General features: G+C 49.6%; 1 protein-coding gene across 1 annotated transcript; it reads right to left on the reverse strand.

Moving 5' to 3' along the window:
• Window positions 1-6,883: 6,883 nt before the first annotated feature.
• On the reverse strand, window positions 6,884-52,859 carry LOC147959568 (uncharacterized). Its single transcript, XM_087532738.1, has 2 exons — window positions 52,491-52,859; window positions 6,884-7,504 (listed from the first exon to the last, which is right to left on the reverse strand). Exons 1-2 carry the CDS (start codon window positions 52,857-52,859, stop codon window positions 6,884-6,886), a joined length of 990 nt encoding a protein of 329 aa, XP_087388864.1.
• Window positions 52,860-72,089: the final 19,230 nt, after the last annotated feature.

Here is a 72,089-nt window from a genome sequence, read left to right on the forward strand (position 1 = left end):
GGGGGTCCCCAGACTTGCCTGCTTGCGGCCCACGGCGTGGCTGAGCTGGCAGGTCTGTACGGCCCATCTTCATCGACAAGGTATTCAAGACCCTCACGAGGGGCCAAGCCTCGCGAGGCGGACGATGCAAGACCTCCTCAGGAGCAGCCTCGCCAGGAAGGCTTGCGAGGGGCGGAGAGATCAAGGCAAGGCAAACCTCGCGAGGTCCTCGTGACATGAGCCATGACGATCGACGCCAGGCGGGCGACAGTGCGCGCAGTGTCCTTGCTTCCTCTTTGGTGCCAAGGGGGCAAGCGCAGGAGCGGAGTACCGAGGCATCAAGGAAAGGTTTCCATATCGGTGCAACGAGATCAATACCAGCAGGACGGCAAGAAGGAGGTCACCATGGAGTCCAAGACGGCGTCACCACCAGAGCCTTTTGCAGGCGAAGACTACTTTTGTCAGCATAAGCTGTACTAGCTGTCCCCTTTCAAATTGGCCGTTGTTGGCTCCCTTCCCGCTCAATATTTGGGGAGAGGACTAGGGCCTATATAAGTAGAACTAGCTACCACAGTATAAAAGACAACGACAGCGAGAGAGAACTCATTCAGAGGCATCTCACCAACACAAGTTCGCCAAGCACAAGAACACCTCAACCTCAGGAGGCTGTTCTTCCCCTTGTACTGTTCGTCATTAGCCCAAGAGACAATAAACTACCACCACACTGGAGTAGGGTATTACACCACAACAGTGGCCCGAACCAGTATAAATCTTGTGTCTTTGTCTTGTGAGTTCGTCGAGTTCGTCTGCGAGATCTTAGAGAGCTAGGGCGCGGACCGATAGGGAGAAAACCCTCGCGCACACCCCAGTGTTCGAACCTCGAGGGTTTTGCCGGAACCTGTGATCCGACATTTGGCGTGCCAGGTAGGGGTGCGCCGAAGCTTCCTTCCGTCGCTCCGCATCTGGTTGCTCCGTCGTCTCCATGGCAGACGCGCGCCGCACTCGTGCTGAGCGCCGGGCTGCCCTCGCCGCCCGTGTCGCTCAGACGGCTCCCATCGGCAGGCCACCTTGTCGTTCCCCGTTGACTGCTGCCAAAGCTGCCACCGGGCCGATGGGGAAAGAGCGGCAAGCATCCTCGCTACACCCCTCGGTGCGGCGGGACGGCTGCATCGCCAGTCCATCGCTGACCCCGACCGGTTCTTCTTCCCATGCACGTCGCCCTCCCATGGACGCACAGGCCGCCCTCCTGATGGTGCACGAGCTCCTGCGCTACCGACAGGTCGACGGCCTCTACGAGGACTGGCTCGACCACATCACCGAGCTTGTCCCCGCCGTAGGGGGCTCCCCTACGCCGTCCCTCTCTCTACCTGGCCCTCTGCCAGCTACGGGCGACGTAGCTCACGAAGCGCCTCCACCACCTCTGCCCCATGATGGCGCCCTAGCGCCAAGGCGCGTGGCTCCATGACGCGACCCGCCGCGTCCCGCACCAACGCGTGAAGAAAGAAGCTGTCAAGAAGTCCCTCGACCGCAAGAAAACACTCCGCCGCTCCTCGCGCCACTACGCCAGGACCGGCTACAGCGGAAAGACCGTGCGCCACCTATAGCGGCAGGGCGCGGACCCCATCAAGACCAAGCTCCACCCCCAAGGCAGGCCCCGATGACCATAGCTGGTTGCCGCGCTTTCACCCCCGAGCTGCGTAGCGTCGCCTGGTCGGCAAGTTCAAACCGGATCTGCCTCCTCGCTACGACGGCACCCCCGACCCCGCGGAGTTCTTGAAACTCTACTAGCTGAGCATCGAAGCGGCCAACGGCGACGAGAAAGTCACGGCGAACTAGTTTCCCATGGCTCTCAAGGATGGCACCCGCTCCTGGCTCCTGAACCTGCCACCGGGCTTGATCTCCTCCTTGGACAAGATGCGCAACCGCTTCGTCGCCAACTTCCAGGGCTCTCGCGACCACCCGCCGGCTACGGATGACCTGCATCGCGTCAGGCAGCAACTGGGAGAGACCCTCCAGAAGTACATCCAGCGCTTCAACAACGTCCGCCTCAAGATCCCCAAGGTGACGGACGAGGCCATCATCTATGTGTTCTCTGATGGCGTTCGCGACGTCAAGATGAAGGAAGAGCTCGCTATCCATGAGGAGCTGTGCATGTCCCTGGAGTTGTTCAACCTGGCGACCAAGTGCACAAGAGCTGAGGAGGGGCGCCTCTCCCTCCTCGAGCTCCCAGCCGCAGACCCGGAGGAGAAGAAAGCCAAGGCCAAGGACGTGAAGCGCAAGGGAGCACCCGTGCTCGCAGTGGAACTAGACACCAAGCATGGCAGAGACCGACCACAATCATCCAAGAGCAGTCGTCTGTTCTGCGCCTTCCACAACCTGAATACCCACAACACCAGCGACTGTCAAGAGCTCAGAGCCATTCGCGAAGGACGCCCCGGTCGACGCCCCGAGCGTGGCGACCGGGGCTACGGCCAAGGAGGAGGACGTGGTGGCGGACGCTGGGACGACCGTGGCCCGCGCCAGGAGTGGCGCGACCGGCCTCGTGAGGACCGCTGGCAGGATCAGCCTCGCAACGGATCCTGGAGGGATCAGCCTTGTGAGGATCATCCTCAAGGCAATGCCGGACTCCCTCCACTGCCGCCACCGCCAAGAAGGAATGACGAACAGTGTCAAGACGAGGGGGCTGGGGGCTTCCAGGAACCACGTGTTACCGCCTGCATGTTGGGCGGAGCCCACGCCCCAGCCTCGCAGCGTATCTTCAAGCAGTTTTCTCGTGAAGTGAATGCAGTCGTCCCCAAGCTCGAAGCCACACGCTCGCTCAGATGGTCGCAGTGCCCCATCACGTGCAACCCGGCAGATCAGCTCAAGTGCGCCGCTACCGCTGGCGCCCTCCTGATGCTTTGCTTCCCAGTCATCAGCAACATGCAAGTTACCAAGACCCTCATCGACGGCGGCGTAGGGCTCAATGTCCTGTCCGTCGACACGTTCGACATCCTCCAAGTGCCATATGACTAGCTTCAGCCTACCATGCCTTTCTCAGGAGTGACCGACGGTTCCACCACACCGATAGGGCAGGTCCGCCTCCCTGTCACCTTCGGGGAACGCAAGAACTACCGCACCGAGCTCATCGACTTCGACGTCGCACACATCCGTCTGCCTTACAATGCCATCCTCGGGTATCCAGCCCTGGCTAACTTCATTGCGGTGACCCATCACGGCTACAATGTCCTCAAGATGCCGAGAAGCAGCGGGGTCATCACAGTCCCATGTGAAGAAAGAGATGCGGTGTGCTCCCTCGGGCGTGCCTTCCAAGCTGTAGCAATCGACGACCCCGACAACAAGGGCGAGGGCCCTCCTGAGGTCATCCCCAAGAAGAAGAAGCAGCTGCGCCGTGCAGGACCTCAGGAGGGTGGCCTCACAGCCGGAGCCTCGTCGGGATCAGCGCCCGCTCCCAGGGTGCCTCCGTCCATCGCATAGGAAGGCGCACCCGGCTTCCTTCTCGGGCAGGGCTCGGGGGCTTCCTTTTGGAAGGTCTCAGACCTTGACCACGTCACGAGGGAGGCGCTTGGGCACCACTTGGAGGCGTGCTTCATGGCACGTTTCCCTCAGGAGGGCATAGGGCAAGGATCGCCCACCGTTCAGGAGTTCATCACCAAGACCACCCAGGAATTTCAAGATGCAAGGGCCATGCACGGCGACCGTCACTCACGAGGCGCAGCTTCCCATCCAGACGAGGATGCCAGGCTGCGCGTCTGCATCAACGTTCCAGGGCTCAATAGGGCCGCTTCTCAGGAGCTTTTCTGGCCTTCGCGCGTGGGACGCTGCGAGGGCCCACCGCACAACTACATTCGCATGCCCTTCGACCTGCCGAGCGTGTCATCCGCCTACCAGCGCAATTTGCGGCGCATCCTAGCGGCTCAGGAGGCCAGGCACCACGTTGTCCGGATGGAGATGGAGACGGTCCTCAAGGAACGACCTGAGCCCCTAGAGCCTCCTCAGGCTCAGGGCCCCGGTGGCTCGTGAGGAGCAACCCCTTCGCTGCGCACCTTCAGCCGCCCCAACTCTCCTTCGTCAACATAACCAGGTGACATTTTCCAAGTTCGTTTAGCTGGGAGCACCCCTCGGGCTGCATCATTCCCAGGCCGCATGGGTCCGTCCCTGTGGCATGTATCCCTTTTTATGTCTTCAGTTTACCTTGTTGGGAGCGCCCCTCGGGCTGCATCATCCCCAAGCCGCTCGGGCCTGACCCAGTGACACGTATCTCCCATGAACTTATTTAAGCCTACTACTCTCATGTTTAATCTACCTATGATTACTACTTGCTCAATCGCCACCCATCATGGGGACCACGCGTCGGCCGTCTTTCTTCAGGACCCTTCGCGTGAGTAAGTTGAGCACGGCGTCTGTGCTCGGGCCCGTCCCTGCAGCGTCGATAAATCCAACGGCTGAGCTCTGTCTGGCAGGCCGGCCCCGATTACATCACCTCCTGGGGCCGTTGGTGCTTGGCTTTCTCACGCGATAACCTTAGGAGATTCGTTCGGTGCAGGTTGTCTGACCACCTCGCAGGACCAGCACAGCGAACAAAAACCAAGACCAAGCACAACCCGCCTTGAGGTAGGGCCTCGTGAGTCCGGTGCTGGCTCACGAGTGACCAGATACACCTCGTCTAGCCCTATCGTGCAAGCCACGTGTTAGGGCGGGGCTGTACACGCCCCGGGGGCTCTCCACAGAGGGAGCCCCCCTCCCACGCACAAGTGGAAGCACCATGCTCCATGCTGGCCGTTGATACTGCCGAGGAGTGGCTATGCTCATGCACAACCGGAAGCACCATGCTCCTCCCTGGTGATAAATAACTGAGGGCGGCTTCATGGTTGTACCAACCTCAGGGAGCCCCAGAGCTCAGTGTCCGGCCTCACCGCAACGCCTCCCATTGGGAGAGCCGCGCGAGTGGGCTGGGCACGGGGGCTGCGCTCAGGTCACACCCAAGCGTATGCCACCCAACCAGGTCTCCCGGACCAGGGGGCTGCGCTCGGGTCACGCCCAAGCGCATGCCACCCAACCAGGTCTCCCGGACCTGGTCGTCGCTCGCCCCACCCGAGCCAAGCCTCGGCGATGGCAAAGGTATAGAGATTGTTTGCACGTCAAGGGGGACTCCTGAGCATCACAACTCAGGAGCCTAACTGGTCACATAGCCCCTCACTCCTTGGTCCGTCCTAGTCTCCGGTCAGCCCAACGGCGGTTGAGGTATGCGCAGGGCCGGGCTCTGCCGATGTAGAACATTAACCTATCCTCGCGTACTCTCTCTAAGCTGTTAGCGCGTCAAGGGGGACTCCTGAGCATCGCGACTCAGGAGCCTAACTGGTCACGTAGCCCCTCACTCCTTGGTGTGTCCTGGTCTCCGGTCGGCCCAACGGCGGTTGAGGTATGCGCGGGGCTGGGCTTTGCCGACGCAGAACACAAAGCAAATAGGAAGAAAATCGCAAAATCTCGAAGAAAATATTACAAGACATATTTTCCTCACAATATCAAATGAAAGTTTTAACGCCTCCACGAGGCCTGATGCGTATTGCAAGAATGAAACAGGAAAGCAGCCATAGGTCACCCCAGGACACCGCCATCGCCTGCAGAAGGTGCTCCTCCATTGGTAGCGTCGTCTTCACCTCCACCGTTAGCTGCAGGATCAATGGCATCGCCAGTCGAGGGAGCAAGGACGAAGCCGCAGAACTTCTTCAGCAGGGCCTCCACCTGACCTTTCACGGCTGCGGTGGCGGCCGCACAATGTTCATCAGCTACAGGATCCAGCAGCTTCTCGACATGAGCATTGGGGTTGCGAAGGTACAAATGGCTGAAGACACGTGTCAGCGCAGCTGAAGAAAGGACACGAGCCTCTGCCTCGGCCATGGGACCGATGCCCTCCATGATTTCCTTAAGCGCCTTCACCAAGTGGGGAAGCAGCTGAGCAGGGCCATCCTTGTCGGTGGTCAGCGGCTTCTCCAGGCCCTTCTTGTACAGTGACTTCAGTGCCACGCTGGACCTATTCTCAGGAAGCAAGAAGGCCACGCGGTCTTCGGCCAAGACCTTCGCCTTGGCGTCGAGCTCGGCCTCCCTCGCCTTCGCCTTCTTGTCCAGCTCCTCCAGTCGGCTGCGCTTCGCGGCCTGCACCTTCGTCAGCTCCCCTAGCTCGGCATCGCGGCCCTTGATGGCGTCCTCCCAAGCCTTCATCTCCTCCTCCTTCACCTTGCGGTCACGTGCTTCTTTTACGCACTCATAGCAGGCTCTTCAGCTCACCCTCCAGCTTCCGGCAGCGATCACGGGCGGCCTCGGCGCCCTTCAGCGCCGCCTCGCAATCGGCCGCAGCTCTGGCGGTGGCCTGCTTCTCCTTCTCGAAGGCCGCCATGTCCTGGCTCAGAGACGCTCAAACCGCCGAGTCGGAGTGAAGCCAGCCTGAGGCCAGCTCCAGGCGCTCGACCACTAGGTGTGGGTCCGCACCTAGGAGGTCTTCCCGCAGCTTGGCCATCCCCGAGAAGACACGCTACAAGACTACGAAGGGAGCAAAAGAATTCGTGGCCAGAGCCGCAGCAGGAGGAGGAGGCGACATCATTACCAGAACCTAGAAGATCAAGGGCTCCGGAGCCCTTGGGACATCATCAGTCGAGCCGGGCGCCGGCACTTCCGGAGCTAGCGGGGCCACGGGGGCTGATTCATCCTACCGATGCTCCTCCTGGCCTCGCGAGGGCGATCGGGCTAGCGAGGTGCAGGTGCTGTCGCCTCTCTGTTCTGCAGAGGGGGGCACAACCGCGGCATCCTCCTTCCTCTTCTTCGCTGAAGACACCGGCCTGATCAACCAAGGGCGAATGTCAGAAAATAGCAAGTACAGGCAGGAACAAGACGAGACTCGAAGCACTTACTGATCCATTGCGACATAGTCCACCTTCCACTTGGGGAGCCTGAAACCCGAAAGTGTCGGGGCCTGAGGAGTGGGAACACGGGCTCCGAAGGTAGAAGACGGCGCAGCAGAAGTGCCGGAGCTGGCCCTAGGCAGTGCCAAGTTGGAGGCATCATCTGGAGGGACTAGCAACGATCTACCCCTTGTCGGGATGAGGGGCAGCTCCCTCTCCTCCAGGCGGGCATCGGCCTCGGCGTCATCTGGCAGAGCGTGGAGGATGTTGGCCTTGCTCAAGGGGGAGTTCTCTCCCATCTCCTCGGGAGTCTCCTCCGAGTCCTCCTCCCCCTCTTCCTCTCCGCGGGACTCGTCAGAAGACACCTCCACCGGCTTCGGCGTTGCAGAGGCCCCAGCGAGCGCCGGCGGCACTAGCCCATGCGCATCAAAGGTCGGCCTGGAGGCAACGAATTGCTCCGAGTCCTTGTGATGGAACAAAGGAACAAAGGCGCTCGGCGGGTACTCTTGGTTATCCCCAACCAAGAGGCGCAGAACTGCAGTTAACTCATCATCAGGCAAGGCCATTGGGCTCAGACGAATCTTGTCTTCTTCATCTCCAAGCTTCCACAAAGGGTGCACGCACGCCTGACAAAGTGGCGCAGTAGTGCCACGGGCGGCATCACTCCCAGGTACGCCTCGCAATAGTAGGCGAAGATAGACAAGAGAAGAATGGAGTTGGGATGGAGATGGAGCGCCTGCAGCCCGAAGTGGTCGAGGACCTCGAAAAAGAAATCAGAAAAGGGGGGAACCAACCCGGCGGCGATGCTGCTCGTGAAGAAAGGGAAGAAGGTGCTTCCCTCAGGTTCCGGCTCGTCGGAGGCAAGCCGGAGCTCCGTCTTCCCCCTCTCGTTGCTCTCCCTCGCCGTCAGCAAGCGCGTGGTGGCTAGGTTCTTCTCCATGACGTTGGGAGCATTGAGGGCTGGCTCGAACCAAGCCGGCGCCGAGGAGGACTTGACCTTGCGTGGCGCCATTGATCGTAGATGCGGAGCAAGGTTGGAGTGGATCTGGAGGTTTCGGCAGCAAAGAGCGAGAAAGGGGATCTAGAGCAAGGCGAGGAAGAAGCAATGAAGGCAAGCACTGTCTGCGCCAACCTTTTTGTCAAGTCGGGCAGTTGCTGAGGCAGCATGGGGAAGAGGAGGCGCCCACATCCAATCAACCGCCATGCGTCAACCAAGGCCGCAGGCTTTTGGGGCCTGTCGCGCTCCGCGCTTGACCTTTGGCTTTGCCTCGAAGCCAAGCCCGAGCGCGCCTTGGGTCTGGGGGCTACTGTCGGCGTTCTGGGAACGGGGATCCCCAGACTTGCCTACCTGCGGCCCACGACGTGGCTGAGTTGGCAGGTCTGTACGGCCCATCCTCATCGACAAGGTATTCAAGACCCTTGCGAGGGGCCAAGCCTCGCGAGGCAGATGACGCAACACCTCCTCAGGAGCAGCCTCACCAGGAAGGCTCACGAGGGGCGGAGAGATCAAGGCAAGGCAAACCTCGCGAGGTCCTCGTGACATGAGCCATGACGATCGAGGCTAGGCGAGCGCCAGTGCGCGCAGTGTCCTTGCTTCCTCTTTGGTTCCAAGGGGCCAAGCGCAGGCGCGGAGTACCGAGGCATCAAGGAAAGGTTTCCATATCGGTGCAACGAGACCAAGACCAGTAGGACGGCAAGACGAAGGTCACCCTGGAGTCCAAGACAACATCACCACTAGATCCTTTTGTAGGCAAAGACTACTTTTGTCAGGATAAGCTGTACTAGCTATCCCCTTTCAAATTGGCCGTTGTTGGCTCCCTTCCCGCTCAATATTTGGGGAGAGGACCAGGGCCTATATAAGTAGAACTAGCCACCACAGTAGAAAATACATCGACAACGAGAGAGAACTCATTCAGAGGCATCTCACCCACACAAGTTCACCAAGCACAAGAACACCTCAACCTCAGGAGGCTGTTCTTCCCATTGTACTGTTCGTCATTAGCCCAAGAGGCAATCCACTACCACCACACAAGAGTAGGGTATTACACCACAACGGTGGCCCGAACCAGTATAAATCATGTGTCTTTGCCTTGTGAGTTCATTGAGTTCGTCTATGAGATCTTAGAGAGGGCGCAGATCGATAGGGAGAAAACCTTTGTGCGCACCCCAGTGTTCGAACCTCGAGGGCTTTGCCGGAACCCGTGATCCGACAGCATGTGCTCAGAATGTTTGGGTGCTACAATAGCTTGAATCAAGTGGTAGTTAATCTTCCAAATAAGATAGTGATTGATAGAGTTCTCTAGTCACTATCACCAAGCTACTAGAGCCTCGTGGTGAACTATAACATGCAAGGGAGGGACATGATCCTAGATATGTTCGCGATGCTTAAGGCCATGAAGGTAGAAATCAATAAGAAGCATCAAGTGTTGATGGTTAACACGACCACTGGTTTCAAGAAGGGCAAGAATGGAAACTTCATGAATGACAAGCCAGTTGCCACTCCAGTGAAGAAACCCAAGAACCCAAACCCGAGACTAAGTGCTTCTATTGTAAGGGGAACGGTCACTGGTAGTGGAACTGCCTCAAATACTTGGTAGATAAGAAGGCTGGCAACTTCAACAAAAGTATATTTGATATACGTGTTATTGATGTGTACCTTACTAGTACTCCTAGTAGCACCTATGTATTAGATACCAATTCAGTTACTAATATTGGTAACTCGAAACAAAAGTTGCGAAATAAAGGGAGACTAGCTAAGGGTGAGGTGACGATGTGTGTTGGAAGTGTTTCCAAGGTTGATGTGATCACCGTCACATGCTCCCTCTACCTTCGGGATTAGTGTTGAACCTAGATAAATGTTATTTGGTGTCTGCGTTGAGCATGAACATGATTAAGATCGTGTTTTATTGCAATACAGTTGTTCATTTAAGTCGAAGAATAATGGTTATTCTGTTTACATGAATAATACCTTCTATGGTCATGCACCCAATGTGAATGGTTTATTGAATCTCGGTCGTGGTGATACACATGTTCATAACATTGATGCGAAAATATGTAGAGTTGATAATGATAGTACCACTTGATGAAGCCATGTACCTAGGGTAGGGGCACGGACCTGTCCAAGAAGCCCTACCCTAGGACATCCCTAGAAGAAGTCACCTTTCAATTGACTTGAAGGTATCCCACTCGACGGGTTCAAGACACTTGACCAAGAAGCTATCACTCGACCATGAAGCCAACCACTCGACCGCCAGGAGACCTAAAGTCACTCCGCAGGCAAACGGTCGGCTATTAAGTAGTCTTTATGGTCATTATAGCACTTTATTTAGGGGCGTTACCAGTAACGCCCAACCTTAAATGTACCTTAAACCCTGCATTACTGAGGGCAGGAGGGGGCCGGCAAACACTATATAAGCCAACCCCCTCCTCAGTATGAAGGGTTCGCACCCCTGTAATTCACACGCCAGTAATCCAGTCGACCGCCTCCGGGCACCGAGACGTGGGGCTGTTACTTCCTCCGCGAAGGGCCTGAACTCGTACATCTTGGTGTGTTTACAACTTCCCAATAGCTGAGATCTAGCCTCTCCATACATACCCCCCTACATCACTGTCAGAGTTAGAACCACGACAGTTGGCGCCCACCTTGGGGCCGGAATCTTAGCGCCTGATTGGAGAAGTTGCGATTTTTCCAATCCCTATGATCATGGTTTCGTGCGGAGTTTTGGTGGAGGGCCGCGAGATCCGCCTCGGCGCGCTCACGTTCATTGCCGATGACTCCGCCTGGCTTCAGGAGGCGCCACTCGACATCGACGCGCTCCCCGTCCGCAGTGTGACGCATTTCCGCGCATGCGTTCGTGGCGTCCTCCTGCGGCAGCCGTCGACCCAGTATCGGTCGGCCCCCGTATCATCTCCCCACTCTGTCTCCCACCGGCGCAAGCGCTCCGGTCGGTCGAGACTTCAGAGGTGGGTGAGGCATGCCGTGGCTCGTCAGTCGGCCGCCCCGCAAGTCACGGCAATCGAGCCCGACGAATCCCTCTGCGGCCTGTTCGACCTGTCGACTGGCTCCACGGAGACCACATCCGAGTGCGATAGCAGCGACCCAGCGGCTGAGATCCTGGCGGTCGATGGAACGCACAGCCCTCCCGGTTTTCCTCGCGCTGATGGAGGCGCGGGTGGGGGCGACCCGTCGCATCCCCACGATGAGTATCTCCCCGAACCTCTCACGTCATTACAGCGAGAGGAGCTTCGCCGCCGGAACATGGACGCGCTCCACACTCCTATCGTCGGAGGGACCCCCGAGGCCCGGGCCTTGGAGGACGCGCGCTTGGCTAACTTGGCCGAGCGCACTCGACTAGAGAATCTCCAGCAAGCACTCGACGAGCAAGCGCGTCAGCGGGCTCCAGAGTCTAGTCGACGCCAGCTCTTCCCGCCGACGCAGGTATACCGAACCCCAGTTCAGAATTTGGCCGCCGCGGCCCGTATAGTAGAATCGATTCAGCCCTCCCAGTCGGAGGCTGGCAGGGGCTTGTTACAGATCAGAGCATTGCTCCGGGCGGCGGGAAACCAGAATTCCGCTGTTTCTCAGTCGCGGAATAGGATCCACAGTCGATCCGTTGCAACAGATACAGTCCAGTCGGCTCACAGCCCGCGGTCGCCCCCGAGGCATGAGGGACGTGGCGACCGGCATGATCAGTACAGAAGGAATGAGCAGTATGATCACCGATCCGATCGTGATGATCGACGTCAAGTGCCAACCCCTCCCCCGAGGAGTGGGTCATATGCGCCTCGACATCGAGATGACAGGCGCCCTCATAGCGTTGGGCAGAGGATTCCCGTCGACCCCAGGGACCCAGGCTTTGACGCGAGATCTGTCCTCGTTCAAGGCTTGGTTGATAGGAACATGGCTCATCGGGAAGGCCAGAACAGAGATGCGCCCGCCAGCAGCAGAATACGTGTTTCAGGGCCAGAGTGTTTCAGTCGAGCCATCAGAGCCGCAGTGATTCCTCCCAACTTTAGGTTGGCGACGGGAGTCAGCAAGTTCACCGGTGAGTCTAAGCCTGACACTTGGCTCGAAGATTACCGAGTGGCTGTATAGATTGGCGGTGGCAATGATGAGGTGGCCATGAAGCATTTGCCTCTCATGTTAGAGGGCTCAGCCAGGGCGTGGCTAAATCAGTTGGCACCCAGCAGCATCTACACTTGGGAGGACCTCTCCCGAGTGTTTGTCACCACCTTTGAGGGAACATGCAAGCGACCTGCAGGCCTTACAGAATTGCGGTCTTGCATGCAGAAACCGAATGAAACTCTGAGGGATTACATCCAGAGGTGGATCACACTGCATCACACGGTTGAGAATGTGCCAGACCATCAAGCAGTTTGTGCCTTCAAGGAAGGCGTTAAATACAGAGAATTGAATCTGAAGTTCGGTCGAACCGAAGAGATGTCTCTGAATCGGATGATGGAGATTGCCACCAAATACGCTAATGGTGAAGACAAAGATCGACTCCGGAGTGGCAAACACAAGGCAGTCGCCCAAGAAACCAGAGGGAACTCCAGTCGGAAGAAAAAACGGAAGGCCGAACCAGCCGCCCCTGGGGAGGCCCTGGCCATGGCCCAGGGAAACTTCAAGGGAAAACCCAAGGGCCCCTGGAAGCCCAAGAAAGTCAAGCATCAGGATGGGAATGATGTTTTGGATCTGCCATGTCACATCCACACCAAGAAAGATGAAGAGGGTAATTTTATTTACCCAAAGCATACCACTCGACAGTGTCGGCTCCTAATCCAGCAGTTTCAATGCAAGCAGTCCAAGGACAAGGAAAAAGAGTCGGACAGAGTTGAGGACAAGGAAGACAGTGACGATGGATACCCCCAAGTCAATTCCACCCTGATAATTTTTGCCGATGTCGAAAGCAAAAGTCGACTAAAAGTCATTAACCGCGAGGTGAACATGGTTGCTCCGGCAACGCCCAGTTACCTGAAGTGGTCTCAGACTGCCATCACATTCGACTAGTCTGATCACCCTACGCACATTGCCACCCCTGGGAGGCAAGCTTTGGTGGTCGACCCAATTGTCGAAGGCACTCGACTGACCAAAGTCCTGATGGATGGTGGCAGTGGCCTGAACATACTGTACGCTGAAACTTTGAAAGGAATGGGCATTCCGATGTCCAGACTCAGTACCAGTAACATGAGCTTCCACGGAGTCATTCCTGGGAAGAAAGCCCAATCACTCGGCCAGATTGCTCCTGATGTGGTTTTCGGTGATTCAAAGAATTACCACAAGGAAAAGTTGACATTCGAGGTTGTGGACTTCCAAAGTGCTTATCATGCCATTTTGGGCAGGCCAGCTTACGCACGCTTCATGGCCCGACCATGTTACATGTATCTCAAACTGAAGATGCCTGGCCCCAAAGGTGTGATCACTGTTACGGGCAATCGGAAGAAGGCGGAAGAGTGTTTTCAGAAAGGCTCAAAGATTGCAGATGCTCAGATGGCAGTGGTCGAGCTGCAAGAGTACCAAAAGATTGCCAATCCGAGTGAATTACTACGGGCCAAGAAGCCTGCTTCAGAATCAGCTTTTCAGTCGTCCGGTGAAACAAAAATAGTCCACGTTCACCTGACCGACCCCGATGCTGCCCCGACACACATCTCAACGACGCTCGACTCCAAATAGGAAGAAGCGCTCATCCAGCTCCTCCGTGAGAACTGGGACATCTTCGCATGGAAACCCTCTGACATGCCTGGAGTTCCCAGAGAGCTGGCTGAGCACCGTCTACGAGTCGACCCAAAATTCAAGCCCGTGAAGGAACATCTTCGACGGTCCGCCGTCCAGAAGAAGCAAGCCATTGGCGAGGAGATGGCTCGGCTCTTAGCAGCAGAGTTCATCCGAGAGATTTACCACTCCGAGTGGCTCGCCAATGTCGTCATGGTCCCCAAGAAGGAAAAGTCACTTCGCATGTGCATTGATTTCAAACATATCAATCGGGCCTGCCCGAAAGATCATTTCCCTCTCCCTCGCATCGACCAAATAGTCGACTCGACTGCGGGGTGCGAGAGATTGTCTTTTCTAGATGCCTATTCCGGGTACCATCAGATCCGTCTGTATGGACCCGACGAGATCAAAATAGCTTTCATTACTCCATTCGGATGCTTCTGTTATGTCACCATGCCGTTCGGCCTCAAGAACGCCGGAGCCACGTTCATGAGAATGATTGAGAAGTGTTTACTCACTCAAATCAGTCGGAATGTGGAGGCATACATGGATGATATAGTGGTCAAGTCATGCAAAGGTTCTGACCTGCGGACTGACCTTGCTGAAACCTTTGCCAACCTCAGGAGGTACGATATCAAGCTCAATCCATCAAAGTGCACATTCGGAGTTCCAGGTGGAAAGTTACTCGGTTTTCTCGTTTCCGAACGAGGAATCGACGCCAATCCCGAGAAAGTTGGCACCATACTCTGGATGAAGCGCCCTGTGCGTGTACACGATGTCCAGAAACTTATAGGTTGCTTGGCCGCTCTAAGTCGATTCATTTCTCGTCTCGGTGAAAAGGCGTTGCCTCTTTACCGACTGATGAAGAAGTCTGACAAGTTTGAGTGGTCTCCAGAAGCTGACGCAGCATTTGCAGAGCTCAAAGCTCTGCTCTCCACCCAGCCGGTGCTTGCTGCCCCAATCAGTAAAGAGCCTCTGCTGCTGTACATTGTGGCCACGGGACAAGTTGTCAGTACAGTACTCACGGTCGAGCGGGAAGAAGAAGGAAAGGCCTTCAGAATTCAGCGCCCAGTTTATTATGTGTCTGAAGTTTTGACCCCTTCAAAACAAAGATATCCTCACTACCAGAAGCTTGTATATGGGATTTATATGACCATGAAGAAGGTTGCACATTACTTCTCTGACCACTCCATTACAGTCGTCAGCGACGCCCCATTGTCAGAGATCCTGCACAATAGAGATGCAACTGGTCGAGTGGCTAAGTGGGCGATTGAACTCCTTCCCTTAGATATCAGGTTTGAAGCAAAGAAGGCTATCAAGTCCCAAGCAATCGCAGATTTCGTCGCCGAGTGGATTGAACAGCAACTTCCGACTCAAGTCCACTCGGAGCACTGGACCATGTTCTTCGACGGATCTAAGATGCTGAATGGTTCCGGTGCTGGGGTAGTATTAGTCTCCCCCCGAGGAGATAAGCTCAGATACGTTCTCCAGATTCACTTCGATTCCTCCAACAATGAAGCAGAATATGAGGCACTTTTGTATGGGTTGCGCATGGCCATTTCACTCGGCGTCCGTCGCCTCATGGTCTATGGCGACTCAGATTTGGTGGTTAATCAAGTGATGAAGGAGTGGGACGTCAGAAGCCCAGCTATGACTGGCTATTGCAACGCAGTAAGAAATCTAGAAAAGAAATTCGAGGGGTTAGAGCTTCATCACATCCCCCGACTGAAAAATCAAGCCGCAGATGATCTGGCAAAGATAGGCTCCAAGAGAGAAGCCATTCCCAACAATGTGTTTTTGGAGCACATCCGCTCGCCGTCAGTCCAGGAGGATCCCTTCGCAGAAGAAGCCCCGCAACCGAAAAGTGCCACAGATCCGACTGAAGTCGAAATTCCTGCTGTGGTCGACCTAGTCATGGAGGTCTTGGCTATCACCCTTGACTGGACGGCACCATATATCGCGTATATCTTGAGGAAAGAACTCCCGGAGGACGAGGAAGAGGCTCGACAGATCGTCCGCCGATCCAAGGCCTTCACAGTCATAAAGGGACAGTTGTATAGGGAAAGCGCGACTGGAATCGGTCAGAAATGGATAACACCAGAAGAGGGTCAGATGATCCTTAATGATATCCACTCGGGGACCTGTGGTCACCATGCGTCCTCTTGGACCATTGTGGCTAAAGCATACCGAGCAGGATTTTACTGGCCAAGAGCAAATGAGATGGGAAAAGAGATAGTCGACAAGTGTGGAGGTTGCCAGTTCTACTCCAACATGTCACACAAGCCTGCATCAGCCCTGAAGACCATTCCACTCGTCTGGCCCTTTGCTGTCTGGGGACTGGACATGGTCGGTCCACTGAGAATAGGCAGGAGCGGATTCACGCATGTGCTTGTGGCAGTCGACAAGTTCACCAAATGGATTGAAGCTAAGCCTATCAAGAATCTTGATGCTTGCACTGCTATCAGTTTCGTCAGAGGGCTAACATTCAGATATGGAGTCCCGCATAGCATCATCACTGACAATGGGTCAAACTTCGATTCGGACAAGTTCAGAGCTTTTTGCACCTCTCAAGGCACTCGAGTCGACTACGCATCAGTCGCCCATCCCCAGTCGAATGGACAAGCTGAAAGAGCAAATGGTCTGATTCTCAAAGGACTAAAGCCTCGACTGATGCGTGATCTCAAGCACGCGGCAGGTGCTTGGGTCGACGAGCTTCCGTCAGTTCTGTGGGGATTGAGGACCACCCCGAACCGGTCGACTGGAAGAACTCCATTCTTTCTGGTTTATGGAGCCGAAGCAGTTCTGCCAAGTGATCTTCTTCACAACGCACCCCGAGTCGAACTTTATACCGAAGATGAAGTAGAACAAGCCCGGCAAGACGCAGTCGACCTCCTAGAAGAAGAAAGAGAGATGGCCATGATCAGATCAACCATTTATCAGCAAGACTTGCGTCGATTCCACGCCAGGAATGTCAAGAGTCGAGCCTTCCAAGAAGGGGATTTGGTCCTCCGAGTGGATCAGCAGAAACCACACAAGCTTGCTCCTACTTGGGAAGGCCCCTACATCATCACCAGAGTCCTCCACAATGGAGCGTATCACCTCTACAATGTTGATCGCCAGATCGACGAGCCACGAGCTTGGAATGCGGAACTACTCCGCCCCTTTTACACTTGAGTTCTCCCTTGGACGGGATGTAATAAGAAAAGAATTTCCCGTAGTTCATTTTTATCAAAGACAAGAGTGTTCCAATAATTGCTGTCACTTTTGTTTGCGTGCGAAATCCCTCAATGGGTGACTTAGCTGCGAATCCGTTTCGCCTAAGTTCGAAAAATCCTACCGAGTGGAGAGCCAGACTCCCATTCGGGGGCTTAGCTGCAGCCCAGTGCTTGCCTAACTGTTTAAAATCCTACCGAGTGGAGAGCAAACCTCCCACTCGAGGGCTTAGCTGCAGTCCAGCACTCGCCTAAGTTCTCTCACTTAGAAACTTAGCTGCAGGCCGACACTCACCTAAGTTTGAAAAAATCCTACCGAGTGGAGAGCGATCCTCCCACTCGGAGGCTTAGCTGCAGTCCAGCACTCGCCTAAGTTCTCTCACTTAGAGACTTAGCTGCAGGCCGACACTCGCCTAAGTTTGAAAAAATCCTACCGAGTGGAGAGCGATCCTCCCACTCGGAGGCTTAGCTGCAGTCCAGCACTCGCCTAAGTTCTCTCACTTAGAGACTTAGCTGCAGTCCGGCACTCGCCTAAGTTTGAAAAAATCCTACCGAGTGGAGAGCGATCCTCCCACTCGGGGGCTTAGCTGCAGTCCAGCACTCTCCTAAGTTCTCTCACTTAGAGACTTAGCTGCAGTCCGGCACTCGCCTAAGTTTGAAAAAATCCTACCGAGTGGAGAGCGATCCTCCCACTCGGGGGCTTAGCCGCAGCCACTTGGAACGGGCAAGTGACTTGTTGGAAATCATACATGCTGATGTGTGCAGTCTGATGAGTGTTGATGCGCGCGGTGGATATCGTTATTTCCTCACCTTCACCGATAATTTGAGTAGATATGGGTATGTTTACTCAATGAAGCATAAGTCTAAAATGTTTGAATAGTTCAAGCAATTTCAGGGTGAAGTTGAGAAACATCATAACAGGAAGATTAAATTCCTACGATCTGATCGAAGGGGAGAATATCTGAGTTATGACTTTGGCTATCACTTAAGACAATGTGGAATTGTTTCATAGTTGACGCCACCTGGAACACCACAACATAATGGTGTGTTCGAACATTGTAATTGTACCTTATTGGATATGGTGCGTCCTATGATGTCTCTTGCCGATCTACCATTATCGTTTTGGTGTTATGCATTAGAGACAACTACATTCACTTTAAATAGGGCACCATCTAAGTCCGTGGAGACGATACCATATGAACTGTGGTTTGGCAAGAAACATAAGTTATCGTTTCTTAAGGTTTGGGGCTGCGATACTTATGTCAAAAGGCTTCCGTCATAAAAGCTCGAACCGAAAGAGGACAAATGCGTCTTCATAGGATACCCAAAAGAGACGGTTGGGTATACCTTCTATCTCAGATCCGAGGGAAAAGTGTTTGTTGCTAAGAACGGGTCCTTTCTCGAGAAACAGTTTCTCTCGAAAGAATTGAGTGGGAGGAAGATAGAACTTGGTGAGGTTGTTGAACCTTTACTTCAACCAGAGAGTAATGCAACACAGATAAATGTTTCTGTGGCACCTACTTTAGTTGAAGAGGAAGCTAATGATGATGATCATGAAGCTTCAGATCAAGTTGTTGTCGAACCTCGTAGGTCGACAAGGGTACGAACAACTTCTGAATGGTACGACAACCCTGTCTTAAAGGCCATGTTCTTGGACAACGGTGAACCTACGAGATATGGAGAAGCGATGGTGGGCCCAGATTCCAACAAATGGTTAGAGACCAGGAAATCCGAGATGGGATCCATGTATGAAACCAAAGTATGGACTGTGGAAGTATTACCTAAACGGCAATAGGTCATTCAGAATAAATGGATCTTTTAGAAGACAGACGTTGATGGTAATGTCACCATTTATGCAGCTCGACTTGTCGCAAAGAAGTTTCGACAAGTTCAAGTAGTTGACTACGATGAGACTTTCTCACTCATAGCGATGCTAAAGTCTGTTGGGATTATGTTAGCAGTTGCTGCATTTTTTGATTACGAAATCTGGCAGATGGATGTCAAAACTGAGTTTCCTTAATGGTTTCGTAGGAAAGGTTGTATGTGATACAACTGGAAGGTTTTGTCGATCCTAAGGATTCTAAAAGGTATGCAAGATCCAGCGATCCGTCTATGGACTAGAGCAAGCGTCTCAGAGTTGGAATATACGCTTTGATGAAGTGATCAAAGCTTTTGGGTTTATACAAAGTTTGCAAGAAACTTGTATTTACAAGAAAGTGGGTGGGAGCACTACAACATTTCTAATAAGTATATGTGGATGTCATATAGTTAATTGGAAATGATGTAGAATTTCTGGAACGAATAAAGGGTTGTTTGAAAGGAGTTTTTCAAAGGAAGACCAGGGTGAAGCTGCTTACATATTGGGAAATAAGATCTATAGAGATAGATCAAGACGCCTGATAAGACTTTCATAGAGCACATACCTAGACATGATTTTGAAGGAGTTGCCTGAGTGGTAAGGTGTGAAGTTGACTGAGACTCAAAGCTCGACCACGGCAGAAGAAGAGAAAGGACGAGCGTCGTCCCCTATTCCTTAGCCATAGGCTCTATACGGTATGCCCTCCTATGTACCGCACCTGATGTGTGCCTTGCCACGTGTCTGGAAAGGGGGTACAAGAGTGATCTAGGAGTGCATCACTAGACAGTGGTCCAAATTATCCTTAGAGGAATAAGTAAATGTTTCTTGGTTATGGAGGTGATAATGAGTTCGGCGTAACGGGTTAGGTTGATGCAAGCTTTAACACCTATCCGATGACTCTGAGTAGCAAACTAGATACGTATAGTGGAGCAACCATTTGGAATACCTCCAAGTGGAGCGTGGTAGCAGCATCTACAATATGACATAGGGATTTGCAAAGTACACACGGATCTGAATGTTGTAGACCTGTTGACTAAAACCTCTCTCACAAGCATAACATGACCAAACCCTAGAACTCATTGAGTGCTAATCACATGGTAATGTGAACTAGATTATTGACTCTAGTAAACTCTTTGGGTGTTAGTACATGGCGATGTGAACTATGAGTGTTAATCACATGGCGATGTGAACTAGATTATTGATTATAGTGCAAGTGGGAGACTGTTGGAAATATGCCCTAGAGGCAATAATAAATTGGTTATGATCATATTTCCTTGTTCATGATAATCATTTATTATCCATGCTAGAATTGTATTGATCAGAAACTCAAATACATGTGTGGATACATAGACAACAACGTGTCCCTAGTGAGCCTCTGTCGGACTAGCTTGTTGACCAAACATGGCTATGGTTTCCTAGTCATTGACATGAGTTGTCATTTGGTAACGGGATCACATCATTAGGAGAATGATGTGATGGACAAGACCCAAACTATGAACATAGCATATGATCATGTCAAGTTTATTGCTATCATTTTCTGCATGTCAAGTATATGTTCCTATGACTATGAGATCATGCAACTCACTGACACTGAAGGAGTACATTGTGTGTACCAAACGTCACAACATAACTTGGTGACTATAAAGGTGCTCTACAGGTATCTCCGAGGGTGTCTGTTGAGTTGTCATGGATCAAGACTGGGAATTGTCACTCCGTATGACGGAGAGGTATCTCGGGGCCCACTCGGTAATACAACATCACAATAAGCTTGCAAGCAATGTGACCAATGAGCTAGTCACGAGATCTTGAATTACGAAACGAGTAAAGAGACTTGCTGTAACGCCCCGAGACCGATGTGCCAGGTGTCGTCCAGTTATTCGCTGTTGTTTCCTTGTCATTGCTTGCGTGTCATGCATTGCATATCATGTCATCATGTGCATTTCATTTGCATACGTGTTCATCTCATGCATCTGAGCATTTTCCCCGTTGTCCGTTTTGCATTCCGGCGCTCCGTTCTCCTCCGGTGGTCATTTCTATCTTCTTCTTGTGTGTGGGGATTAAACATTTCTGGATTGGACCGAGACTTGCCAAGCGGCCTCGGTTTACTACCGGTAGACCGCCTGTCAAGTTTCGTACCATTTGGACTTCGTTTGATGCTCCAACAGTTATCCGAGGGACCGTAAAGGCCTCGTGTGTGCGCAGCCCAACACCCTTCCAATTTGGCCCAAAACCCACCAAAACCCTCTCCATCATCTAGAGCGTTCAATCAAGATCGCGTGGCCGCAAACCGCACCTCATTTGGACTCTCCTAGCTCCCTCTACCTATAAATATGTGGCCATCCCCGAAATTCTCACGGATGAAACCCTAACCTTCTTCTCCATCGCGCCACCGGACAATGTCCGCCCTAGCCGGACAGACCCGCCGCCGCGCCCAACCACTCCGCGTCCGCCACGTCGCCTCCACCGCCGCAGCCTGCCCGACCCACGGCCGGCCCGCCCCGGGCACGATCGCTCCCCACGCTGCCACCCACGCCGTGCCGCCCGACTCCCTTCTCCGCCGCCGCGCGCCTGCGTCACTCCGGTCGCCGCGCCGCCCGGCCGGAGCGCGCCACCGCCGCCATCCAACTCCGGCCATCAACGGCGACGGGCGCCACGCCGCCCGGCCGGAGTGCGCCACCGCTGCCATCCAACTCCGGCCATCACCGGCGACGGGCGCCGCGCCGCTCACCGACCCCGCCGGCCGCCTCCCGCGTTCACAGGCCGCCGCCCCGCGCCGGGATCCGGCCGGATCCGGCGAGATCCGTCCCGGATCCGCCATCTCCGGCGAGATCCCGCGTCTTCGGGCCACCGTCGTCGCTGTCTCCGGTCGTGCTCCGGCGAACCTCGTCCACGTCTCGGATTCCGTGCCAACCCTAGATTTGAGATCTGTGAGAGGTTGATTTTTCCCTAAGTCCTGAGATTTCAGATCCATGTGCCCATATTCATCGCATCGTAACTTTGCATCCATAGCTCCGATTCATGCATATAGCATATCAAAATGCTCTTCTCAGAGAGTACATCATTTCATTCCATTGCATCATTTTCATTTGAGTTCATCTTGATGCCCAAAATGCTGTTAGAAGAGTGCTACTTGAGTTATTTGTCTGATCTGCTACTCTATTTAGATATTTGTCATTTTTTCCATGATTATTGTGTGCATGATATGCCCATGAGCTCTACATATGTTTTGTTAAGGGTTTTGCCATCTTTCCAGAGGTGCAACCCATGTATTTTTATGATGTGTGTGATGACTAGCACAAGCTTGCAAAGTGGTGCACTTGGTAATGCTGATTTCAGGGACTTAGCACTTCCACTAAGTCCTTGGTCTGTTTATCTCATTATGCCATATGTTCATGTTGTTTCTAGTGATCCGTGCCTCTTTTGAGGATGATCAGTAAGGAAATTTTGTTAATCTTGTAGTTCTCTATCCATCCATGCTTTTGTTCGAAATTATGGAGCACCCTAGCTTGAGTCAATCGAGCTCTACTTTTGCTACTTCGTGAATCTGGGCAGATTGTCTACTTGTTAGCGATTTTGCCGATGATGTTGTAGTTGATCCGTGCATGCTATGCTATTGTTCTTGCCATGCCTAGCTTGCTTTTTGTGTATTCTTGATGGGTGTATGCTTAGCTTGTCATGACTTGCTCTGTAGTGAGTGCATCGAGCTCGTAAACATGCCTACTTGATATCTGTTTCAGCATGCTCCAGTTTTCACTAAGTCTGAGAACTGATTATGTTTTTGCCATGTTCACATGCTTTCAAATGTATTTTCTGATCCCTTTTGGCTCAAGGTCACTAAGGGACTTTTGTTAAGCTCTTTGAGTAGCTCCATGCCATGTTTTATTTGCCATGTTTAGGTCTTGTAGCATATAGTTTTCATGCTCCAAAGAGTGCTATCTGATCTGAAATTCCAGACAAGTGTTAATTTCACTAAGTCTGAAATCTGTTTGCCATATGCATTTTTGCCATCCTTGTTTGAACCTGTTAATGGAGGAATTGGCCGTAGCTCAGTGCTAGACTTTTGTTAAGCATCATGAATGAATCCCTGCCATGTATTTTGTTGTCTTGTTTGGGTGCTGTAGCATGTTCATCTTATTGCATTTAGATGGCTACTTGCTGTAAATCGCAGACCGGTGTCATATTTGAATCGCTTGCCATTTCCAAACCGTAACTCTGATTCCGGCATTCTTTATATCGTTTTCAAGCGATTTAATCTCACCTTTCCAGTGGCACACTTGTATTTCCAAGTTTAGGCCAGGTTCATGCATTCCTTGTCAAATCATGCATATGCATCGCATACCGCATCCCGCATATCATACCATGTTCATGTGTTGGTTGTTTACTATGTTGTGTGCTTCTTTCCGGTGTTTGCTTCTTCGGGTCGGTTCTGGTAATGTCGCGTTTGTGAGGACCCGTTCGTCTACATCCGTTTGTCTTCTTCATGGACTCGTTCTTCTTCCTTGCGGGATTTCAGGCAAGATGATCATACCCTCAAAATCATTACTATCTTTGGTTGCTAGATGCTCGCTCTTTTGCTATGCCTATGCTGCGATACCTACCACTTGCTTATCATGCCTCCCATATTGTTGAACCAAGACTCTAACCCACCTTGTCCTAGCAAACCGTTGATTGGCTATGTTACCGCTTTGCTCAGCCACTCTTCTAGCGTTGTTAGTTGCAGGTGAGGATTGAAGTTTGTTCCTTGTTGGAACATGGAGATGTTGTTCCTTGTTGGAACATGTTTACTTGTTGGGATATCACAATATATCTTATTTAATTAATGCATCTATATACTTGGTTAAGGGTGGAAGGCTCGGCCTTATGCCTGGTGTTTTGTTTCACTCTTACCGCCCTAGTTTCCGTCATATCGGTGTTATGTTCCCGGATTTTGCGTCCCTTACGCGGTTGGGCTATTATGGGAACCCCTTGACAGTTCGCCTTAAGTAAAGCTTTTCCAGCAATGCCCAACATTGGTTTTACCATTTGCCACCTAGCCTTTTCTTTTCCCTTGGGAGTCGCGCTCCTGAGGGTTATCATTATTTTACCCCCCTCCGGGCCAGTGCTCCTCTGAGTATTGGTCCAACCTGTCAGCTGCCGGTGGCCACCAGGGGCAACTCTGGGCTAGCCTACCCGTACCTAAGACAATCTGAGTGTGCCCTGAGAAAGAGATATGTGCAGCACCTATCGGGATTTGTCGGCACATTCGGGCGGTGTTGCTGGTTTAGTTTTACCCTGTCGAAATGTCTTGTTGTACCGGGATACCGAGTCTGATTGGAACGTCTCGGGAGGAGGTCTATTCCTTCGTTGACCGTGAGAGCTTGTCATGGGCTAAGTTGGGACTCCCCTGCAGGGATTTGAACTTTCAAAAGCCGTGCCCACGGTTATGGGCAGATGGGAATTTGTTAATGTCCGGTTGTAGATAACTTGAACCTTAACTTAATTAAAATGAATCAACTGCATGGGTAACCGTGATGGTCTCTTTCCGGTGGAGTCCGGGAAGTGAACACGGTTGTTGGAGTTATGCTTGACGTAGGTTGCTATAGGATCACTTCTTGATCATACTTTTATCGACCGTGCTTTGCCTTCTCTTCTCGCTCTCATTTGCGTATGTTTAGCCACCATATATGCTAGTTGCTTGCTGCAGCTCCACCTCATACCTTTACCTTACCCATAAGCTTAAATAGTCTTGATCGCAAGGGTGCGAGATTGCTGAGTCCCTGTGGCTCACAGATACTTCCAGAACCAGTTTGCAGGTGCCGTTGAGTCCGTGTAGATGATGCAACCAAGCTTAGGAGGAGCTCGATGAAGATCTTGTCCTTTGTGTTGTTTCGTTCTAGTTGATCAGTAGTGGAGCCCAATTGGGGTCGATCGGGGACCGTGTCGCATTTGGGGTTCTTCTTTTATTTTGGTTCCATAGTCAGACCTTGTTTGTATTTGGATGTTGTAATGCTTTATTCATGTAATTGTGTGAAGTGGCGATTGTAAGCCAACTATGTATCTCTTTTCCCTTATGTATTACATGGGTTGTTTGCGAAGATTACCTCACTTACGACATTGCTTTCAATGCGGTTATGCCTCCAAGTCGTGCTTCGACACGTGGGAGATATAGCCGCATCGAGGGCGTTACAAGTTGGTATCAGAGCCTTCCCTGACCTTAGGAGCCCCATTGCTTGATCGTTTTTAGCAGCCGAGTTGTGTCTAGAAAAATGTTTTGAGTCATTTAGGAATTATATATCGGAGACTTTAGGAATTCTTTTTACTCCTCAGTCCCTTCATCGCTCTGGTAAGGCATCCTGACGTAGAGTTTTCACTATTCTCTTCTCAAATTTCACTAAAAAATTTCTTAGGATCACGCGAGTATCTTGGAATCGTTCTGATGGTTTTATGATGAGAACATTGTCTTGGTGTCTCCTGTCAGGGGTTTTGTGGCAGTGTCCCGGGGAGTTGAGCTCTAAGGTGTTGTCGTCATAATTTTATCGTTGCAGTTCTGGAATACCTGAGTTTAGTACGCCGACATCGAAAATCTCTTTTATGCAGTTCGTTGGTGAGATAACCTCGACACCACCCAGTACTGGGGCGGGAGTTCGGGAGTATTGCCATAACTCGTATAACGGATGCTTTTCGAAGGTTGAGGTAGATGGTTTCCGAAGTTTTTCTCGGTTATGTGTTGAAGGATGGATACAGCTGGATGTAGGATTTGCTAGAATTAGGTGAGATATTATGCTTCCCCTGTATCCCCAACACCTGATTGCATAACCAGAAAGGTTCGGGAGTTTCATAGGTGGGAATTCAAGTAGCTCTTAGGATATCTTCCCGACAGATGTATGATATGAAATTGGGGTTCGACGTCTAGTGGTCCGCCTATTCACGGTCGGTTTTACAGTGGTCTCGTTGTGTCTTAAAGAGTCCTTGGCTATGCCGACTCGGGGACGCTTCATATGTCATGTGCACTGCCTTGTACATGATGGTGCTGTATGATCGAGCCCGTGTAGGCCCCACCACGAAAACTTCGGACGAAATCTCTATCATATGTTTGTTCCAGCTTATTCTGTGAGTCAACCCTTTGTTTTTGTTTTGAGTTGTGGTATTCGAGTTGCTTCAATGTCAAATGTTGATTCCATACCTTCCCCAAATGGTGTTCTCATACTCCGATGCAAATACTAATCCTTCTTGATAATCGAGATTGTCATGTCAATCCTCTTGTCAACCGGTGTGCTTCTCCTCAAGTGGATCCGTTCACTTCAACATTCGCAAGACCAATTATCACTTCTTCTCAACGGTGTTTGTTTCATCCATTCCAAATTGTCTTTGTTTTTCCCGCCCTCCCTCCCTTGTTTTTCTTTAAGGACCTAGATTTCTTATTCAAGTATCCATTTTATTGATGGGAAGCCTCTCCATTCCTTTTCCGTCAATCTTCTTATCCGGTGATGCTCATGAAGATACTAACGGAGCTTCAAGTTCGCTAACCTTCACTCATTTTTCTTCTCCGGTGGTTTAAATTCAAGCATCATTGATCATATCTTTCTCCTTGTTTCAAATACCTTCTCATGCCGGTGCACCTCATATTCATTCACTTCTCGCTATTTAATTGTTCCGGAGTGCTCAAGATATCTCGAAGATTCATGTTTCCACTCTGCATTCGTTCAAGCTCTTTCGAGATTGGTATCTCATTCAAGTCATTTAATTCAACCGGTGCAACCTCTCTTTTGAATCATTCAACGGTGTTTCTTTTGAGTGGGCCCTAACCCACAGGTCTTTTTCCAGGATCTTACCTGACTCTTCTTATTTTCCCGGCGTTACTCTCAAATTCTTTTCCAAGTTTGACGTAAGAATGAGTTATCATCAGTCAAATGCCTTCTCCTAGATCTTTCACAATTCTTTTCATCGTTGGCTTGACCTCTCCTCTTTTAATCATCCCGGAGTGTCTCAATAATTCATGGTGGTGTTTCTTGTCGTCATTCTCAACATTTGAAGACCGAAGAAGAGTTTTTACATCCATATTTTATCCGTTCTCTCAGAGATTCGTGGTTCTAGTTCGAGACCATCCTCTCATAATTGTTTTCGATTGTCAGAATTCTTTTCATCCTTCCGGAGCAATTCAGGAGCCTTTTTCAGTTTGTTCATCCGGAGTCCATCATCTCAGAATTTATTCATTCTCAGCTTTCAGCGATGGTTCTCCAAAATCTTACCGGTGCTTCGTTCAAGTGATCTCTAATCAGTTCATGATCCCTTCGTTCTCATGTAGCTAGTTTCTCTCAAGCATCTTCGTTCATTTGCAAATTTTTCCCGGTGTTCCTTTATCTTTTCTTCATTCTTTTTCATTTCTTGCGGTGGTTCTTCCAGGTTTCTCTTCCTTATCAATTTATTTTTTTTCAATCTTACCGGTGGTTCAAAGATGATCTTCCCAAGTTGGCGCTATATCTATCTTAATCCTTTCTATGAGAATAAGTAATATGTCGAATCCGTTGATTGTCATCAATTTAATTGGTGAAGGATAAGCATAATGCAATTCTTATTCTTGTTTCATCGAGTTTATTCAATTCCTGTTTTCCGGAGTGGGTCATCATACTTATTCTTGGTTTCAAGTGCTCATCTTTCTTTCCCGGAGTTCCAAGCTCTAATTATCATGGAGATCCATCTAAATCTTTACAAGGACTCACCTTGTGTTTTTCAACTTCTTTTTCTTTCCGTTTTGATCATCCTTTTGTTTAACGAAATTCTTCATGGAGGCTCTACATGATGGTTCACCAAGGATTTAATTCCTTCTCGAAGTTTCCATCAAGATTCTTTTCTAAGGAGCCTAAGCATTCTTCATCTTGCAATCCGGAGTGCAATTGTTCCCCCTTATCTTTTGAGATGGTGTTATGTCTTTCTTGACAATGTCCCTTCATGTTTCATGATTCGCAAGTTGTCAAGTATGAGATAGTTTAAACCCATCAAGTCCTTCGAGCATGAGCTCTTCTCAATCCAGCAACCTCTTCATTGAAGTTATCTTGGATTATATTTCACCTAAAGCTTTCCCTAAGGATTGTTGCTAATTATGGTGCTTATAAATGACCCAACTTCTTCTTTTATCCTCCCGGTGATATAGCTTCTCGTATTCTTGTCGATATCAATCCAATCCATTGTTTTCCGTTAGTGGCAGAATTTCACCTCATAATTTTGAGATGTCTTCTATAAGTCCATATCAAGCTTATTCTTTTCGTTGTTGGTTTTCCAACAACTCCGGTCTAGTATTTGTGGTAAGTGTGCTCTCTCAAGATCGTGTTCCCCTTCGTTCATTCCATTCCATTCTTATTTTTGTTCCGGAGGCATTGTGATGTTGCTCTCTTCAACCCATCTTTTCGTTTTGTCAGGATCGTGTGCTTTTCTTGGGTTAGCCATTTAACCGGAGTATTGTGCCCCTTTGCTCAAGTTCTTTCATTTCATCAAGTCCTCATCTCTTTTCAACCGAAGTCCTACCTGAATCGGTTATTTGTTATTTCTCTTTTTTAACGGAGTGCTTTCAACTTTGTTCTTCTCCGTTGTTTTATTTCTTTCAATTTGTTCAACCTTTTCAAGGTTCTTTGGTTTCACTCGTTTGTCAAAGGAGCAACTTAGTTTTACCTCTTCTCTTTCTCTTCCGTTATCCCTCCGGTGCCATTCTAGATCTCGGGACGAGATCCTCTCGTAGTGGTGGAGTGTTGTAACGGCCCGAGACCGATGTGCCAGGTGTCGTCCAGTTATTCGCTGTTGTTGCCTTGTCATTGCTTGCGTGTCATGCATTGCATATCATGTCATCATGTGCATTTCATTTGCATACGTGTTTGTCTCATGCATCTGAGCATTTTCCCCGTTGTCCGTTTTGCATTCCGGCGGTCCATTCTCCTCCGGTGGTCATTTCTATCTTCTTCTTGTGTGTGGGGATTAAACATTTCCGGATTGGACCGAGACTTGCCAAGCGGCCTTGGTTTACTACCGGTAGACCGCCTGTCAAGTTTCGTACCATTTCGACTTCGTTTGATGCTCCAACGGTTATCCGAGGGACCGTAAAGGCCTCGTGTGTGTGCAGCCCAACACCCATCCAATTTGGCCCAAAACCCACCTAAACCCTCTCCATCATCTAGAGCGTTCGATCATGATCGCGTGGCCACAAACCGCACCTCATTTGGACTCTCCTAGCTCCCTCTACCTATAAATATGTGGTCATCCCCGAAATTCTCGCGGATGACACCCTAACCTTCTTCTCCATCGCGCCACCGAACAATGTCCGCCCTAGACGGACAGACCCGCCGCCGCGCCCAACCACTCCGCGTCCGCCACGTCGCCTCCACCGCCGTGGCCCGCCCGGCCCGCCCCGGGCCCGACCGCGCCCCGCGCTGCCACCCACGCCGCGCTGCCCGACTCCCTTCTCCGCCGCCGCGCGCCTGCGTCACTCCGGTCGCCGCGCCACCCGGCCGGAGCGCGCCACCGCTGCCATCCAACTCCGTCCATCACCGGCGACGGGCGCCGCGCCGCTCACCGACCCCACCGGCCGCCTCCCGCGTTCACAGGCCGCCACCCCGCGCCGGGATCCGGCCGGATCCGGCGAGATCCGGCCCGGAACCGCCATCTCCGGCGAGATCCTGCGTCTTCCGGCCACCGTCGTCACTGTCTCCGGTCATGCTCCGTCGAACCCCGTCCGCGCCTCGGATTCCGTGCCAACCCTAGATTTGAGATCTGTGAGAGGTTGATTTTTCCCTAAATCCTGAGATTTCAGATCCATGTGCCCATCTTCATCGCATCGTAACTTTGCATCCATAGCTCCGATTCATGCATATGGCATATCAAAATGTTCGCCTCAGAGAGTACATCATTTCATTCCATTGCATCATTTTCATTTGAGTTCATCTTGATGCCCGAAATGCTGTTAGAAGAGTGCTACTTGAGTTATTTTTCTGATCTGCTACTCTATTTAGATATTTGTCATTTTTGCCATGATTATTGTGTGCATGATATGCCCATGAGCTCTACATATGTTTTGTTAAGGGTTTTTCCATCTTTCCAGAGGTGTAACCCATGTATTTTTTTGATATGTGTGGTGATTAGCACAAGCTTGCAAAGTGGTGCACTTGGTAATGCTGATTTCAGGGACTTAGCATTTCCACTAAGTCCTTGGTCTGTTTATCTCATTATGCCATATGTTCATGTTGTTTCCTAGTGATCCGGGCCTCTTTTGAGGATGATCAGTAAGGATCTTTTGTTAATCTAGTAGTGCCCTATCCATCCATGCTTTTGTTTGCAATTATGGAGCACCCTAGCTTGAGTCAATCGAGCTCTACTTTTGCTACTTCGTGAATCTGGGCAGATTGTCTACTTGTTAGCGATTTTGCCGATGATGTTGTAGTTGATCCGTGCATGCTATGCTATTGTTCTTGCCATGTCTAGCTTGATTTTTGTGTATTCTTGATGGGTGTATGCTTAGCTTGTCATGACTTGCTCTGTAGTGAGTGCATCGAGCTCGTAAACATGACTACTTGATATCGGTTTCAGCATGCTCCAGTCTTCACTAAGTCTGAGAACTGATTATGTTTTTGCCATGTTCACATGCTTGCAAATGTATTTTATGATCCCTTTTGGCTCAAGGTCACTAAGGGACTTTTGTTAAGCTCTTTGAGTAGCTCTATGCCATGATTTTCTTTCCATGTTCAGGTCCTGTAGCATATAGTTTTCATGCTCCAAAGAGTGCTATTTGATCTGAAATTCCAGACAAGTGTTAATTTCACTAAGTCTGAAATCTGTTTGCCATATGCATTTTTGCCATGCTTGTTTGAACATGTTAATGGAGGAATTGGCCGTAGCTCAGTGCTATACTTTTGTTAAGCATCATGAATGCATCCCTGCCATGTATTTTGTTGTCTTGTTTGGGTGCTGTAGCATGTTCATCTTTTTGCATTTAGATGGTTACTTGCTGTAAATCGCAGACCGGTGTCATATTTGAATCGCTTGCCATTTCCAAACCGTAACACCGATTCCGGCGTTCTTTATATCGTTTTCAAGCGATTTCATCTCACCTTTCTAGTGGCACACTTGGATTTCCATGTTGAGGCCAGGTTCATGAATTCCTTGTCAAATCATGCATATGCATCGCATACCGCATCCCGCATATCATACCATGTTCATGTGTTGGTTGTTTACTATGTTGTGTGCTTCTTTCCGGTGTTTGCTTCTTCAGGTCGGTTCCGGTAACGTAGTTTTTGTGAGGACCCGTTCGTCTACATCCGTTTGTCTTCTTCATGGACTCGTTCTTCTTCCTTGCAGGATTTCAGGCAAGATGATCATACCCTCAAAATCATTACTATCTTTGCTTGCTAGATGCTCGCTCTTTTGCTATGCCTATGCTGTGATACCTACCACTTGCTTATCATACCTCCCATATTGTTGAACCAAGCCTCTAACTCACCTTGTCCTAGCAAACCGTTGATTGGCTATGTTACCGCTTTGCTCAGCCCCTCTTCTAGAGTTGTTAGTTGCAGGTGAAGATTGATGTTTGTTCCTTGTTGGAACATGGAGATGTTGTTCCTTGTTGGAACATGTTTACTTGTTGGGATATCACAATATATCTTATTCAATTAATGCATCTATATACTTGGTTAAGGGTGGAAGGCTCGGCCTTATGCCTGGTGTTTTGTTTCACTCTTGCCGCCCTAGTTTCCGTCATATCGGTGTTATGTTCCCGAATTTTGCGTCGCTTACGCGGTTGGGCTATTATGGGAACCCCTTGACAGTTCGCCTTAAGTAAAGCTTTTCCAGTAATGCCCAACATTGGTTTTACCATTTGCCACCTAGCCTTTTCTTTTCCCTTGGGAGTCGCGCTCCTGAGGGTCATCATTATTTTACCCCCTCCCCCCGGGCCAGTGCTCCTCTGAGTGTTGGTCCAACCTGTCAGCTGCCGGTGGCCACTAGGGGCAACTCTGGGCTGGCCTACCCGTACCTAAGACAATCTGAGTGTGCCCTGAGAAAGAGATATGTGCAGCTCCTATCGGGATTTGTCGGCACGTTCGGGCGGTGTTGCTGGTTTAGTTTTACCCTGTCAAAATGTCTTGTTGTACCGGGATACCGAGTCTGATCGGAACGTCTCGGGAGGAGGTCTATTCCTTCGTTGACCGTGAGAGCTTGTCATGGGCTAAGCTGGGATCCCCTGCAGGGATTTGAACTTTCGAAAGCCGTGCCCGCGGTTATGGGCAGGTGGGAATTTGTTAATGTCCGGTTGTAGATAACTTGAACCTTAACTTAATTAAAATGAATCAACTGCGTGGGTAACCGTGATGGTCTCTTTCCGGTGGTGTCCGGGAAGTGAACACGGTTGTTGGAGTTATGCTTGACGTAGGTTGCTATAGGATCACTTCTTGATCATACTTTTATCGACCGTGCTTTTCCTTCTCTTCTCGCTCTCATTTGCGTATGTTTAGCCACCATATATGCTAGTCGCTTGCTGCAGCTCCACCTCATACCTTTACCTTACCCATAAGCTTAAATAGTCTTGATCGCAAGGGTGCGAGATTGCTGAGTCCCCGTGGCTCACAGATACTTCCAAAACCAGTTTGCAGGTGCCGTTGAGTCCGTGCAGATGACGCAACCAAGCTCAGGAGGAGCTCGATGAAGATCTTGTCCTTTGTGTTGTTTCATTCTAGTTGATCAGTAGTGGAGCCCAGTTGGGGTCGATTGGGGACCGTGTCGCATTTGGGGTTCTTCTTTTATTTTTGTTCCGTAGTCGGACCTTGTTTGTATTTGGATGTTGTAATGCTTTATTCATGTAATTGTGTGAAGTGGCGATTGTAGGCCAACTATGTATCTCTTTTCCCTTATGTATTACATGGGTTGTTTGCGAAGATTACCTCACTTTCGACATTGCTTTCAATGCGGTTATGCCTCCAAGTAGTGCTTCGACACGTGGGAGATATAGCCGCATCGAGGGCGTTACACTTGCCGATAACGAGATTGAACTAGGTATGGAGATACCGGCAATCGAATCTCGGGCAAGTAACATACCGATAGACAAAGGGAACTGCATACGGGATTGTCTGAATCCTTGACACGGAGGTTCGACTGATAAGATCTTCGTAGAATATGTAGGAACCAATATGGGCATCTAGGTCCCGCTATTGGTTATTGACCATAGAGGTGTCTTGGTCATGTCTGCATAGTTCTCGAACCCACAGGTTGTACACACTTAACGTTTGGTGACGATATAAGTATACTTGAGTCATTATGGTGGCTATCGAAGGTTATTCGGAGTCCCGATGAGATCTCGGACGTGACAAGGAACTCCAGAATGGTCCGGAGGTGAATATCGATATATTGGACGAAGGGTATTGGAGTCCAGAATTGTTTTGGGGTTGACCAGTGTCACCGAAAGGGGTTTCGGGGGGCCCCGGCAAGTGTTGGGGGGCCCATGGGCCAAGGGGAGGGGCAAACCAGCCCATTAAGGGGATGAGCGTCCCCTTCACCCCATCTCACGTAACCAGGAGGGTTGGGGGCGTTCCCCTAGGGCTTCCCACCTCCCGGCTTGGGGGGCAAGTCACCCTAGGGGAGATCCCATCTTTCCTGGCCGCCGCCCCCTAGGGAATACCCTAGGGGCGCCACCCCCTCCTCCCTCCCCCTATATATGGAGAGGTAGAGAGAGGGAAGCCACACCCCTTGAGCACATCTCTATGCCACGATGTTGTCGCTCCTCTCCCTCGCATCGCTCTTCCTCTCCGTAGTGCTTAGCAAAGCTCTGTTGAGATTCTGCCACCACCACCGCCACCACGCCGTCGTGCTGCCAGAGGACGCGAGATACTACTTAACCATCGCTCGCTGGATCGAGGAGGTGAAGGTGTCATCAAGCCGTACGTGTGTTGAACGCGGAGGTGCCGTCAGTTTGGCACTTGGATCGGGAGTTCGCGGGACGGATCATGATTGGATCGCGAAGACGTTTACGGGACAGATCATGATTGGATTGCGAAGACGTTCGACTACATCAACCGCATTTCTTAACGCTTCCACTTAGTGATCTACAAGGCTATGTATATCTAATCTCTCCTCTCGTAGATGGTCATCTCCTAGATTGGATCTTGGTGAGCGTAGGAAATTTTAGTTTCCCATGCAACGTTCCCCAACAGATGATGGAAGTTGCATGGTAATATATCTCGGAATGGCTATGAAAATGCCATGATAGTAGGTATGGTGGCTGTTTTGAGGAAGATATAAGGAGTCTTATGTGTGATAGAGCGTATCATATCACGGTGTTTGGATGCACCGACAAAGTTTGCACCGACTCTCAAGGTGAGAAAGGGCAATGCATGGTACCGAAGACGCTAGCAATGATGGAAGGGTGAGACTGTGTATAATCCATGGACTCAACATTAGTCATAAAGAACTCACATACTTATTGCAAAAGTTTATTAGCCATTGAAACAAAGTACTAGTACACATGCTGCTAGGGGGATAGATTGGTAGGAAAAGACCATCGCTCATCCCCGACTGCCACTCATAAGGAAGACAATCAAAAATAAATCATGCTCCGACTTCATCACATAACGGTTCACCATACATGCATGCTTCAGGAATCACAAACCTTAACACAAGTATTTCTACCAATCCACAATTACTCACTAGCATGACTCTAATATCACCATCTTTATATCACCACAATCAAACATATCATATTCAGTGATCTACATGTTTTATGTTGGATTTTATGACTAACCATGTGAATGACCAATTCTTGTCAACTCTCTAAATAGATATAAGCGACGCATGAGAATTTAATTCTGTCTACAAAATATATGCCCATGCTCTAAAAAATATAAGTGAAGCAAAAGAGCATTCTACAAATGGCGGTTTTCTATACATAGAGAAAGAGGCAATCCAGACTTCAAATGATATAAGCGAAGCACATGAAGCATTCTATAAAGCCATACTCAAAATATATAGGTGAAGTGCAAAGAGAATTCTATAAATCAACCAAGGACTATCTCATACTAGCATGGTTCATTAAAGAAAAAGGAAAAAAATAAACACAAAATACGCTCCAAGAATTTACACATATCATGTGATGAATAAAAATATAGCTCCAAGTAAAATTACCGATAATTCTTAGAATAAATAGGGGATGCCTTCTGGGGCATCCCCAAGCTTAGTTGCTTGGGAGTCCTTGAATATTACCTTGGGGTGCCTCGCCCATCCCCAAGCTTAGGCTCTTGCCACTCCTTATTTCTTCATCCATCATCACTACTAGGAAAAGGCTAATTAGTGGCGCACCTGTTTTTGCCATTAATGCCGCACTACAGGTGCGCCACTATTATCACGCCACTAGTAACAAATACTAATGGCGTACATATAGTGCGCCATTAGTATGCGTAGAAGTGCGCCATTACTATCTGACTTAGTAATGGCGCACCACATAGAAGTGCGCCATTACTAACAATTTTTTTCAAAAAAAAATTTTACAAATTTTTTTCAATTTTTTATAGTGCACCATTAGTATGCATAGAAGTGCGCCATTACTATTTGACTTAGTAACAATTTTTTTTCAGATTTTGTTTTACCAATTTTTCTTAATCCCGGGTCACTATGGCTTAATCTCAGGTCAATATGCTTAATCTCAAGTCAAATCGCACTAAGTGGTCAAACTTCCCGGAAGGTCACCCATCCTTAGACTACTCCAGCCCGAGCACGCTTAACTTCGTAGTTCTATCCAACCCCAGCACCACCTCACTTAACAGGCACTTGTTGATATATCTATCATATCAATCCTATTAAACCTGTTGATGTCTAGGACTTTGTTCATGTTCATGAGTGTGATGAAATGTTGAAAAAATATTTCAAACTTCCCGGTCATATTACGTATCATATTTTGAAAAACATTTCCAAAAAAAATCGAAACCAATGTTTTTTCTGTTACTAGTGGCGCACCTAGCAAATGGTGCGCCACTAGTAGGTTTGAATTATTTTCCATTTTCCTCCCCTCTAGATCTTAAAAGCCTCGTATCTTTCATTCTGTTAGGTTTTTGGGGATTCTGAAAATCTTGAACTTTGTTTCCCCCGTTCAATTCGGATGTAACTTTTTGAGTAGATGTTTTTTCATATAAAAAACTTTTTAATCCGAGTTCGTATGCAAAAGTTATGCCCATTTTACTAAATTCCAGAGAGATTTTGAAAATAAAGTCGAATTTCATATTTGTAAATTTTCCCAGCAACTAGACCACATATCACATGGGAAACTTATTTTCTTTTATTTCTTTGACATTTCCATCATTTTCTTTTATTTTTTTAAACTGAAAAGGCGGTCCACGAGGTGAGGGGGTGCATTTGATCAAAGCTACCAATGGCGCACCACCTATGAATGCGCCATTTGTAACCCTGGTTACTAATGGCACACCTGTTACATGGTGCACCATTACTAGTTTTGCAAAAAATAAAATAGAAAAATAATTGTTAGTAGTGGCGCACTGTGGTTGTGGTGCGCCATTACTAGTTTGAACTAGTAATGGCGCAGTATACCCTGGTGCACCATTACTAGTTTTGAAAAAAAAGTAAAAAAATTCGTTAGTAGTGGCGCACAGAGTGTGTGGTGCGCCATTACTAGGTAAAACTAGTAATGGCGCACTATGCCCTGGTACGCCATTACTAGTTTAGGAAAGATAAAAAAATAGAAAAAATTGTTAGTAGTGGCGCACTGTAGGTGTGGTGCACCATTAGTAATGAGGATACTAATGGCGCACCTGTATCTGGTGCGCCACTGCTATAGCAGTGGCGCACCAGATACAGGTGCGCCATTATGTAACATCCCAAATTTTCAATTTGGAATGTTATACATTAGATCATCATGCATATCATATTTTATTTGCTTTGGGTTTTGATCCTAGAAAATTCTAAGCAACTCAAGGACCCACGGAGAGAGTTGGGGATTTCGTTATTTTCATATTTGAGTTTTTTTCTCAAATTTTGAGAATAGGATCATTTGATTTTATTTATTTTATCATCAATTATTTCTATTACAAAAATATGAGAGAGGGAATAAAATGACTTTCCCAAAATATAGAAATATTGGGGATTTAATAAAAAAATCAAATAGTTTTATTTCGGAGTTTTTGTTGTTGTTTTTATTTGAATTAGGAAAAATGCGTGTTTTTAAAAATTGCATTTAGGGCCCAAATAAATGTTCACTTTGTCGGGCTTGATTTTAGAAGCCCGGGAAAATTTATTTCGGAATTTTTGGAGTCCGTTTAGTATTTCTTTTTATTTTTTTTCTTCCAAGCGAAAAAAAAAGCGGAACCGACTATGGGCCGTACTCGGCCAGGACTCCGCCTGGCCGGGGCCTCTATAAGCCAGGGCAAGCCAGCCCGAAGGCCCAGCCGCCCCGAAACCCTAGCCGTGCCCAGCCCCAGCCGCCGCCGCCGCCGCCCTGCCGCCGATCCGCCGGAGCCGCGCGTCGCCCGAGGTTCGCCGCACCTCGAAATCCGTGCCGTTTAAAAAAAATCCATTCGTCGTTTTTCTTTTTCGTCGGATTTTTCCGCGGTTATTTTATGATCGCGATTTCTGATCCGATTTTCGTTTTAGTTTAACTTTTCGCTCGTTTATCGGAATCAGGCGATTCAAGCGCCTGGAGTTTCGTCTCGAAACCCTCTATCCGAATAATCAACTTAAACAAGTTTTTTGCTACTGTAAAATTTGACTTAGGTTCAGATTACTAGAACGAAGTTGTTTTCTTTCGCCGTTTGACTTTCTTTGCTTTGTTCGATTTGATTCTTTTTGCCAACCGGAGTTCTTAAGTTGAACCTTCTGGTTAGATATCTTATTTGAGTTTTACCTGTGCATTAGATGAGTACTTATTGTATGCTTGTTTGTTTGCCTGCGATAGAGTACCCGGAGTGCGCCACCTATTACTTCGAATCGTTAGGTTTCACGGATCATCAGCACGGCAAGTAACATTTTGATCATACCTTTTCTACAACCCAGTTTTTTTGCATTATATCAATCTTCACACATTGCATGATTAGGAACTAATTAAACTGTGGGATGGGAAGTAGATGAGGTAGTACCTATTACCTGCTTATTATCAAACCTTTGGGAGTTACTTCTACGTTTGCTTATTATGCCATGCTATGCTAGTTGACGTGGATTGGGTGAGTGAAATCCATGACAGATGTGAGATTGATAATTAATGGTTTATCTAAGGTGGCAACTTAAACACACATCTGGGTGGATTGAGGCACCTGGGTATTCCAGGACCTGCCTGTTTTCTTTTGGACCGCCACCCAGGCTCAAAGGGATCATGAGATTTTTCAAACTAGAAACTTCCGTGTGCAGCCACAAGCCATTATGGGCTCTGGCATAGTTGATTAAGTCGTGCGAACTCTTACAGGGTAGACTAGCAGATGTAGGGGAAAGTAGGTGTACCGATCTATCCATCGTAAGGTGCTAGCGCTTCTGAAAGACTGTGTCTCGGTCATCCGTTTCTCAAACACCATGTAGTGCGAGAAATCCAACGGATGCGATCGAGTCTTGTGGGGAAAAGTGCGCAAACCTCTGCAGAGTGTAACAAACTAATCATGATTAGCCGTGTCCCCGGTTATGGACATCTTGAGTATCTAGTATCTGGATTATCATGTGAATCTCAACATGTTACTCTAAAATTAATGTTGTTGGGTTAATGATGATGCTTAATTGGGATTGAGAATGCTGTCAACCATTCTCAATGTTTAACAACCACCATGATAGTAATTAAATTTATTCCTTTTGAAGTAGGGAAAAATTGGCTTTATGCAAAACTGTAACCATAGAGCTTTCCACCAGCCAAATATGCATATAGTATAGCTGTTGCATTCCACTACTCTCTATGTGTTACCTTGCCAGCATATTCCATGTGCTGACCCGTTTTTGGGCTGCAATGTTAATGTTGCAGACTTTTCAGACGACGATTAAGGAGTTTTTAGGTCGTGGTTCTATACTCAGTGATGCCGTTGGAGTTGATGGACTCACTTATCTTCCAAGCCTTCCGCTGTTATCGTAATTAGATAGCCTTAAGCCATATTTATTGTAACAAGTTCTCTTTTGAGACACTCGATGTAATAAGTGTGTGATTGCTACTCTGCTATAAATCCTCCGAGTACTGTGTGGTGTAAGCATTACTGATCCAGGGATGACACCGGAGCATAGAGATCATACTGTTTGAGGTCTGGTCGCTACAGAGATGGTATCAGAGCACACGCTGACTGTAGGACACGACCACTAAGCTAAAGACCTAGATCACTACTCACTCTCTTCTCTTCTGACCTCTCATCTTTTCTACTCTTTAGGATGGCGGATGCAAGGAACAAGTTCACCCAACCGGATGAAGATACACCCTTTGGACGCCACTTGAAGGAAGTCACTAGATACCTGAACATAGGAGTACCAAGCTTCACAGAAACCTACAACGCCACTTTACCTGAAGAAGAGCGCTGGATGATTCAAGTTCAAGTTCCAGGAAGGACGTTCATGCCAGTCACTGAGCCCATAGAGTTTTCTTTTGATGCACCAACTTGGAGTCTAGGAAAGAGTATGGCAGCTCACATCGCCATGGGACGCATTGGAGAAGTCTACCAACCTTACCAACCTTACCATTAGCACCTTGAAACACTAGTATAAATGGCCGTGCGTTGCACCCAGCAAAAAAGAGGTACAACCTGCTTCATGTGCTACAAATAAAAAAACTTGTATTCCTCAAAACATAATTGAGCAATAAATAAAGTGTGTGGTTAGCCTAAAAAACATACCTTCTTCATGTGCCATTGTGCATCTTTTTTATATCTAATTTAATAAATGTTAATTATAAGGTTAAACCTGGAAATTTTCTTATTTTTATAAAAGTTAATGTTTACATAAAAATTGGAACACCTTTAAAAGAATTGTTAACATTTTTACTAAATTGGAATATTTCTATAAAAAGAACATTTTTAACAAATGTTTTTTGAGAATGGTTTTTCAATTATCCTTTTCTGTAATTGTTTTTTTGTACTATTCGGGCTTGGCCGAAACGCAAGGCTTGCGGTTCTTAGAAAAAGAAGACACTGTCGTTGCGAGATGAACTGCAAGCACTGTCTCTCTTCCCGTTCCCCATCTCACTATCCCTAGTAAACGAATAGTTGCCCCTTTGTATTTAATTTCCCGTGTGTCGCAACTCAAACCGTCGCATAATTTGCATGTTTGAAAAGTCGCCTGAATTAAGTTATCTTGGCTAAAGAAAATGCATTACTGGCATAATTGGTCATCAATTACCGGCTGCTAAGGACATTATTGGCATAGTTGGTCATCAATTACATGCTGCTAAGTGAAAAACAATTGATCAACTGAAGCAAACATGCCAATGCACTGCATTTGTACATGCCAAAAGACTAAAAGCGTTCTCTCTCGGGTAAAGGTTTTCTATTAGAACATGGTACCCCATTCATATCGTTGTTTCTCATCCTTCTAAGTCAATTGTGGTGGTTGGTGTTCACCTAATTACAAGTACTTCTAAACATGTGCAATGCCAAGGCGACGAACTTGACCACTTAACCGCGATACGCGACCCTTGAGGCACAGACACCCTATGTTCTCAAGGGTGGGTGTGTGACGCCCCGAGACCAATGCGCCCGATGTCTTCTGGTTATTCGCCGTCGTTGCCATGTCATTCGTTGGCGTGTTGCACTTTGCAATGTCATCATGTGCATTTCATCTGCATGTTTTTCAAAAGTTGCATCCGTTCGGGTCTCCAAGTTCTCTCTGTTGTCCGTTTCGAACCCATTCACACTCGCATGCACCCGCGACACTTCTGAAATATTATTTTATAAGTGGGATAAATTTTTTTCTTGGAATGGTATGAAAGTTGGCATGCGGTATTTTTTATTGTAGGTAGACCGCCTGCCAAATTTCATCGCATTTAGAGTCCGTTTGTTACCCCAACGGATAACTGTAACGACATTATAGCCTGTCCAACGTCAGACATTTTCGGTCTTCAAAATATGATGCCGGGCCTATCTATCTTATCTCCTCTCATCCCAACCCCTTCCACATAGCCCACAGGTAGCTCACTAACCTCCCCTCCGACCGGAACCGTTGGATCGCGACCGGAGGGCTCCGAAACTCCCTCAAACCCCTAACCCTAGACCCCTGCCTATTTAAGCAGCCCCCTCTCCATTTTGAGCAGCCTAGCCTGTTGGGGATATAGCTACCGAGTTAACCCGCCCAGGAGGGGCCGGGTTATACTCCTGGCGACTCACAAGACAACGCATGAAGGAATTGAAGATGGCGGTTCATGAGGATGACTTATGAAGAGCCAAAGGCCCAAAGACGGTTCAAGGCCCATAGGTATAAACTGCCATATGTATATGACGTGTATTATAAGGTAGTTGTAATTAAGTCACCGAGCCGGATACATTTATAAGCCGGTCGGGACTCTGTAAGCCACCGGGTGTCAACCTGAGTATATAAAGGTACGATCCGGTGGCGAGTTAAGGACAACAGACAACAAACCGAGAACTAGGTCAAGCGTATTCGCTCACTTGTAATCAAGATCTAGCAATACCACCTCCAACTAGATTAGGCCTTTACATTCACCACAAGGGGCCGAACCAGTATAAAACTCCCATGTCCTTTGTCCTGTTTAACCCCTTTAAGCTAACCTAGTGCGATGGCTCCACGACTAAGTCCTCACACTAGGACATCTGCCGTGTCAATCCCACGACAGTTGGCGCCCACCATGGGACCAGCGCACGGTGGTTTCGAGTTCTTGAAGGGCAACTTCGAAGGGATCAAGGGATACGCTGTGGGCCGGATGACAAAGAGTCGTTGCGGCAAGCTCTACATCAACGATGCAGGCTAGGGCCCCAAGGCCGGCTCAATCGAGTACGGGTACCGAGTCCCCTTCAGCGGAATCCACTTTTTCATCGGCAAGATCGGCGAGCCGGGCCCCGAGCCGGACATCTGCACCGACATCATCGAGATAGCTCAGCGTGCGAGACCCACCCGAGTTCAGCCTGCCGTGAAGTGTGCCTTCGTGGGATTCATCCATGGAGCGGAACCTGAGGATAAATCTATGTCTGGCGGTGAGACGGTTGTTTACTTGGATGGTGAGTCATCTAGGGAAACTGAATCACTATACCAGCTGCAAGATGGCCGGCTTGGGGGCTATTTCGACGGCGACAGTTTTCCGGACCCATATGAGCCGCCGAACAGAGCTGCAATCTTTATGGTCGGTACGCAACTAGTGTCGAACTCCTCGACTGCGGCAGCAATAATCTCTGGGTCAGTAGCGGCAACGGCTGCCGGGGCAGGAGGCCCTGAGCGCCTACCAGCTCAAGTCGTAACCGACCTGCTGGATAAGCTAACAACATTGTTGACATTGGTTGTTAACCCGGCAGATCAGGATCAGCATAATGCGGAAATTGCGAAATTGCGTGATGAGATAGCACATGCCAAGGAGGAGCTGAATGCGGAGAATACTAGGATGGCTGCGGAGCGGGCCGCTTTGGATACTCAGGTGCAGCGGATTCAGTCGGAGTCTTTCCGGCTCATGATGGATCAGAACGCCTCGAACAAGGTCATGAGGAGGAGGCATCAGACTCGTTTGCCTTTGGTTTACGAGGCAACGAACCTCTTTAACACGCCTGGAGCAGGGACCAGTAACCCGCCAGAGGTAAACCGGGGTGAAGCACCTGGGTTAGGAGCACTGGTTCAGCCGCGTATGACAGAGCCACCATGTCTGAATATTACTCCGCCTCAATAGTGTCAATGCCGCTGGGTCATTATTCTAACCCTTTGGATAATATAATTGCTGCGGCAACACGACTGGCCGCTCTACCAGCTGAGGGTGAGTCGCTGGCGGCAATGGAGATACGACGGGCCAGAGAATTACTTCAGACGGCTTTGGCCCAACAGGCAGCTTATTCTCACAGTCATGAGAGGATCCATTCACCCCCCGCCCGAGTCGGACTTATAGCAGGCATATCGAGGAGCTAGTTGTATCAAGAAGTGGGCGGTACAGTCACCCGCCCCGTGGACATAACCCGGCAGACGGCGGGGCTAATGCCTAGAACGTAGTGGATCAAGGAAGAGCGCGTCGTCAGGCTGAGCTAGCGGATCAGTATGCGGCTCATTAGCATTCCCTGGCTCGTCCGACAACTTCAGTGGAGACAGGTGTGACCTTCAGGACTTTGGGTGTGCCGTGTTTGGTGCCGGCTCTGCGTAATGAGTGTTTGCCCAAGGACTTCAAGGTCCCTCGCAAAGTACCTAACTATACGACCGACATACCTCTTGAGGCATGGGTCGAGAGTTATGAGATGGCCATGGAATTGCTGGATGTTAGTGATGTTGCGTGTGCTAAATATTTCACCATGAAGTTGGACAGAACAGCTCGCACCTGGTTGAAGGGGCTACCGGCTAACTCCAACGGGTCATGGGCCGAGTTAAAGGCACGTTTTATTCAGAATTTTAAGGATACATGCAAGTAGCCTATGTCAATTGTGGATCTGGATACTTGCGTCTAGGAAGAGGGCGAGTCAACAACCCATTGGGTACGAGAGGTCTCAACTATTTTTCATTCCTCGGATCAAATCAACGCCGGCTCAGCAGTCTTGATGTTGGAGAAGATTTGTCGTTTTTTGCCCCTCAAATAGAAGTTGGGGCGGCTCAAGCGCCACTGCAGTAATATGGGGGAGCTGATGGCAGTTCTGGTTAAGTATGCTGACTCAGGTGGTACCAAGGACCCCAAGTCTGATGATGAAAAGCCGGGGAAGGGAAAGAAGAGCAGCAACACCAGAGGGTAGCAGCATAACCCGGCGAACCAGGGAGGCAATGGACCTGGGAACAGGGGTCCCTAGACTTGCCTGCCTGCGGCCCGCGGCGTGGCTAAGCCTGCAGGCCGTACGGTCCATCTTCACCAACAAAGCATCCAACTCGCGAGGTGGACGACGCAAGACCTCCTCTGGAGTAGCCTAGCTAGGCAGGCTCATGAGGAGCGGAGATATCAAGGCGGGGCAAACATCACGAGACCCTCATGACGTGAGCCATGACACATGACACCAGGCGGGCGCCAGGCAGGCGCCAGTGCGCGCAGCGTCCTTGTTTCCTCTTTGGTGCTAAGGAGGCCAGCGCAGGCGAATGAGTACCAAGGCATCAGGCAAAGGTTGCTATATTGGTGCAACGAGACCAAGACCAGGAGGATGCCAAGACGGAGGCCATCATGGAGCCCAAGACGGCGTCACCACAGAGCTTTTGGCAGGCGAAGACCACTTTTGTAAGGATAGCTTGTACTAGCTGCCCCCCCCCTTCGAATTAGCCCTCCATTGTTGGCTTCCTTCCCGCACGATATTTGGGAAGAGGACCAGGGCCTATATAAGTAGGACTAGCCACCACCTTGGAGGGAGATAGAGAGAAGAGATGATGGAAGAAGAGAGAACAGAGGACAGATCATTCAGACCATCCTCACACACACCAGATCACCGAGCTCAAGAACACCTCAACCTCAGGAGGCCGTTCTTCCCTTGTACTGTTCATCATCACCCCTAGAGGCAATCCACCACCACCACACTGGAGTAGGCTATTACACCACAGCGGTGGTCCGAACTAGTATAAATCTTGTGTCTTTCTGTGTTGCGAGTTCGCCGAGTTCGTCCGCGAGATCTTAGCGAGCTAGGGCGTAGATTGGTGGGAAGGAAAGACTTCGCACGCACCCCAGTGTTTGAACCTTAAGGGTTTGCCGGAACCCCACGTCTGACATTTCGTGCGCCAGGTAGGGGTGTGCCGTAGCCTCCCTTCCATCAGTTCGTCACTCCGTCGCTCCGTCGTCTCCATGGCGGATGCTTGCCGTGCTTGAGCTGAGCGTCGGGCTGCCCTCACCGCTCGCATCACTCAAACGGCTCCCGCCGGCGGGCCACATCGCCGTTCTCCGTCCCTTGCCGCCAACGTTGCTACCGGCCCGGCGGGGAACGAGCAGCAGGCATCCTCGTTGCATCCTTTGGTGCGGCAGGACGGCCGCACCGCCACTCCATCACTGACCCCTGCCGGTTCTTCGTCTCACGCGCGCCGCACTCCCATGGAGGCACGGGCCGCGCTCCTTGCAGCGAACGAGCTCCTGCGCTACCGCCCCATCGACGACCTCTACGAGGAGTGGCTCGAATGCATCGCCGAGTTCGTCCGCCGTCCCACTCTCTACCTCCCCCTCAACCAGCCGCGGGCGACGGGTCTCATGGTGCGCCTCCACCACCTCAGCCCCAAGACGTCGCCTTAGCACCAAGGCGCGCGGCTCCGCGACGTGATCCGCCGCGCTCGGCGCCCGCGCGTGAAGTGAGAAGCTGCCAAGAAATTCCGCGGCTGCGAGAAGCTACACCTGCGCTCCCCGTGCCACCTCGTCAAGACCGCGCACCGCCTGTAGCGGTGCAGCGCGCACCTCGTCAAGACCAACCTCCACCTCCGAGGCGGGCCCCGACAACCATGGCTAGCTGCCGCGCCTTCACTCCCGAGCTGCGTAGCGTCGCCTGGCCGGGCAAGTTCAAGCCGGATCTGCCTCCTCGCTATGATGGTACCGCCGACCCCGTGGAGTTCCTGCAGCTCTATGAGCTGAGCATCAAAGTGGCCAACGGCGACGAAAAGGTCGTGGCGAACTGGTGTCCCATGGCTCTCAAGCATGGAACTTGCTCCTGGCTCCTGAACCTGCAGCACGGCTCGATCTCCTCCTGCGACGAGATGCGCGACTGCTTGGTCGCCAACTTCCAGGGCACTCGCGACCGTCCATCGGCCGTGGGTGACCTGCGCCGTATCTGGCAGTAGCCAGGAGAGACCCTCCAGAAGTACATCCAACGCTTCAACAACACCCGCCTCAAGATCCCCAAGGTCACGGACGAGGCCATCATCTCCGCGTTCTCCGACGGCGTCCGTGACGTCAAGATGAAGGAAGAGCTCGCCATCCATGAGGAGCTCTGCACATCTCAGGAGCTGTTCAACCTGGCGAACAGGTGCAAAAGAGCTGAGGAGGGGCGCCTCTCTCTCCTTGAGCCGCTAGCCGTGGGCGCGGAGGAGAAGAAGACCAAGGCCAAGGACGTAAAGCGCAAGGAGGTAGCTGTGCTCGCAGCGGAGCCCGACATCAAGCGGTCCAGAGATCAGCCCGAGTCATCCAAGAACGGCCGACCATTCTACGCCTTCCACAACCTGAACACCCACAACACCAGTGACTATCAAGAGCTTAGAGCCATATGAGAAGGACGCTACGGTCGATGCCCCGAGCGCAACGACCGGGGCTACGGCCACGGAGGTGGACGCTGGGACGACCGTGGCCTGCGCCAGGAGTGGCATGACCGACCTCGTGAGGACCCCTGGCAGGACCAGCCTCGCGAGGGCGCCTGGAGGGACCCGCCTCGTGAGGATCGCCCCCAGGGCAATGCCGGTCTTCCCCCGCTACAGCCACTAAGAAGGAACGACGACCACCACCAGGACGAAGGGGCTGGGGGCTTCCAGGAGCCGCGTGAAATCGCCTGCATCTTGAGCGGCGCCTAGGCCCCAGCCTCTCAGCGCGTCTTCAAGCAGTTTGCTCACGAGGTGAACGCGGCGCTCCCCAAGCTCGAGGCCACGCACCCGCTCAGGTGGTCCCAATGCGCCATCACTTTCAGCTCGACGGATCAGCTCAAGTGCGCAGCCACCGCTGGCACCCTCCCTATGTTGTGTTCCCCAGTCATCAGCAATGTGCAGGTCACCAAGACCCTCATCGACGGCGGCGCAGGGCTCAACGTCCTGTCCGTCCACACGTTCGACAAGCTCCAAGTGCCATATGCGTAGCACCAGCCACCAAGCCTTTCTCAGGAGTGACCGACGGCTCCTCCACGCCGATAGGGCAGGTCCGCCTGCCTGTCACCTTCGGGGAGCGCATGAACTACCGCACCGAGCTCATCGACTTCGACATCGCGCACATCCGCCTGCCGTACAATGCCATCCTCGGGTATCCAGCCCTGACCAAGTTCATGGCAGTCACTCATCACGGCTACAACGTTCTCAAGATGCCAGGAAGTGGAGGAATCATCACGGTCCCATGTGAAGAGAGAGATGCGGTGTGCTCCCTTGAGCGCGCCTTTCAAGCCACTGCAATCGACGACCCCGAGAGCAGAAATGAAGGCCCTTTGGAGACCATCCCCAAGAAGAAGCAGCCGCGCCGCGTAGGACCTCAGGAGGACGGCATCGCGGCAAAAGCCACGTCAGGACCGGCGCCCGCTCTAGGGGCGCCTCCCTCTGTCGCATAGGAAGGCGTGCCTGGCACCCTCCTCAGGCAGGGCTTGGGGGCTCTTTTCTGGAGGGCCTCAGACCTTGCCAAACTCACGAGGGAGGAGCTTGGGCACCACTTGGAAGCGTGCTTCACCGCACGTGTCCCTCAGGAGAGCACAGGGCAAGGAGTGCCCACCACTCAGGAGTTCATCACCAACACCATCCAGGAACTACAAGAAGCAAGAGCCATGCGCGGCGACGGCCACCCATAAGGTGCAGCTCCACATCCTAGCAAGGATGCTGGGCTGCGTGTCTGCATCGACATCCCAGGGCTCAACAGGGCCGCGTCTCAGGAGCATTTCTGGCCTTCGCGTGTGGGCCGCTGCGAGGGCCCGCCGCACAGCTACGTTCGTATGCCCTTTGGCTTGCCGAGCGTGGCGTCGGCCTATCAGCACAACATGCGACGTGTCCTGGTGGCTCAGGAAGCCAGGTACCACACCGTTCTGGGGGAGATGGAGACGGTCTTCAGGGAACCTCCCGAGACCCCAGAGCCTCCCGAGGCTCAGGGTCCTGGCGGCTCATGAGGAGTCATTTCTCTAACGCACGCCTTCAGCTACACCAACTCTGCTTCGCCTACAGAACTAGGTGACATTTTCCAAGCTCGTTTAGCTGGGAGCGCCCCTCGGGCTGCATTATTCCCAGGCCGTGTGGGTCCGTCCCTGCGGCATGTATCCCTTTTGCTTATGTCTTCAGCTTACCTTGTTGGGGGCGCCCCTCGGGCTGCATCATCCCCATGCCACTCGGGCCGGACCCGGTGGCATGTACCTTCCTGCATTTATCCAAGTTGATCTGCTCTCCATGCTTAACCTGCCAACTGTTGTCACCTGATTGATTGCTGCCCACCACGGGTCTGTTCATCCTATGCAATCCGCTTGCACGTTAAGGGGGGGCTCCTGAGCATTGCGACTCAGGAGCTCTTACTGTCTCTCCAACCCTCACCCCCTAGCCTTGACCACAACATCGCGACCTGGCATACCAACGGCGGCTGAGCTCGCTCGAGGGCCGGGACCTGAGGACGTAGAGTGCTTGCATCTAACCGCCTTGCAGGGACATACAATCACCAAGACTCAAGACCAGGCGCAGCCCACCTTGAGGTAGGGCCTCGTGAGTCTTGCGCTGGCTCACGAGTGCCCATATACACCTCGCAGCCCTGCCGTGCAAGCCGCGTGTCAGGGCGGGGCTGTACACGCCCCGGGGGCTCCCCCCATAGGGGGCCCCAATCCCACGCCCAAGTGGAAGCACCATGCTCCGTGCTGGCTGACGACACTACCGAGGAGTGGCTATGCCCGTGCACAAGCGTAAGCACTATGCTCCGCGCTGGTGATAAACAACTGAGGGCGGCCCCACAGTCGTACCAACCTCAGGGAGCCCAGAGCTCAGCGCCGAGCCTCACCACAACGCCTCCCCTCGGAAGAGCCGAACGAGGGGGCTGGGCACGGGGGCTGCGCTCGGGTCACGCCCAAGCGCACGCCACCCAACCAGGTCCCCCGGACCTGGGCGTCGCACGCCCCTCTCGAGGCCTCGGCGAGGGCAAGTATGGAAATTGTTTGCATGTCAAGGGGGACTCCTGAGCACCGCGACTCAGGAGCCTAACTGGTCATGTAGCCCCTCACTCCTTGGTTCGTCCTGGTATCCGGTCGGCCCAATGGCGGTTGAGGTATGTGCGGGGGCGGGCTCTGCCGACGTAGAATATTAATCTATCCTCACGAACTCTCCCTATATGTTGTTTGTGCGTCAAGGGGGACTCTTGAGCATCGCGACTCAAGAGCCAAACTAGTCACGTAGCCCCTCACTCCTTGGTCCGTCCTGGTCTCCGGTCAGCCCAATGGCGGTTGAGGTATGCGCGGGGCCAGGCTCTGCCGACGCAGAATGCAAAGCAAATAGGAAGGAATTCACCAAATCTCGAAGCAAATATTACAAGCATATTGTTCTCACAACACCAAATGAAAAGTCTAAACGCCTCCACGAGGCCTGATACATGTCGCAGGAATGAAACGGGAAGAGTAGCCGCAGGTCACCCCTGGATATCGCCATCGCCTGCGGAAGGTGCTCCCCCGTGGGCGATAATGTTCTCACCTTCAGCCGCAGGATCCGCGGCGTCGCCAGACAGAGGATCGGAGACAAAGCCGTGGAACTTCCCTAGCAAAGCCTCCACTTGACCTTCAACAGCTGCAGCGGCGGCTTCACAGTGATCTTCAGCCATAGGCTCCAGCAGCTAGTCAAGGCGAGCGTTAGGGTCACGGAGGTATAGATGGCTGAGGACGTGAGTCAGTGCAGCTGAAGACATGACGCGAGCTTCTGCTTCCGCATTGGGACCGAGACCATTGACGACCTCCTCAAGTGCCTTCACCACGAGAGAAAGCAGCTGGGTGGGGCCGTCCTCGTCGGTGTCCAGTGATATGTCTCCAACTTATCTATAATTTTTGATTGTTCCATGCTATTATATTATCAACCTTGGATGTTTTATATGCCTTTATATGCTATTTTATGTGATTTTTGGGACTAACCTATTAACCTAGAGCCCAGTGCCAGTTTCTGTTTTTTCCTTGTTTTAGAGTATCGCAGAAAAGGAAAATCAAACGGAGTCCAATTGACTTGAAACTTCACGGAACTTATTTTTGGAAGGAAAGCAACCCGGGAGACTTGGAGTCTGCGTAAGGGAAGCAACGAGGAAGCCACAAGGCAGGAGGGCGCGCCCACCCCCTGGGCGCGTCCTCCACCCTCGTGGGCCCCTCGTGGCTCCCCTGACGTACTTCTTCTACCTATATATCTCCATATACCCTAAAAACATCCGGGAGCACAAATAGATCGGGAGTTCCGCCGCCAGAAGCCTCCATAGCCACCGAAAGCCAATCTAGACCCGTTCTGGCACATTGCCGGAGGGGGAATCCTTCTCTGGTGGCTATCTTCATCATCCCGGTGCTATCCATGACGAGGAGGGAGTAGTTCTCCCTCTGGGCTGAGGGTATGTACCAGTAGCTATGTGTTTGATCTCTCTCTCTCTCGTGTTCTTGAGGTGATACGATCTTGACGTATCGCGAGCTTTGCTATTATATTTGGATCCTATGATGTTTTCTCCCCCCTCTACTCTCTTGTAATTGATTGAGTTTCCCCTTCGAAGTAATCTTATCGGATGGAGTCTTTAAAGATTTGAGAACACTTGATGTATGTCTTGCCGTGCGTATCTGTGGTGACAATGGGATATCACGTGATTCACTTGATGTATGTTTTGGTGATCAACTTGCGGGTTCTGCCCATGAACCTATGCATAGGGGTTGGCACACGTTTTCATCGTGAATCTCTGGTAGAAACTTTGGGGCACTCTTTGAGGTTCTATGTGTTGGTTGAACAGATGATACCCATATAATGATACCCATGGATACTTGAGGTGACACTGGAGTATCTAGGTGACATTACGGTTTTGGTTGATTTGTGTGTTAAGGTGTTATTCTAGTACAAACTCTAGGGCTGTTTGTGACACTTATAGGAATAGCCCAACGGATTGATTGGAAAGAATAACTTTGAGGTGGTTTCGTACCCTACCATAATCTCTTCGTTTATTCTCCGCTATTAGTGACTTTGGAGTGACTCTTTGTTGCATGTTGAGGGATAGTTATGTGATACCGTTGCAATACCGTCTACGCTCCATTTTATCATCAGTTACCTTGCTGTTTTTATATTTTCAGATTACAAAAACCTATATCTACTATCCATATACCACTTGTATCACCATCTCTTCGCCGAACTAGTGCACCTATACAATTTACCATTGTATTGTGTGTGTTGGGGACACAAGAGACTCTTTCTTATTTGGTTGCAGGGTTGCTTGAGAGACACCATTTTCATCCTACGCCTCCTACGGATTGATAAACCTTAGGTCACCCACTTGAGGGAAATTTGCTACTGTCCTACAAACCTCTGCACTTGGAGGCCCAACAACGTCTACAAGAAGAACGTTGTGTAGTAGACATCATCCTGCAGCCTCTACAGGCCGTGCTCGTAGAGTGTCTTTAGCGCGTTGCGAGACCTCTTCTCGAGATCGGTGAAGGCCATGCGGTCTTCGGCCAAGACTCGCGCCTTGGCATTCAGATCGGCCTCCCGCGTCCCCATCTTCCGCTCCAACTCTTCGAACTAGTTGCGCTCGGCGGCTTGCTTCCTCCCCAGCTCCGCCAGCTCAGCATCACGGTTCTTGACGGCTTCCTCCCGTGCCTTCATCCCCTCCTCCTTCGCCTGGCGGCAATGTACCTCTTCGGCGTGCTTGTCACGCAGGCTCTGCCACTCGCCCTCCAGCACTTGGCAGAGGTCACGGGCGACCTTGGTGTCTTTCAGCACCGCCTCACGATCGGCTGCAGCACTGGCGGCTCCTCGCTTCTCCTCATCAGAAGCCGCAGCAGCCTGGCTCAGCGCTGCATGAACCGCCAGGTCGGAGTGAAGCCAGCCAGAGGCCAGCTCTAGATGCCCGGCCAACAGGCGTGGGTCCGCGCTCAGGAGATCCACCTGCAGCCGGGTCATGTCCGAAAGGGCACGCCCCAAGACAGCAGCAAGAGCAGAGGAACCAAGGAGTGGAGGTGCTGCAGAGGGAGGAAGCGGCACCGTCACCAGGGCTCGGGAGACCATGGGTTTCGGAGTAGCTGAGATCTCGTGAGCTGTGCCAAGCGCCGGCACCTCTGGAACCGGCAGGGCCATGGGGGCTGACTCCACGCGGCGATGTTCTTCTTGGCCTTGCGAGGACGACCGGGCTGGGGAGATGTGGGCGCTACTGCCTCCTTTCTCTGCGGAGGGAGGCACGGCCGCCGTACGCTCCTTCCTCTTCTTAGCCAAAGATGCCGGCCTGATCAACCAAGGGCGAGCGTCAGGAAATAACAAGTACCGGCAGGGATAAAGCAAAGCTCAAAACTCCTACCGATTCACCGCCAAGTACTCCACCTTTCGCTTGCGAAGCTTGAGGCCTGACGGCATCGGGACCTGAGGGGCAGGCGTTCGGGCTCCGGCGGCGCCAGGCGGTGCGGAGGCGGAACCAGATCCAGCCCCAGGAGGCGCCGGGGTGGAGGCGGCACCACGGACCACCAGCGACGACCTACCCTTCGTCGGGATGAGGGGTTGCTCCCTCTCCCCTTGGTAGGCGTCGGCTTCGACATCATTAGGAAGGGTGCGGAGAATCTCGGCCTTTCTCAGAGGGGAGGTCTCCCACCTCATCTGGGGTCTTCTCTGAGTCCACCTCCTCCTCCTCCTCTCCGTGGGACTCACCGGAAGACACCTCCACCTGTTTCTGTGCCATAGGAGCTCCCGAAAACACCGGCGGCACCAGCCCGCGCGCATCAAAGGTCGGCCTGGAGGCGACGAATTCGTCCCGGTCCATGCGTTGGAACAGGGGAATGAAGGCGCTAGGTGGGTACTCCTGGTTGTCTCCGACTATGAGACGCAGGACGGCGTCTAGTTCGTCGTCAGGCAGGTCCCCCAGCCTCAGACGGGCCTTGTTTTCCCCTCCTTCAAGCTCCCAGAAGGGGCGCGCACGCCTTGAGTGGGGCAACCCGCAGCGTCAGGAACTCCCTCAGGAGCATCGCTCCCGTTATCTTGGCCACCCTCGCATTGCCCGGCTTCAGGTCAGTCATCATCTGTCCCAACACTGACGATGCCCGTCTGTCGACAAGCTCCGCCCAGGGCCACTCCTTGCCCTGCCGGGGCGCCTCCATCGGCAACATCAGGCGCGGATGGGCGAGCTTGGCATGAATCATGACCCATTTGGACCGAATATTATTGGCCCTCTTCCCAGTGCTCGAGATCGATTTGGCCTTGCCGGATGCAACGAAGTTGGCGCATCCAGAGATGTGACCCTCGCTGACGCGGAGGAAGAAGAAATGGCGCAGGAGTGCCACTGACGTCATCACGCCTAGGTACGCCTCACAGTGGTAGGTGAAGATGGACATGAGGAGGACAGAGTTGGGATGGAGGTGCAACGCCTGCAACCTGAAGTGGTCGAGGACTTCATAAAAGAAATCAGAGAAGGGAGGAACCAACCGAACATCGACGCTGCTCGAGAAGAAGGGGAAGAAGGTGCTCCCCTTAGGCTCCGGCTCGTCGGACGCAAGCCGGAGCTCCGTCTTCCCCCACTCCTTGCTCTCCCCCGCTGTCAGCAGGCACACGGAGGCGAGGCTCTTCTCTGTGATGGTGGGCTCCTCGAGAGCGGGCTCGTACCAAGCCGGTGCCGAGGAAGTCTTGACCTTGCGCAGTGCCATGAGCGGCAGATGCAGAGCAAGGCTGGGGTAGATCTGGAGGTAGCAGCGGTGAAGAGCAAGAAAGGGGATCTAGAGCGAGGCAAGGAAGAAGCAACGAAGGCAAGTGCTGCCTGCGCTAGCCTTTTTGTCAGGTCAAGCAGTTGCCGAGGAAGCGTGGGGAAGCGGAGGCGCCCATGTCCAATCAACCGCCACACGTCAATCAACGCCACATGCTTTGGGGGCCCGCGGCGCTCCGCACTTGGCCCTTGGCTTCGCTGCGAAGCCAAGCCTGAGCACACCTTGGGCCCGGGGGCTACTGTCGGCGACCTGGGAACGGGGGTCCCTAGACATGCCTGCCTACGGCCCGCGGCGTGGCTAAGCTTGCAGACCGTACGGCCCATCTTCACCAACAAAGCATCCAAGACCCTCGCGAGGGTCCAAGCCTCGCAAGGCGGACGACGCAAGACCTCCTCGGGAGTAGCCTAGCTAGGCAGGCTCACAACGAGCGGAGATATCAAGGCGGGGCAAACCTAACGAGACCCTCGTGACGTGAGCCACATCACGCATGACACCACGCGGGTGCCAGGCAGGCGCCAGCGCGCGCAGCGTCCTTGTTTCCTCTTTGGTGCTAAGGAGGCCAGCGCAGGCGAAGAGTACCGAGGCATCAGGCAAAGGTTTCTATATTGGTGCAACGAGGCCAAGACCAGGAGGACGGGAAGACGGAGGTCATCATGGAGCCCAAAACGGCGTCACCACAGAGCTTTTAGCGGGCGAAGACCACTTTTGTCAGGATAGCTTGTACTAGCTGTCCCCCTTCGAATTAGCCCGCCATTATTGGCTCCCTTCCCGCTCGATATTTGGGAAGAGGACCAGGACCTATATAAGTAGGACTAGCCACCACCATGGAGGGAGACAGAGAGAAGAGAGGACGGAAGAAGAGAGAACAGAGGACGGATCATTTAGACCATCCTCACACACACACCAGCTCGCCGAGCTCAAGAACACCTCAACCTCAGGAGGCCGTTCTTCCCTTGTACTGTTCATCATCAGCCCTAGAGGCAATCCACCACCACCACCACACTAGAGTAGGGTATTACACCACAACGGTGGCCCGAACTAGTATAAATCTTGTGTCTTTCTATGTTGCGAGTTCGTTGAGTTCGTCCGCGAGATCTTAGCGAGCTAGGGCTTACATTGGTGGGAAGGAATGACTTCGCACGCACCCAAGTGTTCAAACCTTAAGGGTTTACCGGAACCCCACATCCGACAATATCTCCCACGTGTCGGAGCACGATTAAGAGGTATAACCACATAGTAGGCATGTCGCAAGAGGGGTAATCTTTACACATCCCATGTACTGAATAAGAAAGGGATAAAGAGATGGCTTACAATCACCACTTCACACAATAGATAAATATATCATACATCATCCAGAATACAATCAACGTCCGACTACAGAACCAAAATAAATAAAGACAACCCCAAATGATAGATCCTCGATCGTCCCAACTAGGCACCACTACTGATCAACAGGAAATGAAACAACACAACAAACAAGATCTTCATCGAGCTCCCACCTGAGCTGGGTTGTGTCACCTACACTGGTGTCATCGGCACCTGCAACTGTTTGGAAGTATCTGTGAGCCACGAGGACTCAGCAATCTCACACCCTCGCGATCAAGACTATTTAAGCATAAAGGTACGAAAGGATAGTGAGGTGGAGCTCCAGCAAGCACTAGCATATATGGTGGATAACTTACGCAAAAGAGAGCGAGAAGAGAAGCAAAGCACGATCGAGAAGCTATAAATGATCAAGAAGTGATCCTGAAACTACTTACGTTCAAGCATAACACAAGAACCGTGTTCACTTCCCGGACTCCGTCGGAAAGAGACCATCACGGCTACAAATGCGGTTGATGCATTTTAATTAAGTTAAGTGTCAAGTTCTCTACAACCGGATATAAATAAATTCCCATCTGCCACATAACCACGGGCACGGCTCTCGAAAGTTTATACCCTGCAGGGGTGTCCCAACTTAGCCCATCACAATCTCTCACGGTCAACGAAGGATATTCCTTCTCCCGGGAAGACCCGGTCAGTCTTGGAATCCCGGTTACAAGACATTTCGACAATGGTAAAACAAGACCAGCAAAGCCACCCGATGTGCCGACAAATCCCGATAGGAGTCGCACGTATCTCGTTCTCAGGGCACACCGGACGGGCAAGACGTCGGGTTGGCATAGACCCTGGTTGCCCAGGGGGCACCGGACATCGCCAGTTTGGACCAACACTCGGAGGAGCACTGGCCCGGGGTTTAAAATAAAGATGACCCTTGAGTCTGCAGAACCCAAGGGAAAAATGCTTAGGTGGCAAATGGTGAAACCAAGGTTGGGCCTTGCTAGAGGAGCTTTATTCAAAGCGAACTGTCAAGGGGTTCCCATAACACCCAACCGCGTAAGGAACGCAAAATCAAGGAACATAACACCGGTATGATGGAAACTAGGGCGGAAAGTGTGGAACAAAACACCAGGCATAAGGCCGAGCCTTCCACCCTTTACCAAGTATATAGATGCATTAATTAAATAAGAGATATTGTGATATCCCAACAATAACCATGTTCCAACATGGAACAAACTTCATCTTCACCTGCAACTAGCAATGCTATAAGAGGGGCTGAGCAAAGCGGTAACATAGCCAAACAACGATTTGCTAGGAAAAGGTGGGTTAGAGGCTTGACATGGCAACATGGGAGGCATGATATAGCAAGTGGTAGGTAGCACGGCATAGCAATAGAGCGAGCAACTAGCAAGCAAAGATAGAAGTGAGTTCGAGGGTATGGTCATCTTGCCTGAGATCCCACAAAAAAGAAGAACGAGTCCATGAAGAAGACAAACAGACGTTGTCGAACGGATCCTCACAACTCCGGAATGGAACCGAAGCTAACGAGAGAAGCTACCTGGAAATAAGAAAGAAACATAGTAAACAACCATCACGTAAACATGGCATGATGCACAACCAAGTATGATGCATGTCCGGTTTAAAGAAGCATTGCATGGAAAAGTGCAACGAACAATACTACAAATTAAGTGGCGCTCGATATGCAACGAGTTGCAAATTGACGAAACACCACATCAATTATTTAGTTCTCTCCCATTTAGGTACTCAACAATATTAAATGTTGGTTAGCATGGCAAGAGGTGAACCATGAGTAAAAAAACACAGTTAGGCATTCTAAATGAGGCCGGAAACATCAAACAACAATTTCGGTAAATCCTCGTGTGCATTTAGCAATTTAATGCAAACAACATTTTTACCCATTTTTGATGTTGTTATCATGATGCGGATGACATGTGCAAGTTTATGCATTTTTTATTAAAAGTTGACATGAGCATATTACGAAGCATTAGTCATCGTGGCGGAAACGAAAGGGGTGCCACGGCAACGAATCCGAAAATGGTGCCACGACAACATATCGGTGTCGGTAGCTCATGGAGATACCGGGGCAAAAGGAAAAATGACGTGAGCGTGTCATGCAAGATGGTGGGGTGATCCTGGTAACCGGGTTCCCACGGGTTAGCGGCAAACGAGGAGGACCGAGCAAGCATCGATTCGACCATGGTGCAAACATGGGTATCTCATACAATACATCACATGCATACGGTCCACGGGTATCGTTCCGACGGTTATACCTTCCCAAAAGTGCAATTACGGAGTGGTTCGTGTCCGGTAAAGGAAGTAGGCATTCTCGCGACGTTAGTGGTACACGGACGTCGTGGAAGTAGTTGTTCACGGGTCATTGTGGGAAGTTGTCCTTCTTGTGGCGATGGTAGTGTAAGTAGTTGTACTATCGATCCTCGCTGATGGTAGTGGTACTAGCGATCTTGGCGATGTTAGTCATTCACGTTCTTAGTCGCACAAGTTTCCGTAGATGTTCAGGGTCACGGCGAGGGACTTGACGTCTACGGGGTCTTCGGTGATGGTGTTTGTACTTGTCGAAATCCACAAAGGGGTCTTGGCGTTCTTGGCGATTCCGAAGATGGCGGTAAAGGTACTTGGCGCATCACCACGTAGACGGACTTGAGGGTCATCGACGTCGGGGTACATTGGGGTCTTCAGACTTGCCGGCTTGATGTGCTCGATGTGGACGACTAGCAGGAGGTGCTCCTGGACGTCGGTGTTGCATGTACATTCATCGGAATGGGACTTGACGAAAACCTCGAAGATGTCCTTGGCGTCTCCCGGTTCGGTGGTTGTGGAGTCGGCATCCATGTAGTCGATCTTGCCGGTCATGATGGTCCGAAACGAAGCAACACAAGGACCTGGGTGGGCAGCAGCAAGGAGGCAATGGCAGCGTAGCGGGTCTTGGTGGCCGGCAGGACTTGCAGACGTGACAAGGGGCTCCGGGAAGACATGGTAGCTCGCAGGGCTTGCGAGGCGGAGAAGGCGAGCGGAGAGGTCAACTCGGGCGTGCGAGCTGCTGCTTCTCGATATGAAGCATAGCAGCGGTGATGGCTGTCAGCGCCGGGGCAACAATAGGCAGCGGTAGCGGACAAGCGGGGCCAGGCGGAGGTCCGGTAGGGTGTGAGGACGCGGAGGAAACCAGCGGCTTGGCGTCCATGGAGGCCCTACTGTCCAAGAGAGAGAGAGAGAGCTCAGGGAAGGGGACGGGATGGAGAAGAAACGAACGGGGCTGAGGAAGCGGCCTGGTGGTGCGGTGTTCGAAGTAGTGGAGGCAGGTGGCGTCGGGGATGAGGGGAGAAGGAATCGCAGGAGATAGGTGGGGGTCGAGCATGGTGCAGCGCTGCTCTCTCCCTGTCTCTCTCTAACGGCGAACGCATAGGAGGGAGGAAGGGATTGAGCAGGGGAGATGGCTTCTGGCGGCGGCGAGGGAACGAGGGAAAGGGAGAGAGCAATGCGGGAGTGCTAGGGTTAGGAAGGGGTCGGCCGGGCCGGGAAGTAGATGGGCCAGCGCGCGAGTTGGGAGGCTCAGCTAGGCTCTCTTCTTTGTCTAGAAAAAAATAAAAAAATAAAAAAATAAAACAGGGATAGGAAGAAAAGAAAGAGAGGTTAGGGGGTGGATCTTGCGCGGGAGGGTATTTTCTCGGTGTCACAAAAATGAGTTTGACCCAAGAAAATTAGAAGTGGCATAAACGAAAGGTATAAATTCAAACCAAATGGGTTTGACCTCGGACTAGGTAAAAGGAAGGTCCAAAAAATGTTCGGATTTTTAGAGGAGCCTCGATAAAAGAGATAAAAAAATTGTTGCCAAGTTTTGGAGGTGAAACTTGAAGTACAAAAGGCATGGGATTATTTTTGCAAGTGTGTTGTGATAAATTCCAAATTAAATGAATATTTGATATATCTCCCTAATATCGGGACGATAAGTTATAAAGAGAATCACCATGTGAATTCCCTTGGTTTAAATGGCCCAAAGATCCATGCAATTTATTTAGTTGAGTTTTAAAATGGGTTGCATGATGACATGATGCAATGCACATGATGCAATGATGAAATGCAACGGACCAAACAAATCACACGACAAAACCCGGAAATCATGAAAGGCACCCGAAGCTCCGGTCTTGGGGCGTCACAACACTCCACCACTACGAGAGGATCTCGTCCCGAGATTTAGTAATAGCACCGGAGGAAACGGAAGAGGAAGAGGAGAGGTAAAACTAAGTTGCTTCTTTGACAAATGAGTGAAACCACGAGCCTTGAGAGTTTAAACAATTTCGAGAAAAGAATACAATGGAGATGAACAAAGTTGAAAACACTCCGTTAGAAAAGGGGAACAAGGAACCTTACTAGAACCTTGTAGGTTGAAAGACATAAGAAAAGGGTGCAATGGATAAGAAGTACATGCAAGCACTCCGGTTGAAACGAGATGTACAAGGAACGATAAAGATCAGTTACGACAACACTTCGGTTAAAACAAGATAGAAAAGGAAAAAAGAATGATATAGTTTGGGCAGCACTCCGACTGTAAATGGAAGGAATTGAACATGAAATCAACAACACAATGCCTCTGAAACTATCAAAAAATGGCACAAGGGTTAAGAAAGATTTCAGACAACAGTCTGGTTAGAAGGGAGGCAAAACTTGAAAAGATGAGAGAACTTGAATGAAGGACACGACACTTCGGTTGAATGGATAAGCAAAAGAAAGAACATGATCTTCACAAAAATGGGATGATGGTTGAAGAGAGCAACATCACAATGCCTCCTACGGAATGAAAGAATAGAAGTTGGATCGTTGGAAAGGAAAGAATTTAGAAGAAAATGACAACTCCTGCCACAAATGAGCTTGGAAGGCACCCTTCCAAGAAGGTTATAATGGAGTTGTTGGAAAACCAACCACGAAACAAATAAGCTTGTAGTGGGCTCATGGAAAATGTCTCAAAATTATGAGGTGAAATTCTGCCACTAACGAAAGCAATAGATTGGATTGAGGTCAACAAGGAGACGAGAAACTTATTTCACCGGGAGGATAAATGAAGAACTTGGGTCATTTATGAGCACCATAGATAGCAACAATCCTTAGGGAAGGCTTTAGGTGAAATATAACCCAAGATAATTCCAATGAAGAGATTGGTGGATTTAAAATATCTCATTCTTGACAAGATGTGAATCATGAAACACGAACTCAAATTGTCAAGAATGACATAAAACCACCTCAAAAGATAATATAGGAAGAACTGCACTTAGCGACGCAAGGTGAAGAATGCTTGAACTCCTCAAAATAAGACATGTGTTGAGCACCTTGTTTATTTGAGAGTATAGCTTGGCGGAACATAACTTCGAGAGAAATCTTGAGGACAATTGAAGAATGAAAGGAATCCTTAATGAACCACCATGTAACCTCCATGAAGAACTCCGGTAATAAAAGAATGATCAAATGAAACGTAAGTTGAAAGGAAGTCCGGTAGGAGCCTTGCAATGATTTAGATGGAGCTTCGTGGTGATATAATTGAGAGATCTTGGTACTCTGGGAAAAGAAAGATGAACAATTGAAACCAAGAATTTTGATGAACCTCCAGAATAAGGAGTTGAATATACTCGATGAAACAAGAGTAAGAATTACATTATGCTTATCCTTCATCAAATAAATTGATGGCACACAATGGATTTGTCATACTACTCATTCTCATTGGAAAGGATTGCGGAAAGATATAGAGCAAACTTGAGAAGGTCTTCGACGAACCACCGGTAGGATTGAAACAACAAATAAATTGATATGAAACAAAGGAAGAGAAATCTTGAACAAACCACCGTAAGAATTGAAAATGAACGAACAAAAGATACGGAAACACCGAGAAGAATTAGAAAAATGAATGAAGATACTTGAGAGAATTTAGACACAAGTGAAACGAAGAGATCATGAGCTGCTTAGATCATACTCGAAAGATGCACCGGTATGATTTTGAGAATGAGAGTTGAAAGTTGGAATGAATAAATCTTCTGAAATGATGGCCTCCGGAGAATCAAACTGAAAGGACTCCTGAATTGCTCCGGATGGGTGAAAAGAATTCTCACAATCGAAAACAATTTTGAGAGGATCGCATCAAGCTAGAACCACACATATCTTTGAGAACAAACCAAGATTTGAGAGAAACTCTTTTCCGGTCTTCAAATGTTGAGAATGATGATGATATACACCACCATGAATTGTTGAGGCACTCCGGGATGATGAATAGAAAGGTTGAGCCAACGATGAAAAGAATTTCACAAATCTTGGAGAAATCCATATGACTGATGATAATTCATTCTTACGTCAAACATACAAATGAATTTGAGAATAACTCCAGGAAAATTAGAAGAGTCAGGTAAGATTCTGGGAAAAGACCTGTGGGTTAGGGGCCACTCAAAAGAAACATCGTTGAAAGATTTGAAAGAGAGATTGCACCGGTTGAATTAAATGGCTTGAATGAGATAACAATCTCGAAAAGGCTTGAACAAATACAGAGTGGAAGCATGAATCTTCGAGATATCTTCAGCACTCCAGAACAAATGAATAGCGAGGAGTGGATGATTAAGAGATGAACCAGCATGAGAAAGCATTTGAAACGAGGAAAAGGGATATGATCAACACCAAAATCTTGATTTGAATCCACCGGAGAAGATAAAAGAAACGAAGAATGATGAACTTGAAGCTCCGTTAGTATCTTCCTGAGAATCACCGGATAAGAATATTGACCGAAAAGAATGGAGAGACTTCACATCAATAAGATGGATACTTGATTAAGAAATCTGAGTCCTTAAAGAAAAGGGATGGGAGGGAGGGAAACAAAGGCAGCTTGGGACGAATGAAATGAACATGGTTGAGAAGAACTGATAATTGATCTTGCTGATGTTGAAATGATCGGATCCACTTGAAGAGAAGCACACCGGTTGGAAAGAATTGACATGACAATCTCGATGATGATGAAGGATTAGCATCCACATAGAAATATGAGAACACCGCTTAGGGAAGGTATGGAATCAACACTTGACATTGAAGCAACTCGAATAGCACATCAAAAAACAAAAACAAAGGATTGACTTAGGAAATAAGCCGGAAACAAACATATGATAGATCCCATATCGTATCATGTGTCTGTTGGAAAGATATCCTACGTGATACTTGAATTCCCACTTATAAACTCCCAAAACTTTCTAGTTATGCAATCAGGTGTTGGGGATACAGGGGAAGCATAATATCTCAACCAAACTAACAATACCTACATCCAATTGTATCCATCCTTCAACACATAACAAAGAATCCTTCTGAAATCATTTACCTCAACCTTCGAAAAGCATCCGTTATACGAGTTATGGAAATACTCCCGAACTACCGCCCCAGTACTGGGTGGCGTCGAGGTTATCTCACCAACAACTGCATAAAAGAGATTTTTGATGTCGGCGAACTCAGGTATTCCAGAACTGCAACGATAAAATTGTGACGAAAACACCTCGGAGCTCAACTCCCCGGGACAGTGCCACAACCCCTAAATGTCAGGAGGCACCAAGAACAATGTTCTCATCACAAAACCATCGGAACGATTCCAAGATACCCGCGTGATCCTAAAAAAAATTCCATGAAATTTGAGGAGAGAAGAGTCAAAACTTCTACATCACGATGCCTCACCAGAGCAACGAAGTTACTGAGGAGTAAAAAGAATCATACCCTCTGATATATATAATCATATGACTCAAAACATTTTTTCTAGACTCAACAACGTCAGTGATTCGATCAAGCGGGGGGCTCCATAGTCGGGGAAGGCTCTGATTACCAACTTGTAACACCCACGATGCGGCTATATCTCCCACGTGTCGGAGCACGACTTAGAGGCATAACTGCATGGTAGGCATGTCGCAAGAGGGGTAATCTTTACACATCCCATGTACTGAATAAGAAAGGGATAAAGAGTTGGCTTACAATCGCCACTTCACACAATACATAAATATATCATACATCATCCAGAATACAATCAAGGTCCGACTACGGAACCAAAATAAATAAAGACAACCCCAAATGCTAGATCCCCGATCGTCCCAACTGGGCACCACTACTTATCAATAGGAAACGAAACAACACAACGAACAAGATCTTCATCGAGCTCCCACCTGAGCTGGGTTGCATCACCTGCACTAGTGTCATCGGCACCTGCAACTGTTTGGAAGTATCTGTGAGCCACGAGGACTCAGCAATCTCAGACCCTCGTGATCAAGACTATTTAAGCTTAAAGGTAGGAAAGGATAGTGAGGTGGAGCTGCAACAAGCACTAGCATATATGGTGGCTGACTTACGCAAAAGAGAGCGAGAAGAGAAGCAAAGCACGATCGAGAAGCTATAAATGATCAAGAAGTGATCCTGAAACTACTTACGTTCAAGCATAACACAAGAACCGTGTTCACTTCCCGGACTCCACTGGAAAAAGCCATCACGGCTACACATGCGGTTGATGCATTTTAATTAAGTTAAGTGTCAAGTTCTCTAGAACCGGATATTAACAAATTCCCATCTGCCACATAACCGCAGGCATGGCTCTCGAAAGTTTATACCCTGCAGGGGTGTCCCAACTTAGCCCATCACAAGCTCTCACGGTCAACGAAGGATATTCCTTCTCACGGGAAGACCCGATTAGTCTCGGAATCCCGGTTACAAGACATTTCGACAATGGTAAAAGAAGACTAGCAAAGCCACCCGATGTGCCGACAAATCCCGATAGGAGTCGCACGTATCTCGTTCTCAGGGCACACCGGATGGGCAAGACGTCGGGTTGGCATAGACCCTGGTTGCCCAGGGGGAGCCGGACATCGCCCAGTTTGGACCAACACTTGGAGGAGCACTGGCCCAGGGGTTTAAAATAAAGATGACCCTTGAGTCTGCAGAACCCAAGGGAAAAAGGCTTAGGTGGCAAATGGTAAAACCAAGGTTGGGCCTTGCTGGAGGAGTTTTATTCAAAGCGAACTATCAAGGGGTTCACATAACACCCAACCGCATAAGGAACACAAAAATCAAGGAGCATAACACCGGTATGACGGAAACTAGGGCGGCAAGAGTGGAACAAAACACCAAGCATAAGGCCGAGCCTTCCACCCTTTACCAAGTATATAGATGCATTAATTAAATAAGAGATATTGTGATATCTCAACAATTACCATGTTCCAACATGGAACAAACTTCATCTTCACCTGCAACTAGCAACACTATAAGAGGGGCTGAGCAAAGCGGTAACATAGCCAAACAACGGTTTGCTAAGAAAAGGTGGGTTAGAGGCTTGACATGGCAACATGGGAGGCATGATATAGCAAGTGGTAGGTAGCGCGGCATAGCAATAGTGCGAGCAACTAGCAAGCAAAGATAGAAGTCATTTCGAGGGTATGGTCATCTTGCTTGAGATCCCCACAACTCCGGAACGGAACCGAAGCTAACGAGAGAAGCTACCCGGAAAGAAGCAAGCAACATAGTAAACAACCATCACATAAACATGGCATGATGAACAACCAAGTATGATGCATGTTCGGTTTAAAGAAGCATGTCATGGCAAAGTGCAGCAAACAATACTACAAATTAAGTGGAGCTCCATATGCAACGAGTTGCATATTGATGAAACACCACATCAATTAATTAGTTCTCTCCCGTTTAGGTACTCAACAATATTAAATGTTGGTTAGCATGGAAAGAGGTGAAGCATGAGTAAAAAACCACAGTTAGGCATTTTAAATGAGGCCGGAAACATCAAACAACAATTCCGGTAAATCCTCATGTGCATTTAGCAATTTAATGCAAACAACAATTTTACCCATTTTTGATGTTGTTATCATGATGCGGATGACATGTGCAAGTTTATGCATTTTTTATTAAAAGTTGACATGAGCATATTATGAAGCATTAGTCATCGTGGCAGAAGCGAAAGGGGTGCCACAGCAACGAATCCGAAAATGGTGCCACGACAACATATTGGTTCCGGTAGCTCAAGGAGATACTGGGGCAAAAGGAAAAATGACGTGAGCGTGTCATGCAAGATGGTGGGGTGATCCCGGTAACCGGGTTCCCACGGGTTAGCTGCAAATGAGGAGGACCGAGCAAGCAGCGATTCAACCATGGTGCAAACACTACAAAAAAAATACACTTCCATGATGATACGTGTTTGTCACAGTAGGTCGCATTTTCTGACAGAATCAAGATAGTCATACATGTGCTGTCATAGAAGTGTTCCATGACATTACCAAAATTATCATCACGGAAGTGTCCACTTCCATGATGATAAATCCCGCGTCACAGAAGTGCTTTCGTCAAGGGTGACCGACACGTGGCATCCATCGTAACGGAACGTCGTTAAGCTATCGGGTCGGGTTTTGGATCCGATAACCCGTTAACAGCCCCGACCAATGGAGATTTTCCACGTGTAAAATCATCATTGGCTGGAGGAAACACGTGTCGGCTCATTGTTGGGACAGATGTCATCCACTCATTGGACAAAAGGCGCCTATGATACATCGACACGTGGCACGGCCCAACAGAGGCCCATTCCTGTGAAAAGGCCGACCCGTTTGACTTGGTCAAAAGGTGGCGGGCCGGCCCATGTAAAGCCTGTTAACGACCTGTTCGCATATAGCCCATTTACAGCCGGCTAACCAAAGGCTCGTTACGCCCTATCCGAATTAGGCCTAGTAGCGTCATCTGGGCCACCCAATATGATTCCAGCCCGTTTTCACATCTGGCCCATGTATGGCCCATGACCTCTTTCAGCCCATATGAGGCCCTATGTAACTCTTGGCCTATTAACGACCCATGGTGAAACTGGCCCGTAATGAACAGTGTATCACTTTACACCCATTAAAGGCCCAAGGTGAAACTGGCCCGTAATGAACAGTGTATCACTTTACACCCATTAATAGCCCGTTATTCGTTGGGCCATTTCCAGCCCATGTTATCTTTCGGCCTTCTCAGAGCCCATTTATTCTTGGGCTCATTTCCAGCATTTGTTTACTTACGACCCGTTACTGTCATTTTCTGCTTGTGGGCCAAATTCAGCCCGTGGTTACAGTCGGCCCGTTTGTGGTCCGTTAATACGTTGGGCCATTTTCATAACGTCATCAAATATGGCCTATTAACGATGGCCCGTTATGGTCGGCCCATGAACGGACGATTCCAACTCTAGCCCGTTTACGGCCATAATGCAGTCTGTTTGGCCCATGTTTGGCCAATCGATCATACGGCCCGTATAAGGCCCATTGATGATATGGCCCGCAGAAGGCCCATTGTTTGTACGACCCGTAGAAGGCCCATTGTTTCTATGGCCCATAGAAGGCCCACTGTTTCTACGGCCAGTAAGAGGCCCATTGTCACTACACTAAATATTAGCCCATGGTTATTGTGGCCTAGTTTTAAAAAATAGGTTATTGCAGCCACTAGCTAACCGCAGAAAAAGAACTGCAATGACTACAAGCAAACAAATAAACAAGACAACAAGGAAATAAATAAGCAGGCAACTAACGCTAGGCTATCACGGCTATTACACATGTTACATCCATTGGGCATCAAAGTTCGCCACCAGTGCAAATATAGGGAACAAAGCAGCATATCATATACACTGGTCGTCAAAGTTGGCGACCAGCGCAAATAAATGCCACAGCAAAACAAATCCAGAACTGAAACCACTTCAGAAGATCTCAGGAAACAATATCCTGGGTACCCATAATGCTGGCAAGATGCTTAGCAAGCTTATTAACATTCTCTTGTTTGGCGCTTAAATCCTCTAGCGCTTGATGTTGCACCAGATAATATGCATCTGAATTCTGCAGGGACTTCCTCGGTCCTTCAGCTTCCTGTTGCAGCACATCTGATCGATGTCTTTCAACTTGAAGTTGAGAGTCAAGAAGACGAACTGATTCAGGCAGCCAGTTTGAAGAGCTTGTGCCAGCAGTAGTGGCCAGTAACTCGAACACTACATCAAGACAGGACTTTTGGGTTCCCTCACTGTCGTCAAGATAGTTTTTATCAGCTTTCTTGGAGACCAACAGGGATGTCTCACTATCTTGAACTTTATCTGCATTACTTCCTTTACCATTGGATAACGCGGTACTGTTCTCCAATATTTTGTCCGCATTCTAAAAGAGAAACAAGCAGACACATCACATGTTTACCATGTTGTATATGAAACTCATTTAGGTAAATGAGTTCAGTAGTAAAGTGTACAGGATAACAGCATGAAACAAACATATATCTATGTACCATGGTCATTTTATGGTCTATATCATTCTAATTTTTGTTGCCAAATCAAGATAGAGACATAGTTTAAATAATATTTGTTCTAGACAAAGCAGAATAGACAGAATATAAGTGTGGGTAACTATAGAGCAATAACAACACTTGTAATGTGCATGACATGAGAACATAACTGTTTATTCAATTGAAACTGAAATCAACATAGAGCAGGTTACAACAGAAAACCAGTTAAAGAAACAGGTTTAAAACATACCTGTTACGCCATTGGAGTTTCAATTCCATCCTTCAAATTTGAAAATAGTTGGTATGAGTAAATACAGTAATGCAAGAGCAAAGGAGTATGAACCATAGCTACAGAACCTGACCTGAGAACAAATCTTCTTCTCCTTTAAGCGTTGAGTTGGGATTCGGAGTGGTGGTCCTCGTGCTTAGGGTACTGCAGTTCCCTTACTAACTGCTCGTGTTTGGGTGCTCTGTGGTGGAGACGGTGCTGTGTCAACTGCAACTGGGTTACTATCTGCCGGGGTTGGGGTTAGAAGGGGTGTAGCTGGTTCTCTGTCCAACTGGGTAGGGGTACAATTTGCGAGAGTCCGGGTTATGTGTGGTGGATCTGGTCCTTGGGCAAGTACAACCGTGGTTCTATCTGCATCACCTGGTAGCGCTATCTTTTCTGAAGACCGTGTTGTTACTCCCTTAGATACTGCTATCACGCTCTCCAATTTAAATGGCTGATAAACAAGAGAAGTAATTGAAAGTATAGACATTGTATGATAGACAGGTGCAATGGATAGTGGGGAATAAAAGAGGGCATGAAATAATTCATATTTATGTTGTCTAACCAAACAGGATAGCATGACACAATTTCACATATATGATGGCTAACTAAATAGGATAGCATGACAAAATTTCACATTATGATGGCTAACAAAAAAAGATGGAAAGACATAGTTCAAAATATGAGACTATGTAAACAGGATGACATGACATAACTATGTAATGTGGTTATTAAATAGGTTGGCATGCCATAATTCACATACATTCACGGATAGAATGCCATAATTCAAAATATGATGACTGTAAACACTAAACAGGATGAGATGATATAACTATATGATATCTTTATTAAATGGGTTGCCATGCCATAATTCAGATAGATGATGTGTATGCACTATGTAAACATTATGGCATGATATAATTCAAATATATAATTTATATAGTAAGCAAGTAAGCAGATGGCAATCCATATATGATGTAAAAACTAAGAAATGCAAGGCAACATGCATTACATGGGTTATATAACCCTGCCAAGTTTGAGCATAGACCTCAGGGGGGAAATAGGACTGATCATCAGTCTCTAAATCCTCCTCTGAGGAGCTCTTTGTAACCATCAAGATGTCTGCTTCAGCAGGTAGCATTGTCTTCTCTGAATACCTTGTTTTCACTCCAGATACTTCCATCACCGCTTCAAATGGATGATGCACAGGAAGAGTAGTTGAATATACAAATGTTTTCGACAAATGGAACACGTAATACAAAAATGATAGCATAATATAATTCACATACATGATGATTGGCTAAACAACATGGCATTGCATAATTCACATATATAATGCCTTTGGAACAAGATAGCATTGTATAATTCACATATATAATGTCTTGCAACAAGATGGCAATGCATAATTCACATATATGGTAATTAGACACTGAACAAGTGGCATTCACACAAAGCATGTCTAAACTAATCAAATGACATAGCAATGCGAGACACCATACGCACGATATGAGCAACATAACCCTGCCAAGTTAGAGCATACACCTCGGGGGGGGGGGGAATAGGACTGGTCATCTGTCTCTGAATCCTCCTCTGAGGAGCTATTTGTAACCAGCGAGATATGCGCTTCGTCAGATAGCATAGTCTGCTCTGAAGACCTTGTTTTCACTCTAGAATTTGCCATCACCGTGTCAAATGGCTGATGCACACGAAGAGCAGTTGAATGTACTAACATTGTTGACAAATGTAATATGTAACGAAATAAAGGATGACCTGATATAATTTACATATAAAATGACTGGCTAAGCAGGATGTCATTGCAAAATTCACATATATGATGCCTGGCTAAACAATTAAACAGATGGCATTCGCACAAAGGATGTCTAAACTTAGTAGATGACATATTTGATGTATAAAGTAAGCAATGCAAGACACCATATGCATGATATAGCCAACATCAGCATGCCAAGTTAGAGCGAAGACCCAGGGGGTAAATAGGAGTTGTCTTCTCCTTCTGAATCCCCCTCAGAACAGATATCTTCCTCTCGATTACAATCCGAAATGCGTGGAGGGGGGCTGCCTTTGCGCCTACCATGGAGTGACGTCTGCATGAAATTTTATTGCCACGCAAGGCTCGTCTCTTTTGCTCTACATGTTCAGTTCCATTGTTTACAATAACTGTCATGCATAGTAATAAAACATAGTGAGATTATGTAAGGAGTGCATGCAGAAATCCAGAGTGATGGTAGGAACCTGTGGATAGACCCAAAACCAATAATAGCAGGCAGATAATGGCTTCAGTTAAAAAATACAGATAATGGCTTCTTTACTATTTGTTTCCCACCCAACATGAAACTCATAGTAGACACCGGAGATTAACCAGATAGTAGATAGATACTATAGATAGCGGCCCCGATATGTACCCCACAACCATTTAAAAACTCAAGTTTGACCATTAGTATGGAGCTGACTCAGAATCTAATCGGTGAATAGGACGATAAAGTAGCTTGTAATATTAAGCGATGCATAACGTAAGCAGACACGAAAGAGTGCGACCTCTCTTGCGGACCCGTGTAGTCCTCGAGGTCATCTGCTTGGTTGATGATGGTAATGCAGTTTTCATGGCTGCCAGCGGCCGGGAAGAAGATCTGAGGCGGAGAAAGATAGTCTGGAGTCCGGATCCCCGTTGTGCTGGACTCTTCTGTCATTGGAGCAGCTGAGCTGGGGTGGACGATGGCGCAACAGGAGTGGGACAAACCACACAAGGTTTTCTTTGACAACTATCTGTAAGAGAAGTAATCCTGTAAGAGCTCATTTGAATTGGAGGATTCCAACAATGCAGGGATAGGAAATAGACAGGAATAGGATAGGAATGCACGTGCAAAACAGAGAATTTAAAAACACAGGATTTCTGCCAATCTGGGTGTTTGATTCACAACAATTGGAAGATCGCAGGATGCAAAGAAGCATGGTGAGATTAAGTCAAACCACAAGAAAATGTACGGTCATAATGCTATTATGCTACTATCTCTTAGTCTTGTGCTTCATGAATAGGAATTTGAAAAGGAGGACAAGTGAAAATTAAAATTCCTACGTTTTTTCTTTCAAGGAGACACTAAAGGAACAAATCCGTGTGCTCAGTGGACAATATATATAACATGTAGAGTAAAAAAGAGATGCAACAAGCGTACAACCTCTTTGCCGAAGCCATGTCGATCTTAGCGTGATTGGGTTGGCCAGTGAGGATCCTCCGGCTGACTTTGCTGTCGGAGGAGGGGAAGAAGATCTTAGGCCTCTGGAGATGGAACCCGAGGCACTGCTCCACTGTGATGGAGGGTTTCGTCGTTGGAGCAGCTCCGGTGAGTTGTACGACGTCGAGGCTGAAGCAGGACAAGAGAGACAACGAACAACGTTAACCTGAGTGGAATTCTAATAGCATCTCCAATACATGATGTAAAATACATAACCACAAAGTGCTAGATGTAAAATACATTAGCCGCTCATCTCTGAACTTAACTATCGAAGCTGAATTTTGCTGTCGAAACTGAACGCACTAGCAAGGTGAGGCTACACGTCGGTCGACTGGCTATTTCATCTCTGGTCAGTCGATTTTGCAGCCGTTGGATATGAAATCAAGGGCATGCGGTTCATCTTCAACCTCCACCCCCCTGAGCCGCCAGCCACCACCGGCCAAACAGCAGCCCCTCGCCGCCCCACCCGCCCCGAAAACACTCCCCACCGCCGGTCCGCTGCCGCCCCTGCCATCCCTCTAGGGCCCCCCGTACCGGGCTTTTTCTCCGGCGATCCCCACACCACCGCCCCGCCACCGCCCCCATCCTGAACCCTAAGATAGATAGTGGGGTACCTCTCCGGCGATCCCCCCTCCATGCTGGGGCTGGTTCTTCCTTCACCCCGGCGAGCCCCCCTGAAAATCAACTGACCCAAAAGACAATTCAGTCGACTGAAGTGTATCTAAATCAGAGCAGCATCGCAAGCAAGAGCAATAGCGAGAGCAGCAGCGCGAGCAAGAGCAATAGCAAGAGCAGACCAGGCAGGGGACCGAGAGAAAGAACAGAGAAGCAGCGCGAGCGAGAGCTAAAGCAAAAACAGCTCCTACTGATGTCGACGTCGCTGCCGAGGGAGCGACGCCGTGGAGGAAGTGGCCGGCGACGCTGCCGTGGATGGAGCCGCGCCGTGTCGGTTCGGGACCGAGCGCCGACAGCACCGTGAGATCGAACCAAGAAGAAAATGCGGCGATTAGTGTACAACCTCTTTGGTGGCGCTGATTAGGCCACAGCTTCATCCGAGGAAACGGCGATGATGATGCTCTTCCGATGGTGCAGGTGAAGACGGCGGTGTGGGAATGGAGGTGGCGCGAAAGACGAGGGGAACGTCGGGGTAGCTCCTTGGAGGTGGAGGACGGGGTGGCTGAACCGGCGGGACGATGAGATCGACGATGGATCCTCATTCGGTACGGTGGATGAGGGACGTCGAGGTGTTGCTGTGGACAACGCCGTTGGGGAAGAGGCTCCGGCTGGGTGCTGGACGGAGCAGGGTGTGGGGTTTCGTTGCGAGTTTTCGTGGCCTCGGTGTACGAATGGGTGGGCGGATGGGATGGAAGTGGGGAACCATGGCCTAGAGACATGCTTGTCCGAAATGTGGGGTAAGTTACGAAAGTACCCCCACCGAATTGAGGCGGTTCTTTCGGTTTAGGGGTACCACGGGCATTTCACGTGTCAGGATTTCACAGGAGGTGGGAGTTTTCGCGCGCGTTGTAATTTCGGAATAGCAAGGCGCGGGTTGAGATGGAGGGAGTTGTCAGAGCACAATGAGACAAAGATATATCTTAAATATTTCGGGCTAACAAGGCGCGGGTTGAAATTTCCGGACAAGCCTAACGTGTACTGTACCAAATC

The sequence above is a fragment of the Triticum urartu genome, chromosome 7A (genome assembly GCF_056163025.1).
Source record: "Triticum urartu cultivar PI428250 chromosome 7A, HENAU_Tu73, whole genome shotgun sequence".
Classification (NCBI taxonomy): Eukaryota; Viridiplantae; Streptophyta; class Magnoliopsida; order Poales; family Poaceae; genus Triticum; species Triticum urartu.

Coding starts and splice junctions, on each gene's coding strand:
- LOC147959568 (XM_087532738.1), bottom strand. CDS start 52,859: ATGACGTCAGTGGCACTCCTGCGCCATTTCTTCTTCCTCCGCGTCAGC. Junction 7,505..52,490: donor TGCGGGTTGCCCCACTCAAG/GCGTGCGCGCCC, acceptor CCACTTTGTCAG/GCGTGCGTGCACCCTTTGTG.